The sequence below is a fragment of the Monodelphis domestica genome, chromosome 6, assembly GCF_027887165.1.
Source record: "Monodelphis domestica isolate mMonDom1 chromosome 6, mMonDom1.pri, whole genome shotgun sequence".
NCBI classification, from domain to species: Eukaryota; Metazoa; Chordata; class Mammalia; order Didelphimorphia; family Didelphidae; genus Monodelphis; species Monodelphis domestica.
This window is the reverse complement of record NC_077232.1, coordinates 236,041,991-236,114,079: the sequence shown is the minus strand read 5'-3', so window position 1 is coordinate 236,114,079 and position 72,089 is coordinate 236,041,991. Positions and strand designations below refer to the sequence as shown.

The following is a 72,089-nucleotide window of genomic DNA, read 5'->3' as shown; positions in this document are numbered from 1 at the left end:
TCCTGTTAGCATCCTGGTCAATAACTTCTGATTGAGCTCTGGCTTGCTAATGCCCTTTCTTCCTAAAATATCTCACCTAGAACTGAACACAATATTGATACATGGAATAGCCAGAGCAGACTACTATGTGACTGTCACCTCCTTTCTGAACATTGAGTTTCTATGAAGGCAAGGATATTCATGTTAACTTTATTGGCTTTCATATTGCATTGCCAATTTACCACCTAGGATAGTATAATCATACATAGTAATTAAAATGAAATGAGAGGTAGCATCTCTGTCAGTGGCAAGTAGAAAACATTGGAGGAGTCTGAATCTGGAAGCTATGAGCTTCATCTATGCTGCCCAGGAGACTTTAACAGTGACTGGTAGCCATAGAAAAGCAATAACTAAAAATTCCAAGGCAGTCAAAATAGACTCCATATTATAATTTCTCACAACTGATGGAAAGAAACCCACCAGTTTTCCAACAAAATACTGCTGAAGATAAGTTTTAAACATTAAAAACTGAGTATTAAGTATACTTTTCTAAGGGTTTCTTAGGAGAAAATCCACAAGACAGTAGCTTTATCTTTCTTCTTTCTTCCACATCATTTATTTTACTTAAAGAAATACACTGGACACTTATATCCTGTTGGTGGAGCTGTCAACTGATCTAGTCATTTTGGAGAGCAATTTATAATTTCAGGGAAAAGGAAAAAGAATCTATTTGTTACAAATTTTAGTGGTGGCAAAGAATTGGAAATTGAGGGGCTGGCCACCTATTAGGAAATAACTAAACAAAATATGGTATATGATTGTGATGGAATACTATTGTGCCATAAGAAATGATGAGTGGGCTAATTAAAAACAAAAACACAACTTTGAAAGAACTACACAGAATAATGAACAGTGAAATGAGCAGAACCAAGAGAACACCATATACAACTACTAAGACTTAATATAGGAAGAATAAATTGAGTGTTACCTGCAGAGAATGAACTGAAAAGCAAAAAGTTGAAAGACTTAATTTGTATGAACACATCTGTATCCCAGATGATATATTCTGCAATTCAGAGATGTGAAGAGGGGCCGAGAAACTTGGGCTTAAATTCTATTTATAAATAAATTTTAAAAAGGAATATCATTGATGATTACTTAAAACTTTTCTCTTTATTTTCAAACTTAAACTTAATATTTACTAGGATGATAGGCCCCAAGCTGGAAGGGATATCACCTGTCAAGTGATATAATTCTCTCCATTTATGGCTGTGGAAACTGAGGCTCAAGCAAGGTTAAATGATTCACCCATAGTTACAAACAATATCAAAAGCAGTACTATAAATCCAGGGGCTAACTTTCAAGGTCAATGCTTTCCCAAATAATCATGTCTGATTTCTGATGTCTTTTGGCTATTAAACTAAGAATTGATCCCCATACCAACTATAGTTCCAAAGAGAAAAAGTCCTATAGTCTTTAAAATTTTTCTGACCCTTTTTACAAGATGCACAGCTCTTTTCTCATTCTCATCCTGAAGCTGCAGAGATCAGATTGCTTTAAAATTTCTACTTGCTTGTGCCCCATAAAGAGACCCACAGGTGGGTTCCTTGGTTTGTTGCTATCCATCAAAGGGGAGTTGTGCTATCATCAGATGATTATTTTTTATTTCATTTACCACCCCCCAAATCCTTGATCTCTTTCCTCAAAATCAATTACTAAGCCACAGTGGTAATATTTCTTTTGCTAAATATCCATCAACTGAGTAGATGAAAATGTGCAGATGTGAGAACTAACAAGACAAGGCAATTGCCATTTTATTTATTTTCTGAAACTCCAAGATGATATTGAGATTCCAAAATTGCAAAATTGCTCACTGGGGGAGCAATACATTATTATAGGAATGGACTGTTAATTCAGCTGGCAGATTGAAAGAAGAGTCTAAAAGTTCTGGGGCAAATTTTCAAAAGGAGTATGTTTCTTCTAAATGTGAAATCTTCAGCAGAAGCGTCTTTGCTATTGGGGGATAAATAAGTCAGACCTGGCCATTGAATCATCCTCTAGCACCATGGTTGCTGAAACTGAAGAGTTTTCTATGCTATTCATTTGCTCTGACTTTGAAACAGAATTTTCCTCAAACGTAAATAACACTATCTCTTGTGCCATGATATCTTGTATGGGTGCCAGAGAGCCCTGAATTGAAGGATCTATGACTAAGGAAAGAGTGCATAGTGCAGGCTTGGTGATTGGAATTAGCTTTACAACACTTCACTCTGAAACTTCATTTTTTGTGAGCTGAAAAGCTATCAGCTTGGTCATGTTTCCCCTTGTATGTGAGGTGTCTAGATGTTGTATAGCACAAACACATGTGTATGTTAATAAAAAGTAGTCTCTTTTTGATCACCAAAGGGGCAGTCCAGGCTAGTGGATAGGGTATTGGACCTGGAGTCAGGAAGACCTGTATGCAAATTCCACCTCAGACATTAAGCTAGACAAGTCACTTAACACTGTTTGTCTCAGTTTCCTCATCTGTAAATTGTACTCCATATCCTCTAAAGCTGTTTGCTAATTGCTCTAAATCTATCCATCTCTCCTATGATCTTTCTTCTAAAGCTAGAATTTTCATACTTTGCCAGAATATCGAACCCACCTGTGAGTTTCAAGTAAATCATACAATCACAGATTTTGAATTGCTGTCTGATCCTAATCTATACTAAACAGAATGACCAGTATTATGTGTCCATTGTTTGTGTTTTGCTAGAAGAGCTGCAAAGGAAGAAGAACCCATAACACCTTTGTGGGATGATCTAATATTCTCTAGAAATATGTTGAATTGACTGAAACTAGACACAGCATGTGGAAAGAGTCAGCCTAAGGCAAATAAAAGTCCTGTACGTGTAAGACCCAAAGAGGCTTGTCTAGGAATTAAGACCAGTTTTCTGGCAGAATCACCACCTGTAACTAGCAATGCGTGCTTTGTAGATGTGGAATCTGGGGGTTGAGGGATAACTTCTCCTAGCTAAAAATGTATTTGATAAATGGCTGATCCTGTTTGCTACCATCATAACTGCCTGTTTTATTCCTCCCCCCACCCCTTACATGTCCAAGTACTGCTGCAGGAAACAAACTTTGCTTTTTCTTTCAATCTATCCACTCAGATTCTTTTTCACTAATATGGTTTCTGGCAATTTTTGTCCTGTTTCAATAACACAATCCTGATTGTTTCTCTGAGTTTCTTCTCTGGGTATGATTTTAACATGGTCCTGAAATGAAACTGTTCTTTCTGAGAGTTCACAAGCAAGAAGACATTCCCCTCAGGACTCAATCTTATTTTTCATATCAATTAAGAAATTTGACAGCACATTTAGCAACCTGTCCCAATTACTGTTACTAATACTTAGTGAGAACACCCTCCCTCACTAATCCTTTTAGAAATTCTTTCTTGGGGTTTTGTTCAATAGAAAAAAACAAGAAGTGTGTCAGTTTTTATTATGCTATACAATAAATATCATTCCCTGAGTGATTCCTGGAGACTCAGCAGCTTTTTGACATGCTCACCCAGCATGTACGAAAGAAATAATTGATACCACTTGGCAAGGGGAGGGTACAATGCAGAAAGCAAGTGTTACAGGTAATTTTGTTCAAAGGGAAGGAAAGGGAAGCCCAGTGCCATTTCTGCAGGGCATAGGGAAATGTGTTCATTACAAAAGAGTCCTAAGGGCATCAAATATCACTTCCTACAGGAAGTCTACCTCATTTATGTAGCTCAGGATTAGAATTCCCCACTGTAAATTGTTGGACTTTGTTGATATTGTTTACATCCTTTTATTTGACTTTTTAAAAACCTTTACCTTCTATCTTGGAATTGATAGGGTACATTGGTTCCAGGATGAAAGAGTTGGTAAGGGCTAAATATTGGGGGTTCAGTGACTTCCCCACAGTCATACAGTTTGCATAATATTATTATAGTACCTCATATTCCCTCTCTCTTTGGCATTCTTTCCTTTTTCCACTTTCCATATCTATCTTTATATCTCTAGTGATCTGTCTTTTTTTGCCTCTATAATAAGATGCCCTTTTCTGACACGTTTTCCCTTTCTCTATGACCTCAAACTATTCAGGAAAGTTTGTTTTCTAAATTTCACTTTCAAGAAAGAGGAAAAAATAACAACATTGTGTAATAGAGAGCTGGTCTGGGTGGTAGCAAGAGTTGGGTTCAAGTGCAGATTTGACAACTAAAGAATTGTAAGGTTCAGGGTAAATCTTTTAATCCCTTAACTACTCTCTCTAGACTACTCTCTACAACTATCTGCCTTAGGGTATAGGGAATTCCAACAGAAATTCCTTAGATCATTGAAATCATAAATGATAAGGGGGAATAGAAGAGAGATAGCCTGAAAAATGGGGATCATATAAACATAAAACATCATTAAAATACCTTCCTCATATTAGCTATTTACATACTCCATCTTAATCAAACTGTAATTATAAAATCAAGAGTGATTTATCATCATCATCATCCTCACCCCTACCACTCAGAACAGACAAAAAATATATAACGAGATGGTAGAATTCTATATTCTTTGAATAATTAGTGAGAGTACTTTTACTCTTGAGTTATAGTTCTATTCAATTGTGACTGCTTGTGTAACACAACATTATTGAGATTTAGCTAATTACTTAATCCTAATTTAATAAATTTTATTCAGTTCATGCCTAAATGCAGTATATGGATAACAAAGAATTTTGTGTATTCCCCTCTAGAACAATGAACAATGGCGCTAGAGTTGTCTTTTTCAAATAAATTTCTGATATTTGAAATAAAAATTTCAATGGTTGAGAAAGAAAAAAATAAGGAAATGTTCCTACATCTCCAAGATAAAGACCCTTCAAGGGCATGTCAGTGTTTTTCATTTACAGTGGACCATAGAAGAAGTACCTATATAAAAGGAGCATTTAAAGAAAACTTGTTTACAAGCAAAGGGGCAGGTAGTATTAATAAGCCTTAGGCTACTCAAGGAGAGCATCTCTCTCCTGAAACACTCAAGGTCAAGATGTAAGTGGGTGGAGACAAGAACAATGATGAAATCAGGGAACCTGGAAGTGAATCTAATCCACATGCAGGCTTTCAAATTGGAAATTTGTCATTTGCTACCCCACTAAAAATGGCATTTTATTTGCTCCAATTCTTGTTGAGTTTTTGTTAACCTCATTATATAGATGATCATTCGCTACAAACCTCTCTGTAGTGGTAGCCAAGAGGCAAGAACAGCTGTCTTTCCATCAAGAGACAGCAGTGCTTGGTGGAGAAGCTAGCAGGGGTGTGAAGTCTGAACTATGCAGCCTACCTTGCCCACACAGCAGCCTTTTTGCTGCAAGCCCAGGACTGGGGAGTAAATCACAATTATATAGTGCTTTAAAGTTCATAATCTTTTTATGATTCTCAATGCTCTACCAGCTAGCTGTGTGACCTTGGGCAAGTGATGCAAGTCCCTGAGGCAAGTCTCAGTGTCCTTCCTGCTACAATCCTTTGAGATTCCATTCCAAAAGGGCAGGATGAATGGAAGGGGTTCTCCACAGCTATTTTAGAGGAGGGAAAAAATCCAAGTTCACTGGAGAATTTGTATATTAAATAGACAAAGCACTTTTCAGACCCAGATGAACTAATTGACTTGCCAAGGTTGGGACTGAAACGCTTTCAGTCAATATAGATTTATTAAGCCTCTACTTGTTAGAGATACCAAGAAAATACCATTAGATATAGAAGATACCATTAGAGATACCAAGAAAAAAATAAAGTAAAAGACAGTTGCTACTTTCAGGTTGCTTACAGTCTAGTGGATCCAATTCTCCTAATTCTCAATCCAGTACTCTGTTAACTGTATAGAAGAGCAATTCCAAGTAAAATATATGTTACGTTTCTATGCAACACCCTCAGGAGCTGACATAATGGTTGGTTATTCCAAGTTGTGAACACAGAGATCAGAGAATCTTAATTTTTATTTTATTTTATTATTTTATTTTTATTTTTTTGTCACAAGCCTCTTTGGCAGAATGGTGAAGTTTATGGACACTTAGATACTCAGAATAAAAAAAATTGTTGCTTAGATTCAAGAAAATGCTGTCAGAAAGATTATAAAAAATGAAAAAATAATTTTTAAATTATTTTAAAATTAAAATTTAAAATTTAAAATTATAAAATATGTGAGAACAATTCTTGACTTCTATCTCTAAACCCATTGGTAGATCTGAGGTTAACTACTGCAGTAAAGATAACAAGCTGGCCACAAGAATTCAGAAGACCTGGGTTGTACATCAGCCTCTGATAAATGCTTTTTTTGTAAATGGGCAAAATAGTTGAATTCTCAGTGTCTCAGGCAACTCTTTAAATTTTAATTTATAAATTGCTGACAGGGTAACAATATGTATTATTAAGGAGAATCCTCTTCACTTGAAGTTCTCTCCTGGATTCCCTTTACCCATCTCTCAAAAAAAGAAAGTTTAGGAAATATGATGAATATTTACCAAAATTATTCTTTCCTTCATTGTAGTTTTACTATAAGTCACTCTAAAAATAACATTATCTAAAATCATCCCTATGAAAGCACCTAGAATTCCAGATTCATGTACTTTCTTTTTCACCTTGTGGTTTAAGTTTGAAGATTTCACAAATTTGAGTCTAACTTTCCAAAAAAGCCTATCTGGGCATATACACAGATAGAAAATTTAGTCTGCTGGGTCAGTAGTTGCCTTTGTCAGATAATTTACTAAGTGATCCTAAACCAATGCTTTAGTCCCTCTATCATCCCTGAGATTCCTCACTTGTAACATGAAGAGGAAAGAGGTTCTAAAACAGTAGTTATTTGGGAAACAATGAATAACTGGGATAGCTTAGGACTTTAAAAAAATAAAACCTTTTTACAAGTGCCCAAAATTCAGAACTAAAAAAAAGTACCAGAGAATAAACTGTGACAAACCTTTTTTTTTTTAATTCATTTTAGGAACTTCTACCCATCTGCTAAAATTTCCATGACATTCCTACTTGAATTACTCTATAGGGAAACGATTTTTAATTGTTTGAAATATCTTAATATATGATCAAATTAACTTTAAAAAAGTAAAGAATTGCTATTTTAAAATATTCATTCATCAAAGATACTTAAATTAAATTTGCATTAAAACCGAAAGAACAAGGGGACTAACAGAAATATCTCTTATCAGAAGGGCTATGCTGCAGAAGATACAAGTTTACTTTATTTAATAAAGTCATAGTATCATAGTAATTAGAAGTAGCCAGGATATCAGAGATTTATTCCACTTACCTTGTTATATATGTGACTGAACTCAGGTGCGGAAAAACAAATTTTGGTATAACTAGATTTTGACTTTGTCCATTCAGGCTCTGCTACTTAAAACTTGGGAAGGCAACTTATCTTTTCAGAGATTTCTAAGTCTTCAGGTATCAAATGAGGAAAATTAGAATCAATGACATGCTCATATTATGTTTCTGAATGAGACTAACATGTCTGTTTTCTGTGGGCATGGCTGATATATGTGATTTGCTTTACACATTACACAAGAATTTGGTTTAAAGTTGGGAGTGTATTAGCAAATATTTAACAATGGACTTTTTTTAATTTGAGATTTTATACTGCATTAACATTTTCTCTGTCTTTTAAAAAAATCTAAACAATTCAGAAATAATAAATCAGGTCCCAGTTCTTAATATTTTCAATTTTTGAGTTTAAAAATACATATTGAAAATCTAACAATGGACTTTTATGAGCTTTTGAGGTAAATTGAGCATACTTTTATCATCAATTTTTTAAATGTACCCTGTTCTACATCTGTACTGCCCATTATTACAATATGTAACTAGGGAAACAGTATGGTAGATGTCACAGTGGATATACTATAGACCCTGAGGAAATGAGGAGATTTGAGTTCAAATCTAGTCTTGGATACTAGTTGTGTGATCTTGAGCAAGTAACAATCTTTAAGGAAATATTCATTGACCTTATCTCTCTGACTTGTTATGAAGATCAAAGGAGATATTTGTAAAGTGGTATAAAAATTCTACTACTATTCTATTACTATTATTTTGGTAATTATTAAATATACTATAGAAGGGGTGAAAAGAGTACCAGAATGAAGACTCAGTTCCTTGAAATGACACTGACTATTGTATGCTATCTGTATGAACATTAGGACTTTACCCAAGTTTCTCTTATGTAAAATAAAGTGGTTGGAAGAGATATTCTCTGAGGTTCTTTCCTTTCTAAGCCAAAGATACTATTATGTTATAAAATGAGCAATCATTATTTGATACAAACAAATGTGTGGTACCTTGTAGATATTTAATTATGCTTATGGTATATGCTGATTTCTATGTTTGTATAAATATTTACTATTTATTCTAGAGTACATTATATTATTTGCAGACAAAATTTTCCTTATTGGAGGCAAAGAACCCCTGGGTAATTCCCTGATTTCTGTTGAGTAAATATTTAACAAGACTTTGGTGGAAGAGTTAATATCATTGGAGAGAATCCTAGGCTGTACTTGCTAGAAAGTTATGTTAAGTATCGGGGATATAAAGAAAGAGGGAAGGGGAAAGCATGGTCCCCAATGAATTCACATTCTTTTGGAAGAGATAATAAGCAAATAATTATGCAATACTATACATACAATGGAAATGTTAATTAATCTCTAAAGCCTGATACAAAGCAATTTTAAAAGACCAATTGGCTCTACTGAAGTATATGAACTTTAATTTATATGGGTAATAGAGAGAGGGAATGAGAGGAGGGAGAGAAAGAAAGAGACAAACAGACAGACAGAGAGACAGTGAGAAGTTAACTTATTAACTGTTTACTAAATTCTAGGCACCATGATAAGAATGAAGGATAAAAATACAAACAAGGAACAACATATACTCTGTTTTGAGGACCATATTCTAATGGAGAAAGATAGTACAGTGAGGGGTTCTGGAAAGGAAGGAGGTAATATGGCTTACATAAGTAGGTCACATCATGATGAGGAACAAAAGGTCAAAAACAAGAGACCAAAGAGACCAGGGTTCCACATGAGAGGATATGGGGATACTAGAAAATATAGTTCATAGTAAGGATTTACCTGAGAAGTAGAAATTATCCAGCTCTCAAGGATGAACACTGTCTTAGGACCTAGTTTTTATATTGCTTTTCTGTTTTGTCAGGTTGTTAATCCTCACCCTGGTTCTTGTTTCCCCACCTTACCTTACCTTCATTAGTAGTTCTTTTCCTGCAATATTGAAGGAGATATAACATGTACTCTATCCAAGCCCTAACTTAGCTTGGGAGAATATCAGTGATATGTGATAATGTTACAGGAATTCCTTGGCTCTGATAGCTTTTATTCATTTGTATGATAATGGTTTAGTTCTATCATAAATCTGGGAAGGAAGTGATGTAAAATGGCATAATAGTAGTTGATGAGGTGAAATACTTGGTAATAGAAACATGGGAGTTCATATGCCATTTCTGCTGTATGAGTTTGGGCAAAATATCCAGCCTCTACCTTCTAGGTTCCTCACCTATAAAACAGAGATAAGAATAGCTTACTTCTCAATGTTTTTATGAGAACCAAAAGAGTTACACAAATACCTTTGTAAAATATAAAATAACATATAAATGGTGATGATGATGATGAAAGTGACTTGGCATTATTGAAAGAAAGAATTAGAGAAAACATGAATATTTAACTTAATAATCTTAGTGGATTGCCTAGAGGGCAGCTGAGTTACCCTTCATTGGAAGTCTTGAAGCAGAAGTCGATAGACCATCTGTCAGGTGTGCTATGTTAGAGTAGAAATTCCTTTTGGATGTGGATTATTGAGGTAGGTCTCTTCCCACTATCAAATTCTGCAATTTTCAGGCTTTGTATAAATCTATTCAATTACTCCCTAGTTCAATGTATTAGTAAAAATAATTGGTTTTATTGTGGTATTTATTTAATTTCTTGTGACATCTCACACACTGGTTTTGTTCACCCCATTACAGATATTAAGATGACAAATCAATCCTTATTTCTGAACAATGTCTATGTTACCCATTTAAATGATAAGAAACACTTTATTAAGTTATGAGTTGCATGCTGGGAGGTAAAATGAGGGAGCAAAGGGCGCACCTTTACTGAACACACCACAAATATAAAAAAGAAACTAAATCACCTTAAAAGAAATTAAATCAATAAGAACATGCTTTACTTGGACAAGAATAGAGAAAGGCAAAAGGAACATAGCATTTTGGGGAACAAGTAGAATAAAGCCCAGCTCCACATATTGCAACTTGGTCAGAGTAAATGAAATGATAGATTGGAAAGAGTCCAGCCTGAATCATTCAGCATGGGTAAAAAAAGTAGAGTGGACGAGAGACCAAGTCTTTTCCATATGGACTCAGGCAGTGAAGCTATATAGTGAAGGACTGGCTCAGTCTAAGTGAATTAAAAAGAATAGCAAAGCAGCAGAGTGGGGACCAGCATAGTCCATGAGACAACAGGGGGACTTTCAACTCATGCAGCAGAATCTAGAAGGACAAAACATCAGCAGATCATCAGGGCAACCCCTTTGACAAACACCTTATTGGAAACACAGGAGGCTGGGCTGAATTCAAGTACCAGAAGAGAGCACTTGAAACAGAATTCCCTCTCTCTGTGGAGGAATAAAGAACCACAAATGATAGATAGAGCAACAGAAAACAAACAAACAAATTAATTAATTAAAAAGAAGAGGAAAATGAGCATAAGGCAAAAAAAGAAAAGAAAAGAAAAGAAAACTTGACCTTAGGAAGTTACTTTAGTAACAAAGAAGATCAAAATACAAACTCAGAAGAGGACAATGATGTCAAAAAATTCTCAAAGAAAAGTGTGAAAGAATGTTGGGCTCCAAAAAAGCAACAGAAGAGCTTGAAAAAAAAATTAAAGAAAAACAGCTAAAAAAATCACCAAATAAATCAACTCCCTAAGAACTAAAATAGGCTAAAAGAAAATGGAGGTACAAAAACAAACTGAAGAAAACAACTGTTTAAAGAATAAGACTGGCTAAATGGAAAAGGAATCACAAAAAAATCTAAAAATTAGAAATGGGCAAATAGAAACTAATGAATCCAAAAGACATTAGGAAAAAGCAAGGAAAAAAATCTTAAGAATGAAAAATAGAAAAAAAAATCTGAAATACATGACTGGGAAAAAATACCTGACCTAGAAAACAAATCCAGAAGAGATAATAGAAGAATTACTGGAATACTCCAGAGTCAAGATGTTTTGAAAAATATCTTACAGGGCTGGAGTCAAGATGGCAGAATAGAGAAGAGAAACTCAGGTTTAACCTGAGATATTCCTTCAACCAATATTAAAATAACACCAGAAAATGAATACAGGAGTGAAAGAACCAACAAGGAGACAAAGAAACATCTTTCAAGAAAAGAAAGAATTAAAAGGAAGGCAGAGAACATTTGTAACACTGGGATGAGAGAAGAGCACAGTCAGCAGTTCATAGCAAGAAGTGAAGAATAATCCAAGAGCAAGTCACACCTTCCCACCCACATCTGCTGTTACAGGTTCTGAACCTAAGCTCAAGCCAACATTCAGATCCTGAGAACCTATCTGGGTAAATAAAGGTTCAAACCAATGCATACCCCCTTGAAGTTTCAAATCTGTGGAAAAGTCCAGAATCCCAGCCCAGGGCAGTCTGGCAGTCTGTGCTGAAGTGGACTGATCTGTGTGGGCCTAGAGGAAAGTCAGGAATCCCAGTATGGGTCTGTGGTTAGGACATAGAACCTAGTTTCAGGTAGTTGATTGACCCAAGAGAAGGGTGCAGATCTTTTTGCCAAAAGTTCATGGCAAAGCTCAAGGAAAACTATGTGCCTGATTGAATCAAGTACACAGTGAGACAAAAAACTTGTGCCTAAGCCTGGGGCTAGAATTTGAGCAGCTCCTGAGCTGATTAAGTTCAGAGTGAGATCAAAAGTTTATGCTCAAGCCTGAGGCAATTCTTTAAGCTATCAGCATCTCAAGAATTAATTGAATTAGCTGTAGGTCTGAGGTCCAGAGCTCCCAGCCCTCAGGCCATCATACCATCTCCAAAGAACTATAACTGCTAGAAATTCAGAAATAAGCTAAAGGTAGCATTGAGGAAGGACTGGAGTTTAAGGGTGTAACATAACCTCCCCCAAAACATAGCCTATCAATAAAAAGATAGGAAGAAAGAGCAAACAAAGAAAAGCACCTAAAGGAAGAATTTTTTATGGAGACAAATAGCAAGGTACAGACACAGAAGGGGACAGTAAGAGCAAAGTTAAAACATGCAAAGTCCAAAAGATAAATATGGAATGGACAGAGATTCTGGAAGAGCTCAAAAAAGACTTCAAAAACCAATTAAGAAAGCCAGAGGAAAAGTGCAGAAGAGAAATGGAAGAAATGAAAAAGGTGATCCAAAAGATGATGGAGGAAAACCAGGCCTTAAAAATTAGAATTGAGCTGCTAGAAACAAATGATATCATGATAAATCAAGAAATAATAAAACAAAATAAAAAGAATGAAAAAACAAACAAAAAAACCATGAAGTTGCTTATAGAGAAAACAACTGACCTGGAAAATTGATCCAGTGGAGACAATTTAAGAATTATTGGACTATCTAAAAGCCATGATAAAGAAAAGTCCTTGGATGCCATATTATAAGAAATTATCAAAGAAAATCTCCCAGAAATCCTCAAACAAGAAAATAAATTGAAATTAAAAAAATTCAGAGATCAGTTCCAGACAGAAATCCTCAAACAACCACTTTGAGGAATGTAATAGCTAAATTCAAGAGCCACCAAGCCAAGGAGAAAATCCATTAAGCAGCCAGAAAGAAACCATTCAAATACTAGGGAGCTACAATCAGAATCATATGAGACCTAGTAGCTTCTATATTAAAAGACCAGAAGGTATGGAATATGATATTCAAAAAGGCAAAAGAGTTGGGTTTAAAACCCAGAGATACCTATCTAGCAAAACTGAGTATTTTCTTTTAGGGGAAAAATACACATTCTATAAGATAGAAATTTCCAAGCTTTCCTGAGGAATAAGCTAGACCTGAACAAAAAGTTTGAACTCCAAACATGAGATCCAAAAAAAGTAAATAAGAAAGAGAAAATTTAAGGAACTCATTAAGGTCAAATTGTATGTAATGTTCCATAGAAAGATCTGTAAATCTCGAAAATTATTCTTAGAAGTAGAGCAGATAGAAAGAATATTCTTAGAAAGACAATGGGGTAGTAAGCTGATTATAATGCTATGATGAGTATGATGTATAATGATATTATATATGCAAATGAACTGATATGAAATATGTACCATGTGACATGTATGCATATGATATGATGTGTAAAAAAATCAATGGGTTAAAAAAAGGTTTTCAATGAGATCAAAGGTAAGGAAGACATAGCATAGAGAAAATTATAAAACATAAAGAGGCATGAAAAACCATTATGGAGAGGGAAAAGGGGTGGTGATGAGCAATGCTTAAACTTTTTTTTCATCATAACTAGCTCAGAGAGAGAAAAACAAATATACTCTTTGTGGTACGGAATATATATCCTATACTACAGAGAAGTAGAAAGGGAATAAGACAAATTAAGGGGGAAGTAATTGGAGGGAAGGGGAAGTAGGAGAATGATACAGAGAAAGAACTAAGGGAGTAGAGATCCAGAAGAAAAACATTTGATTTTTCACTTGTTTATATGGGTATTCGATATGGGGTTTCTGTTTTTAAGATTATAATAAAAATAAATAATATGACAATAGTTATTGAGTGATAATAGATGTATCACCCAGTTAAATTGCTTCTCATTTCTGGGAGGGGGGAGGGAAAAGGGAAAGGAAAAGAACATTAATCATGTAACTATGGAAAAATACTTAAATAATTTTTTAAAAAGAGCCTGGACAACATATTATAAGAAATTATTATGTAAAACTGCCCTTACATCCTTTAACAAGTAGGAATATTAGAAATTGAAAGAATGTGCTGATTATCACCTGAAAGAGATCTAAAAATAAAAACCTCAGGATTACTATAGCCAAACATTAGAACTCCAAGGCAAAGTGAAAAGTATTATAAGAAGCCAGGACTTACAACTGCAACCAAGAATGACATAACCAGAAAATAATATACACTTTCTTGACCAAAGGAATAGAACTGAAAAAAAATCTAATGAGCAAGTATAAAATTATAACAGTATTATAGGAGTACAGGGGCACAGGAGAGGCACAAAACGACATAGTGAAACTGAAGTGTTTAATCAAGTTGAATTGAGTACATTTGTTACACAATATTATCTATGATACTTGAGATACCTAAGGTACTTAAAGTACTCAATATTTCTAAAGTACTAAAAATACTTAAGATTTTTATCACTCCTAGGATAATGAAAAAGTGTATACATAGAAAGAAGAAAGGGTACAGTAAGCTGAATAGGATGGGCTAGTATACACAAATAAAGGGAAAGGAAAGTGTGAATCTTAAAACTGCTCAGACTCTACTTCAGAAGATTTGATTAAGCTATTCCCCATTTTTAACAATGGAGGTACTTGGCCAGAAATGTATTGAGAACTTTTAAAATTACTCCACCCTACTCAGACAGTGCCTTAGGGGAAGATAAAGTTGCAAACTCCTGATTGAAAAATGAAAAGTCCCTAACTCATACTTATAGTAAAGCTAGAACCTTAATATAGGTCTATTTTTAGATCTAATACAAAAAAAGTGCTAAATATCTATAAAGGTTAAATTAATCACTAAAAGGTCAAGCAACTTACAAAAGGTAAGCTTAACAAAAGAGGTGTGAAGTACTCAAAGGCTTTAATTTAACCAGAGAAGGTGAGAACAAAAGAAGATGAGAACTAAGAATGGGCAGTCCTAGGAAGAAGAAACTTCTACTGTGATTAGTAGATGTGAAAATTTAGAGGAGGTGACATATGAGAAAATTTCTTTAAAAGGAAGGGACTTATTGAGTTGAAGTGTAGTGTTTTGGATTGGAAGTTAGTTGGAGTTGGATTTCGGAGGTTTGAAACTTGCTTGAAGACGATCTTGTGGTGAGTGATAAAGACTGACTCCCTGTCCCTTAGGCTCAGGCCTAAGCTATATGGCCTAGGCCCTTTATACTATTTTCTCTCTCTCTCTCTCTCTCTCTCTCTCTCTCTCTCTCTCTCTCTCTCTCTCTCTCTCTCTCTCTCTCTCTCTCTCTCTCTCCTTCCCTTAATTCCTTCATTTGTATTCATTAAAATCTCCATAAAACCCAGCTGACTTGGGTATTTTCATATTTGGGAATTTTCCCATGGCGACTACTTAATTTTAGATTTTAAATCAAGACACTAAAAATTATCTTTACAGTTTGGCCCGAAACCTTTACAGTTTTGGCAATTCACAGTCTTGGCAAACCACATTTTCATGGTTACAAAAGAGGAACACATGTAGAGAACAGAATAGGAGAGATAGGAAGGGACAATCTATCTCTACTGATGAGGTACATAAAATTCAATAAAGGACAAGAGAAAATTGGGGGTGGAGTGATGTGCAGGCAATACTTGAGCTTAATTCTCACTGTAATTATCTTAAAGTAGGAATAGCACCCATACTCAGTCAACTAGACCTATCTTACTTTATAGGGAAGTAGGAGGGAAGGGAAAATAAGATGGAGTTGGTGAACAAAAAGGAGGGTTTAATAGAGGATTGTTGGTCAAAAGCAAAACATCTGTTATCAAGGAAAGGATTAAAGGAGAGAGAGAATGGTAAACAGGATGAAAAAATATAGAAGGAAAAAATCAGTAAGCATTACTGTGAATGTGAATGGTATGAACTCACCCTTAAAACTGACAAGGATAGCAGAATAAATTTAAAATCAGAATCCTGCAATATTCTGTCTACAAGAAGCATATTTAAAGCAGGGAGAAACACAGAATAAAAGGAAAGGGCTAGAGCAGAATCTATGAGGTCTCAGATAAAGTAAAAAAAAAATAAGCAAGGATTATAACTATTATTTCAGAAAAAGAAAAAGGAAAACTTGATCTAATCAAAAGATATAAGGCAAGCCAGAAAAGTCACCATAAAAATGAAATAGTATTAATGTTAAACATATATGTACCAAATGGCATAGCAATCTAATCAAATTCCTAAAGAAGTTACAAAAGACATAGGAGGAAATTAGATAGTAAAACTTTATTAGTTAGACACTTCAAATTTTCCCTCTCACAAGTAGATACAACCAAAAATAATTGCTTAAAAATTAAGGAGGTAAATAGAATTTTAGAAAAATGTTTGATATGATAGACTTGTGAAGAAAACTGAATGGGAAAAAAAGGAATATACATTTTTCTCAACAGTTCATGGGACTTTCACATAAAGTGACTAAACAAATCTCCAACAAAACTTGTTTTTTTTTTTTCGTTTTTTTTTTTCAGTTTTATTCCCAAAGGAAGGGAGGAAGGAAAGGAGGGAAGAAGGAAGGGAAGGTTTGATGATCCTTATTATATGCCAGGCATTATGTTTATTTCTGGTGATACATTAGAAAAATATATTATTCCATGATTCCAAGAAGCTTATATTTTAAGAAGTGGAAAAAGTAAATAAAAACAAGTAGTAGTCAGGAAGAATTATTTTGGCATGGAAAAGTCCAGTTCATATGAAAATACTGATTTGATTACATACTCAGTGTCAGGAAGAATGCTAAAAATTGATGCCTGAGTTGGAATATGGAAGGTGGTTAAAGCTTAAAGATTAATTGGGTAATGTAGGTCTTAATTTTATTTTCTCTAAAATGGGAAAAATGTTGATACTTAATTCCCTAGGTAATTGTGAAAATAAAGTGAGAGATATGTGAAGTGCTTTGCAGACCTTCAAGTATTATAGAGATACTATCATTTTTGTGATGTGCAGTACAGAAATATTGTAAATACCAGAGCTAGAGATCTACTAGTGAATTAAGTTCCCCAGAAAAGGTCTTAGGTCTAGAGAATACATACAATATTCAACTTATAAAATATATAATGTATATAGTCACATGTTTTATTTCATTATTTATGAAAATAGTTATGTGATTATCAGTAAGATTAAAGTTTACAATGAAAAAATATTAGGTAGGAAATTAATTTAAATGAAATAACTTTTAAGTTGTCTTTCTCTACTCCCTGCCCAGGGACATAAGAAATGAAATAGATCCAGAAATGACTTTAATTTCATAGTGACATTTTGACCAAAGAAGATGTAGAATAGATATAGAATTAGAGAATAAGAAGAGACCATAGCAGCCATGTATTCCAACCCACATCCCAAAGGAATCTCTACTATAAAGTACAAATGATAAATTGTCTTTCTCACTCCGACCTCTCGAAGATGCCCATCCTACTATAATTAATAAGTCAATTGCTACTTATGCCTCTAATTGTTTTATCCTAAACTCAAGTCTAAATTTTTGTTATTTCAAAAAATAAAAACTCACTTCCACCACCACATAATAATAATAGTAGTAATAGTAATACAATTATATTCACAATGTAGCAATATACATAATGTCTATATAAACTTTAGCTGTTATTATTATTTTTAATTTTGGAACAAGTCCAAGTAGAATCATATAGTGGCAGGAGTCAGCCTTGAAATCATGATGAACTTAGTTCAGGTCCCACCTCTCATTGACATTCTCAATTCACTAGGTAATTCTCTAAGGATATAAATTTCAGAGAGGGTACCTGCCTTGGCAGAGATCATTTTTTCACCTGGGAGTTCTCTAAGCTCATGAAAACACAGGTCCTATTCTTACCTATCATTTGCATTGGAGGTAGACTTTTTTTTAAATTTTTTTTTGCATAGTGCATTGCAAAGGGAAAAAAAAAATGAATGTTATCTTTACAGCGTTCCTGGTAATACAGTGATTCCAATGTTGTAAGAAAGCCTGGTTGTATCTTACAGCATATAAAGTAAGGCATCAGTTTTGTTCCAGCTAACTAAATATGAATTAAATTGGTTAGGAAATGCCTGGTATAATCCAAGAAAGGCTACTTTATTGTTTCTAATGAGAAGGTGCCAGAAAGATTCCTACAAATTGTTGGCTATAAGATGAGTTGTCAAATGCCACATGGACAGTCACATTAAAAGGAATTTCTTGGGGCAAGTTATTATTTTGGCTTTGCTTGTCTCCAACAGTCCAGCTATTGCTTAGGAAACAGGGATAACTGTCTTGATTGTTGAATCACTAGTTTTCATAATAAGTATCTGGGGGTCTCCAGAGATCATTTGCTAACATGGACAAGACAGTGGGAGGACCTCACCTTGCAGGAGATTTTAAAAAATAGCTCATAATAACAGTCATTAAAACTTTTGTGCCAAATAAGTGCTATTTAAAGAAAAGAAAACAGGAGCTTCCAAAATAGAATGCCAAAAATGTGAAAGTAAAGTGAGAACACATGGTATAAAAGCTAGCGTGACTCCAAGAAAAGGAGGAATATTATTTTCTTCCAAGGAACATTATATGTCATAGAATGCCCCCCAAATCTTAGTGTAGTTTTAAGCATTAAATTTTAAATTGTACTAAGACTTTGGGGACATCCTGTATAATAATTTCCATTTTATGGGAATCCTGTGTCAAGAATATGGAATGGGATTCTGGATGACCTTTTTTTAAGAAGACTGTTTTTGGTGGGATTCAGAAGTATAATTTCAATTTTTCTCTCTCTCTTTCCAGGAAACAAAAATCCATTTTGACCAATGCTCATGATAGGATGAATCATATGGCCAGCACTAGACTAGGGCTTGGAGATATAAAGGCAAAAGTGAACTAGCTCTGGCTCTCCAAAAATTTACCTTCTATCAAGAAGATAAGCACATATACAAAGCTGCTAGTTTTCCTTCCTACTCCAAAGGGAACCAAAATGACAATACCTTTGATGTCTTGTCTTGAGCATAATTTGAATTTAAATTGAGGCAGAGTTACACAAAGTCATCATTGTCATGCTCTCTTTCAGAGTCATCAAAGTCCATTGGCATGACCAAAGTCCTGAAAACTGGCAATGGCTATGCTGCCACATCTAACCAAGCTCAAGGCTCTCCACAGCATCCACTTCCACTGCCTTCATGGCCCTTGGAACAAATTGTTCTCATCTATCCCTTCCACCAGGGGAAGTCTTCAAGTGCCTGGGATAGATACTCCCCTGGATGCAGTGAATGACCTTGCCTTCTGCCACCACAAGAAAAAAAAATCACCTTGGCAGCTGGGTAGAAGGCAGGATTGTGGGAAGAGAATGAAGACTGGTAGACTAACTGGAAGACTATGGCTTCTCCCCATACCTAGAAAACTCCACTCTGTCATCATTTTCTTAGCTTCCCTTCATTGGTTTACCACTGGGGAATTCTCAGAACTTTCAAACCTGTATTTTCATCTGAGAAGGACTCTACTCACTAACCTGTTGTCTCAGAACCTAAACTGAGGATGTCTCTCAACTGAGAGGTCTCTCTGTGTTGTCTCTCAAAGAATACGTAGTGGGGTGGTAAAAAGCTACCAAGCAGTAGGCAGAAGAGTGGCTTTTCAATTGGGACTTTTCTCTCTAGTATACTCTGCCTTTCTGAAAGTAATATCTCATTCTTGTTCTTTATTGTTATAAGCTAATTCATAATTTATGAATTAGCCAAGTTATGTTACTACAAATGGCCATTGAAATGACAGGCAGAGGGCATGATTACTAAAATTTGTATTTGGATGGATATTAGTCATATAATCAATCAGCTTCACTTATTTAGTGCCCTGACAGTAGGCCTCTGTGGAAGAGGCTCCTAAAACTCTTTCAGGTACAAATTGAGATTCTGAATCTGAAAACAATCATTTATGACTAGCCTGCAAAACAAGAGATATTTAACTCCCCCAGAGCTTATGTCTTTCTTTTCTTTTCTTTTGATTTTTTTGAGGGGGCTTATTTTTATTTTTGGTCCAGATCTGTTATACCATTGGTATTGGGAACTCACTGATGGGTTAGAAAAGGTTTTATTGTTAAAGAGTTGTCTCAGGTACTGAAAAGTTAATATGGCTCATAGTCATTGAAGTAATATGTGATGACTTGAACCCATGTGTACCTGACTACAAAGACAACCGTCTTTACTCTATCATGTCATTAAAATTAAAACTATATGATAATGTCAAAGGTAAGGCAAAGGGTATTCTAATCTAAAGCATTTATTCACAAAAAAGGGAAATTTCACATTGAATATGTATTTGTGAACCCATATACACACAAAGAGATATACAAACATGAGTTTGATAGTTTATACAATCTGATTATATGTTATAGGTGGGCTATAGACACATATGTCTGTATTGTCTCAGTTTCATTAACTCTGAAATGGAGAGAAGGAAGAGAGAGAGAGAGAGAGAGAGAGAGAGAGAGAGAGAGAGAAGGAGAGAGAGACAGAGAAAGGAGAGAGGAGCAGAGAGAGGGGAAAGAGAGAGGGAGGGGGGCACAGGAAATAAGGGAATAGGCAACTGACCTGGAGAGTCAGTAGTATGTGAGTTCCAATCTGACTTCAGTTACTTATTAATTGTATGATTCTGGGCAAATTATTTAATCCAGTTTGCTTCAGTTTCCTCATCTGTCAAATAAGCTGTAGAAGGAAATGGCAAACCACTCCAGGATCTTTGCTGAGAAAATCCACAAATATTACTGAAATGACTGGATACATACATACATATACACATATATAAATGAATGTGTCCATACATATATGTATATACATACATATACATGTTCATTTATATATATTCATTATATGTATTTATGAATAGATGTATAACATCTCAGATTCCTCAACTCTAAGGTGGGGAAACAACAGCACCCACTTCCCATGGTGGTTATGAGAATGAAACGAGATATGAAATTCATAAATAGATGCACTTGCATGCATAAATAAATAAATACCCAAACACATTTTCCCTTGCTGTACCCATAGTCCATGTACAAAGTTACCTGGATAATGTAGATGACTACAAAAAAAGATTTTGAAACACCTGGAGATTAAAGATGTAACTTGGAATTGTATGAATTCCTGTGGGACTCAATCATCATGCATCTATGTATGACTTTCTGCTAATTTTGGAAATAAAAGATTGGCTCCCTTGCCATTTGTATGCATTTATAGTGCATGGAAAAAAAAACTATTCAAATATAGTCTATGCTTCTTAAGTGAAAGAAATAGCCTTGGCACTCCTAATTTAGACTTTTGTTTAGAATATTCTAAATAAAAAATAAAAGCAAAGATTCTTTTCTATCTTTAAACCTTGGCTTGTTAGAAACAAAAATCATCAGAGCAGAAAGTAGGAAATGCTAAGTGGGAGAGTATTTAAAGACAATTAGCAGTTTTGTTTTTTCTTTGCCAAAATTGTTCCAAGAGCTTCAAAGTCTCCCTTTTCCTTCTCAAATATTTTGCAGAATTTAGCTGCAAACACACCAGACGCCGTAGGCATGATTTGTTGGCAAACACACAGATGACACATGGCGATGATTACTAGATAGAAAGGGCTGCTCCTGGGACAGCAGTGCAGGCAGGTGGGTTAGCCCTAAAGATAGCAAGTAAAGACATGACACCTGGTTCATTCAGCTCCATCAAGGGCTCCTAGCCAGGTATGGGCCAGCCAAGGAGCACAGATAAAGAGGGGAAAGCAGACAAATGCTTCTACATTTGCCTAAGTATTGTTATGGTGTGTTCCACATGGGTGGAAAGAGTTCTCATCAAATGAAAAATAATAATCATCTAATCCTTCGGGGGTCAAAAATCCCTGTTCTTCCAAAGCAAATTGTGACTTGTTAATGTGAATCAATTGGGGCACCCTTTGCAAGTGGCAAATTATTTTTACTTCCTTTGGTGTTCATTACAATAACATTAATCAGTATAAATTCCTTTAGCCTGACATTATTTCCTATCCTTTGATCTAACAAACCTCAAATAATGTTTTTGAAAAAGTGAGGTTTCTTTTCTAGGTTTTCTTTCCTTTTAAAAAGGATTTACTATCATTTCTAGAAATAAAGAGATTGGACAAAGATATCTATACTGAACTTGGGTGCCAATTCCATCTGAACATCATTAAGACACAGATGGAATCACACCATTCTACTCAGTTCCAAGTTTTTCTAACTAAGGATTGACTGTATTTTATGTGAAAAAAATTGGTATGATATTTTCAATAGTACCTGATAATTTTTAATAGTGTCATTAGTGAAAGTATAATTGGAAGACCTTTGGACTTGTAACCAAAGAACATGGGTTTGAGTTCCAATTATGGAAAGAGTACTTACTCTGTATTCAGAAGACTTGGGGTTAAATGTTTTCTCTAATACACTATCTTCATGACCTTGGACAAGTCACTTAACAATCCTTAGATTATGTTTTTTCAACTGTAAAATAAAGAGGTTAGACTAGATGGCCAATAAATTTCTTTCCAGTCCTAAATCTATGATCCTGTGATCAACACTTTATGTCTCAACCTCAACTCTGTCATTCATATCAAATTCAATTAAACTAAAACTTACTGTTGAGGAAACTTGCTCTTCCAATGTATTATTCCTTAATTTACAGTCTTAAATAGTTCTCTGAGATATTGAGAAGTTAATTGACTTACCCAGCTTCTCGAGACTAATACATAACAGAAACAGAGCCTAGAATATCCTGACTTTGAGAAGGACTACTTATGAAGAAAGTCAGTGCAAGCAAACTCCAATAGAAAGCAATCCATTGATTTAGGAAACCAAAAATTAACTTTATCCATCTAGCTTTGCATTCTAATTTATTTTGTTTAATATTTTCCAAATTACATTTTAATTTATTTTTAACCATACCACAATGTAGTTTTCCTGGATGGAATTTGACATCTGTGCAAAGTCATCACACCTTTCCTATCCAATGGGAATGCAAAGACAAAAAAGAAGCAAGTAGTCACTGTTCTTCAAAAGTTTATACTCTACATGGAAACATTTAAGTCCCATTTACAGCTCTAAACCAATGATTCTTCAATAAATAATTTATATAGGTTGAGTAGGGGGAAAGTGGTAGAATTTTTATCATTATATTCCATATGATATCACTTTTTTGAATATTTTATTTTATTTTTACCTCTTTATAAAACAATTTAATAAAAATTTTATGACATTTTGTAATCTGTTTTCTTTCTTTACCTCTCATCCTCCCCCTTCCCCAAGATGGCAGGCAATATGAGATAGATTGTACATGTTTTATCATACAATATATATTTCACATTCATAATGTTGTGAAAGAAGACACATATCACTTAAAGTGTACAAAACTTCACAGAGACTTAAAGTAAAAAGGCAACTTTCATTTTTTAAAGAATAATGACAATTGGCATTTAGATAGTCATTCTTAGTGTCTGCCAAGTCCTTTATATATTCAATCTCTTTGATATGCAATATAACCTTTTGAGGTAGATTCTATACTTATATCTCCATCTCCATTTTAAAAATGAAAATAAGACTCATGAAAACTAAGTAAGTAATAAGTCTATGAGGGTGGGTGAATTATTAAGAGCCTAATTTTGGATTTGAACCCAGAGATTCTTGTTTCTAAGCCCAGCACCCTAATCAATCAGCCAAGGGGCCTCTCTGAATGAAGGGAAAAGGATGAGCTCACTCTATCCACAAGACTGATTTCAAATCAGGATAAAATGTAAAGTAATGTTTAGGAATTTTTGTCTTTTTAAGCAAAATGGTAAAGGTTAAGTCATATATAGGATAAATGAAACTTCACATTTTAGGAAGAACATACCACAATAGTATCTTCTTCTAAGAGAGTCATTTCTATCTATTCTTTAATATATATTAAATATATATATATATATATGTATATCATATGTGTATATTTGTGTGTATGTATATAAACACACAGTTAATTGCTTGTTGTCTCTCCTAGAAAAGAGTGAGTTCTTTGAAGGCAGACATCATGATTTTCCCTTTCTTTGTATCTTCATCATTTGATTGATTATTCATGAAAAGTCCTTACATTTTGAGGCTCTTCTTTTAATTGAATAAAATATATTTATTGTCTACTACAAGTCCAAGCAGTAAATTTCCTGTAATATGAACTTTAAAAACTACTCATATTTTAGTAAATCACTAGATATGTTTGGTGACTTTGTTTATCTAAGTAAGCATGTTTTTTTTATTTGAAATATAAGTGAAAATATACTCTAGCAATATTAAGAAAATAAATCCATTAGATCTTAACACTTTGTGTCATAAAATCAAAATATTTGGAAAGGAAAATATAAATAAGAATGAAATATATATGGCTGGGAGGGAATATTCTGTTTATTCATGACAGTCACTTCCCTGGTGGAAAATTTGCTTCCAACTGCAGACATATTAAAGCTAAATGGGTAACTTAGGATTCCCAATGAAATACAGAAAATGTATTTTTTAAATGCTGTAATTTAATTACTATGCATATTGCCAATCCCATAGAAGGGATTTAATAGCTGAGGACCAAAGTAGAGTATTACAATGCCTTCCAAATTAAACATTTTATTTCTTTAGCAAAGTGCATTCTAAGTTTGTAAATAAAATCGACTTGGCATAATTTGCTTGCATATGCTATAGTGTTTCACCAAGCTTTTATTTACCAGTAACTTTTCCTTCTTTACATTTTTATAAATGTCAGTGTCTTTGTCCTAGACTGAAAGAGACAAGTTGTTTCGCCAGCCTTTTTATTTATTTACTTTGGGGGGTGAGGGGAAGCTGCTTCCAAGTTTAAAAGGGACCATTTGACATAAATAGAAAACTTTTGTTTCGCTTCTTCAACTTTAGAAGTGGTTTTTGAAAAAATCTAGTCCAGTCTCTGCCCCACTACTAGACTTACCCTTTATTTCCAACATACATCTATACTTCCATTCCTTAAGCAATTTCTTCCTGTGCTTCTTATCAAATACCCATTCCATTTTTTGGACAACTTCTCTTCTGCAGATAAAACAAGGCCATTTTTTTCCTATTAGTTCTTTGGTGACCTACTTCTCAGACTGTCACTATCCTTTTCATTTTCCTTTTAATGCAGGTCCCCAGCTTGTTAAAGTCCTACTTAAAATATGGCAACTAGAAAGGACTCAGCATAGTCTAACCAGGATGGAGTACAGTGAGATCCTCTCCTAAATGCCTTTTTTTCTGGATGGTACATGTATATTTCAATGCGTATTTCTTAAAGCAATTGCAGATTACATTAGGTTAAGGGGCTGGAGAAAGGAAAAACTCTATTTAATATTTGTTATCTCATTTAAGTATGTTAAATATTTCCCATTTACATTTATATTTTAATTTTATCTTTTAATTTCATTCAGCCCACTTGGGACCACAGACTGTAGTTGACACCTTTGTTCCAGGCAACATTCTAAGAAAGTTTTATCTACATCATACAGAGAGTTTTCTAGCCCAGAAATTCCCTTATCGATGGAATCACAGTTAAAAACCTTATTCATATTTCAGTCAATTGAGTCATTAGCCAACTGTCAAATATAATTCCAAAGTGAAAAAATAATTAATTTCTTTACTGTAGCTGATATCAAAATTTTAAAGTATTCTTTTCTACATTTCTATAAATTTAGTATATTTAATAATTAAAATAGGAGAGTTTAAGATTAACATGAGTTCCTCTATATTTCAAGATGCATTATTAAACTTCACTATTTGACCAAACAAAATATTCACTAAAAATTACATTAAAATAATTTTCCAATATGTAAAATTCATGTCTATTTTCTGCTGAAAGATGGAGCAGAAAAGATTGTTCTATCTCTATGATATAAATTGCTTATATGAAACTTGCAATTTTGCTAAAAAATAATTCTTACTTTATAGTTGGCAGAACCTTTTCCTACCCTTTCAAATCAACATTCATTGTACATTTTGTATTTTTTATCCATCAAGTTTATGAACCCATGTCAATTTACTTATTCATGCATTAAAATGATTGAATGACATTTTACTCAACTACACAACACCACATTGTTAGATAAATCATCTACAACAAAAACAAATAAAGCCTGGATTGATAAAGTCTACAGTTAAAGTGTTTAAAATTCTAATTCTAACATTCCTTATTCTTTCCATTTAAAAGTACATTGACCTTTGTAAATACCAACCAAATGCTGTGTACATAAGGCCAAGTCTATGGAAATAATGCAGAATGGCAGAGTGGAAAATATATTAAGAATCCTGGATTAAAAACATCTTTATATGCTTCCTAAACTGGGGAGCTGATTGATCCATTTTAACTTACAAAAGCTTGGCTTATTCATAGATATATTTTTTTAAAAATAAGAAAATAATAAGAGATAATAGGAATGGCAGACACCAACTCATTCAGTATGCATTTGAGAAAAGTGAGGCATGGAGAACTTGTGAATTGCCCAGAGTCACAGGAATGCTCAACATCAGTGGTGGGATTTGAAGCCTGGTCTTTGCACTATCAAATCCAAGGAATATGCTGGGGGAAAAGTATTTTGAAAACCCTCTTGAGATTTAGGAGTTCCTTTCAAGTTAAGCAGGTTATATCACATGAGAGGTGTTCAGAGAAGGGAGAAAGAAAAAGAGACAGACAGTCAGGGACAGAGAGAGACAAACATACAGAGCCAGAGAGATGGGGTAGGTATGGGGGGAGAGGGAGAGAGAGTCAGAGAGAGAACAATAGAGACAGAGACAGAGACAGAGAGATTACATAGTTTTATTCCAATAAAATTGTAAGGAAATTTATATAAATATATAATGATCCAATTTTACTATTACAAACAGTAAAACCACATATTTTGGATTCTATCATCATAGTTTCCATCCAGTTCTGGAGAAACTAGAAATTATAATGGGTGAAAGGAGGAAAGGAAGAGATGACTAGATCAAATTTGCACAGATGAAGCCTGTGCTCAATATAGCCCAATTTGTATGGAATTAAAGATTTCTTTCTCAAGATATATAGAAAAAAAATATTAACAACAATAAAGATTTAGGTCTTGTATTTCTAAATGTTTTTTTTCATCTAAAATAAGAGAATTTGATTAATTGCCATCTAAACCACTGGTGTCAAACTCAAATATAAACAAACCTCTGCAGTCTTAGAAAACCACAATGTCAAATTATCTATATAACATTGCATTTTGCATTTATTGTCTTAAACATGTACCAATTCCTCTTTAATGCATTTCCAGATATTCTCATACAAGTTATCAGTTTGACAACTAATAACTTGTTCAGTTCTAGATCTATGATCCTAATTTTCAAGTTTTCTAGGAATGTCAGGATCTAATAATTTATTTCATTGCTGACAGAGGTCAAAAGATTCATCTATTCAAAATAGTTATTCAACAAACTGTCAAAACATAATATTTACTGTATATAATGGTGAAATATAAAAGACCAAAAGGCCATAATTCAATCAGAAGCATAGAGTAGTTCCATTCTTTTCAGAACATGTAAAATTATTTCAAATTCTACTATTTAAATTGAACATAATATATTTCTTTCTGATTTAATGCAAACTACCACATACTATAATGGATTCCATTTCCTTATCTGGTTTTATTTTTCTAAGTCAAAAATACAATCAATCCTTCTTTGAAGTGATTTTTTTTTTCCAGCGAGGAATAAAATGTTTTGAAGTATTCTCAATTTGGGGATGGGTCAAGATGGCAAAGTCGAGGAAGCAGTCAGATTAGTTCTCCCAACCTTTTCCTTCCAACAACTTCAAAATAATTTCTCAATTTATATTCTGGAATGGCACAGTCAAAAAAAAAGACCTGGATAAAATATTCTTCTATCCAAAGATAACTTAAGTCAGAAGGAGAAATTTGTGACATGAGACTGGAAGTTCACTAAGAGCTCACATGTGTAAAGATTAAATTTAACTCTCCCCTGATTGTGAAAATGGAATTAATTAAATTTCCCCTGATTGTAAAAATGAAATTAACTCCCCTGCCCATTTTTTGATTTAATCACCAAGAGTATAAACATGCTACTTACAGTTAAGTGTCAAGATATGATCATTTTTAGATCTAATCACCAAAAGTGTAAACAGCCCACTTAATCATTTAGAAGGAAGGTCTGTGATCCACATGTGCAATAGTGGGTGACAAATAAGAATCAAACTGACTGCTCCATGGGTCATCCTAAGCAAAGCTTCAACTGTGATTGGTAGACATAAGATTAGGGGAAGACACAGGAAGTGACTCAAAAGAAAGTGTCTTTAAAAGGCAGTTACAACTTCCTAAGTGAAGTTCACCTTGGACTTCGACTTCTTCTGGAGCTCTGAGTTTGAGCTGGAGGCTGGTAAAGAATCTGCTGACTGGACCTAAGACCCTGTTCCTGGTGAGACTATCCTTGAATCATTCCCTTTGGACTGACATGTGGTGAGTGAAAAAGCTGACTCCTCTCTTAGATTTTCTGAAGAGATAAGCCTCAGGAGAGACCTACCTCTTGAGAGAGACTTGCCCTGGTCGTTGGCTTTGCTGAGGCCTCTCCAGCTAAGGACTAACTCTCCCTGCCCAGGTTGAGCCAGAGGCCAGGAGTAAATTACTTAATGCTTAGTTTAGATATCTTACCCTATCCATTCTCTGATTTTCTATATTAATTTTTCTATATCTTGTAAATAAATTGTAAATAAATCTCTTGGAATAAAATAAATTCCTGGTGACTCTATTCTTAAATAATCCAGTCTCACCTTTTTAATAAAAAATAACCCTGTTTCTCCCCCTTACACGTGAATGTAACAGTTTTGCATGGACTTGGTGGTAGAAATATAAGCAGTAATATTTTTATAGCTCTCATACCAGAAATGATAAGAGAACTTGAAAATTGATCAGAAGGATATTATAGGGATCTCCTGTGCTAGCACTGGATTCAGGACCAGACCTTTTTTGACATTTCCACTGTAGTCCCAAGGGAACAAGGCCTCTTACTACCTAGATCACAACCTAGAAACTCAGAAACTTTCAAACTTTTAGAACTTGCCCTAAAAATAGTAGTGAAATAAACCTGAAACTAGAGGCACTATTCTTCCCCTATAATTATCAAGATATCCTGGATCAATGGAATAAATTCAGTACTAAGTAGAAAATCACAATAGTTATCCAGTGTTTGGAAACTCCAAAAACTTCATGGGGCAAGAACTCAACAACTGAGAAAAATTGCTTGGAAAATCAGAAATCAGTTTGGAAAAAAAGACTATACAAAGACCTGTATTACACTATAACACATGATTAATTCAAAATGGATAAATGTTTTAGACATGAAAGGTGAAATTCTAAGTAAATGCAGGAAATATGAAAACATGTACCTGCCAGATTTATACAAAAGGGAAGAGTGTATGACCAAATGAAACAGAGAGGATCACAAGAAATGAAATAGATAATTTTCATTACATGATTTAAAAACAAAAAAGCTTTATCACAAATAAAACTAATATAGTAAAAATTAGAATGAAAACAAGAACTTGAGGGAAAATAGTATACCAAGTATGTATGATTCATCTCTTAAACATATAGTGTATATATAGTATATATATGGCATATATATACTTAGTATGTTTAGCATATAAATAAAAAATTTTTAATCTCCCCCAATAAAATAAATAAATAAAAAATACAAATTGTCCATCTAGAAACTAGTTTCTTTATGAGAAATCTAGAAACAATAAAGCAGAATGAAAGGAAGGGGAAAAAAAGAGGAAAACATGAAATATCTTATTGAAAAAACAAAAACAACTGACCTAGAAAATAGATCTAATATTGTCAATTTGAGAATTATTGGATTACCTGAAAGCTACAATCAAGAAAAAACCTTGGACATCATCTTACAAGAACTTATCATAGATAACTGCCCAGAGATCCTCAAACAAGAAAATAAAATTGAAATTGAAAGAATTCACAGATCACTTCCAGAAATAAATCCTCAAATGACAATTTCTAATAACATGATAGCAAAGTTCAAGAGCCACCAAGCTAAGGAGAAAATTATTCAAGCAGCCATAAAGAAACCATTCATATACAAATGGAACTACATCAGGATCACCCAAGACCTAGGGGATTCTACATTTTAACTGAAATTCTGTAATTAATTAATTAATTTAGAGTAATTTTCCATTGTTACATGATCCATGTTCTTTCTCTGCCCTTCCCCAAACCCCTCTTGTAGCTGGTGTGCAATTCCACTGGGTTTTACACATATCATTGATCAAGATCTATTTCCATATTATAGATAATTGCACTAGAGTATTGTTTAGAGTCTACATCCCCAATTTTATATTCCCATCAAACCATGTGATCAAGCAGTTATTTTTCTTCTATGTTTCTACTCCCACAGTTCTTCCTCTGAATGTGGATAGTGTTTTTTTTTTTCTCAAAAGTCCCTCAGAATTTTTCTGGATCATGGCATTGCTGCTAGAAGAGAAGCCCATTATATTCTATTGTACCACAGTGTATCTGTCTGTTTGCATAATGTTCTCCTGGTTCTGTTCCTTTCACTCTGCATCAATTCCTGGACATCATTCCAGTTCAAATGGAATTCCTCTAGTTCGTTATTTCTTTGAGCACAGTAGTATTTCATCTCCAACAGATACCACAATTTGTTCAGCCATTCTAGGGGATTCTACATTAAAGGATTCAGAGGTGTGGACTATGATATTCAGGAAGGCAAAAGATTTGGGTTTCTAACCCAAAGTTACCTTTCTAGCAAAATTGAGTATATTCTTTCCTGGGGGGGGAAATGGGCATTCAGTAAGATAGAAGATTATCAAGCATTCCTGAGGAATAAGCCAGTTCTAACAAAAAAAAATCCAAAGTTCAAAAATGAGACATAAGAGAAGCCCCAAAAGGCAAATACAAAAGAGAAAATTTAAGGGACTCCTTAATGTCAAATTTATGTAATGCTACATGGAAAGAGGATTTCTGTAATTCTCAAAAATTACTCTGAATAGTGGAGAAGATAGAAGGAATTTACTCAGAAAGAGGGCAGAGAAGTAAGCTGATTATGATGGTATGATATATGATGACATAATGTGTATTTAAATGTGATGATATGGAACAATATGTATATATGAATAATATTCAAAAAATCAATCAAGGGATGAAAGAAAAGGTTTCACTGAGAGAAAAGGGAAGGGACAGATAAAGTGGGGTAAATTATATAACACAAAGAGGCATGAAAAATCATTACTGAGTGGGGAGGATAAGGGTGGTGAATGGCAAGGCTTAAACTTTTTTCTCAATGTAACTGGCTAAGAGAGGAAAAAACAAGTAAATCCAGTGGGTTAAAAATTCTATCTAACCCTACAGTGAATGATAATAAGAGAAGGGGAATAAGACAAAGGAAGCAGGAGTAATTGAAGGGAAGGAAAACTGGGGAGGGGTGACAAAAAGTAATACACTGTTGAGGAGGAACAGAGTGAAAGGGAATAGAGCAGGATCTAAATGGGATAATACTATGGAGGACAGTATAGAATTAGTAATCATAACACTGAATGTAATGGGATTAACTCACCCATTAAATGGAAGCAGATAGAGTAGATTAAAAAAACGAATTCTACTATATGTTGTTTACAGGAAACACATATGAGGCAGGGTGACACACACAGATTCAAAGTAAAAGGTTGGACCAGAATTTATTATGTAGCATCTAAAGTAAAAAAAAAATAGCAGGAGCATCATTCATGATACCAGACAAAGCCAAAGTAGAAATTGATCTGATTAAAAGAGATAAGGAAGGAAATTACATTTTGTTAAAAGTTACTATAAATAATGAAGTAATATCATTACTAAACATTTATGCGCCAAATGATATAGCATCTAGATCTCTAAATGAGAAATTAAAGGAACTTAAGGAGGAAATAGATATGACTATAATAGTGGGGGATCTCAGCTTTCTCCTTTCAGAACTAGATAAGGTGAACAAAAAATAAAAAAAGAAAGAAGTAAGGGAAGTGAATAAAATGCTAGAAAACTTAGAGTTAATAGATATCTGGAGAAAACTGAACAGGAATAAAAAAAAATCTTCTCAGCAGTACATGGTACATATACATAGATAAACCATTTACTGGGGCATAGAAATGTTGCAATCAAATTCAGAAAAGCCAAAATAATAAATGCCTCTGTTTCAGATCATATTGTGGTAAAAATTATAACTAACAAGGGTACATGGAAAGGCCAATTTAAAATTAATTGGAAAATAATCTAATTCTTCAAAACTGGTGGATCAAAACAGAAATCATAAAAACAATTATTGACTTTAAATGACAATGAGGAGGCAACATAACAAAATCTATGGGATACAGCCAATGCAGATCTAAGGAAAATGTATATCTCTGAGTGCCTATATCAGTATAGCTGTTGCAAATGGAAGAGAATCTCAATAGTTGGAGATGAGAAGGAACTATATTCTAGTTGTGGCAACATGGTCTACATGAATCTCAATAAGAAAACACACAGTTCAAAGTAAAGAAAACATTTAAAGTGAATATTTATCACTGTCTCAATGGGTTGTAATAATTTTCAAAATAAGAGCTAGTTAATAAAAATAATAACACTAAAAATAATTAACTATTTTAACTAATAATATTTCTTTGAACATTTTCTTATTTAATTTATATGTCCAACTTTATCATAATAAATAAACAATTGCTATATATCTCTTTATTAGTTGTAAAGAATATGGTATCAGCATGGGATATCTCTGCATTCCCATTGTACTTTCTGTATCTTTGGAATACTATGCTTCTGAAACCTTAGAGGGAGGAAAAAAGAGCTTTTGGATTTGTAACCTTAAAATTCAAGAAATCTCAAGACCACCCACATCCAGAAAGTTCAGTCATATGAAATATAATGTATTCATTTAGAGAAAATGTACATTGTTAATTTTTACCCTGAGAAATTCATTAAGCTATGGAACTCAAAGTGTTCTGCTTGTATAGATACCAAGGTCCTGGGGAATCCAATCTTCTAGGCCCTTTCCCAGGCATTTTTTTGAAGTGAATGAATTTAAATTATCAAAGTGATACCTTTAAGAATCTTGATAACATGATCCTTCTAATCTTTTCTTGAAGGATTTACCATGATCCAGCCTGTCATCAATATTTTTAAACAAGCATAAATTGAATATATGGTATAATTTTCCCTTTCTCCCCTCCCAATCTCTATTCTTCCTTATGTTTCTCCCTCCACTTTAATATATTCCTTTTTTGGAACAACAGCTCCTTAATGGATGAAATCACAGATTCATCTGTGTAGCTAAAGGTAAGAAAAATTGGTGACATTTTACATTTTGACTGGAAAAATTATAAGAGACAATTTTTAAAAATATAAAATAGTTTGTGTACTAGGTAAAAAGTAATGATATAATTAGAATAAATCAAACTCCTCTTATTTATTTCAAATTATAATTGCATGTTGCTTTATGTGCTATGTTATAGGTTTCTTTAAATGGGCTATGGAATTTGATTAAAGATCCAAGTTTATCATAATCAAAATCCTTGCTACTATTCATAGTTGCTACAAACTTGCACTATCAAAATATTTCTGAGTTTCTTTCCATGGTTCATCTATTTGTATGAATAAGTGACTTTTATGTGATTTCTATCTACCTTCTTCCTTTGCCCCAGCCAATAAAGCACAGAATTAGGAGTAGGAACTGATGGAATGTAATTATCATTAGGAACAAATTTCCTTTGGATTAAAATGGTGGAGAGGAATATATGGCCTGTATCAGCCTTAAAACTGTGAAGAGATCTTTTCAAAATTCATTGGCATCTGCAACACACTCACTGAGAAATAGGAATGTTTAAAGTTGCTAGGAAGTAAAGAGATCTTTAATTGCTGGTGTGTTCTTGAGAAATTCATAAGAAATTACCCAAGATGATGTCAAGTTATATCCTTTGTCCATAGTCAAATATCAGACCTTTGAGAGTGGCAACCAAAGAAAAATAAAGATGATAATCACTGAGGGAGAAATGGGAAAGGAAAGAAGGATGTTAAAATGTAAAATTGAGGGACACTTAAATGTGTAGGAAGCAGAAAACATACACAAAATGCCAAAAGGACCAAAATGCTTTAACTCAGTAAGACAAGAGAAATAGGAAAGAATTCATGGGAAGAATTTAAAAATCATGAAATAAGAAAGAGAGGATGATTAACAGAGAACAGAAAAAAAAAACAAAAAAATACAAAGAGCAGAATTTGAAAACTGGACAAAGAATAAATTTATTAAACTGACTTTTGTCTCTAAGAAATGAGTGTTTCCTATGAGTGATTTTAGACTACAAAAATGGTCCACTTTTGTTTGCAACTTCAAGAGGAATGCCTTTACCTTTAGGCAGATACATTTACATTCATTCCATGCATGTGGCCTACAAATACTTGCCATATCTTAAACTTTGTCATCACTTAGAAATTTACTTCTATGTTTCCAAATCCAGATGTCCCTTCTTCTATCATCAAATTTTTTTCTACTTCTCCCTCTTTAGTTTCATCTCTTTACAGTCTAAAGTGCTCCCACATCTTTCCAGTTCTATGTTTAATCTAGCCCAGAGCCTATGCTAACATTTCTCTATGCTGCCTTCTCCAATATCCTAAAATCCTCCATAATGTTTATCATGTCATCTCAACCCAACTTCCACTTTAAAATTTAAATGTGTATAATGATTAACTTGGGTTCATAGAGCTAGAACTAGAGATCTTAGAGACAACCTAATCTAATTCCTTTATTCTACTGAAGAGGATACTGAAGCAATAGCAGATTATGTGGCATAGTTGAGATCGCAGAAGCAATACTCATCAATAGTGGGATTTGAATTCATGTCATCTTCGAACTCAACAACAACTGGACTTTCATGCTTCCATGTACTAGTGAAAAAAGTGGATAATTGGTAGAACCAGTAGAAGAAAGGGTAAAATAGTGCTCTGGCCAGAACAACATGGAGAGATAGCAGGGAAGACTCATCTCACTGGAGTGAGTACTGAACAAGCCTCTGTGCAACTCAGACATTATACAGGACAAGCATCAGGGGAAAGAGAACAGCTGATTCAGTTCAGCCTCAGTGGAAATATAGCATATGTGGGCAGCAGGGGAAAGAACTAAGACCAGCAAGGCTGTCTCAGTGGGATTGAGAAGAACCCATCTGGAAGCAGCTGAACTGAATAGCTGCAAATCTCCTCATAGCAGGCCAACCAGGCCACCACTGCAGAGTGTTCAATCTGAGACTAAAAGAATTGGGCAAGTCCCAGGCATGGTACAAGTGCATGACACTACTCCCTCCAATCCAGGAATGGACCGAGCTTCATATATAGACAAAATCAAGGGGGACGGGGGAATATTCCAAAGTGAAAAAAAGAAAGAGAAAAAGCCCAATTCTAGAAAAATATTTCAGCATGAAAGATGACCAATACAGCCTCAGAGGAAGACAATAATACAAAAGTGAAAATGTATAAAGCCTCAAATAAAAATGTGAAAGGCTCTAAGGACCAAAATAAACTCTTAGAAGAGCTCTAAAAAAAGATAGAAAAACTAGTAAGAAACTTATAAAAAAACTAGGAAAGAAAGTGACAGATAAAGCTACAGCTCTCTACAAAAGAAGTCTCAAAGAAGAAAATGGCTCCCTAATAATTAGAAAAGATAAATAGAAGCTAATGACTTCATAAGACAGCAGGAAAAAATAAAACAAATGAAAAGGAAAAAACAATAGAAGAAAAATTGAAAGCTTGCACTAGAAAAAACTACTTTTTCACTAGAAAAAAATGTTCCAGTAGAAAGAATCTGAAAATAAGTAGATTGCCTGAAAGTTATTTAAAAAAAAAACCTGGACGCCATATTGAAAGAAATTATCAAGAAAAACTGCCGAAATATTCTTGAATAAGAATGGAAAATAGCAGTAGAGTCTACCAATCACCTCCTGAAAGAGATCCCAATATTTAAAATCCCACGACTATTATAGCCAAACTCCAGAACTCCTAAGTCAAAGAGAAATGACTATAAGCAACCAGAAAAAAAAAATCAAATATGGCATAACTATAGTCAGGATCACATAGGATCTAACATTTCTAAATTAAAAGATCAGAAGGCTTGGAATAATTCCACAAGGCAAATGATCTAGAATCCAACTAAAAACCATCTATACAATTAACATGAGCATAATAGGGATGGGGGTGGGAGGGTGGGGGGGATTGGACATTTAATGAAATAGAGGAATTCCAGGTATTCCTGATGAAACAGAGGTAGGAAGAAAATCTGATGATCAAATTTTACATTGAATAAAAGCATAAAAAGGTAAACAGAAAAAAAAAACTTGAGGGAATTGGTAGAGTTAAACTAATCACAACTGCATAGTTAAAGAGTAACTAGAATACTTATGATTTCTATAGAACAAGAGATATCTAAAGTACTTAATATACTTAAAGTAATCAAGGAAAAATAACAGTTAATAACATTATTAATACAAAAGGTAATAATTAAAATGTTTCTTCTTGTTACTTAAAATACTTAGGATAATTAAAGAATTAAAGATTTTCAAATCATACCTACTGGGTCTCCTTATATTCCATGTCTTATTATATTTACTAAGAAGATTGCATGAAGATTCTTTTGTCTCTTGGTTACTTCTAAATTTCCTCAGACTTTTCCATTCCCAAGTTTCTTCAACTCTCAACATTTTCTTCAACTCTCAAGGAATTGTCAAGCTTTAATGAAGATAGATGTCATCTGTTAAAAACTTTTTTTTCAATTCTCTATTCTCCACTTCAAACCTCTCTCTTCACCCAGTTATGTCTTTCCTGAAATAGTTTCCCTTTCTCCTTTTAACTTAGGATCTTGTGATCCTCCTCTCCGGTCTCTTTCAAATTTGTTCTATGGTTATTACCTCCTGATTTTTCCTTTAATTTCTTCCTCTTCACTTTCTCCTTCCCTTCTATAAGCCAGTTCCCTCTGATCCTAAGAGGGAAACAACATTCAGGCTAGTGTCTTGTCTCTTCACTTTCATCATTAAATTTCTCAAAATGGCAGTCTTAACTATCTCCCTACTTTCAATCACCATCCATTCATCAATCTTCATCCTGTTCATAAAGATTTTTTTTACTCAGGTATCTACTCTTACCACTCTATTGAAATGTCCATTTTCTTAGTCTCTATACTGTATCTTCTTCATAATATTTGTCAATATTCAGAACAATCACTGTGCAGTGGGATCCCCCCTCCCAAGCTTGCTCAGCTACAATTAATCATAGTGACTGAGTAGAAACTCAGAATGAACGTTCTACTACCCATGTAGACTTTGTGGTTCACGATATGATCTGATGAGAAATCAGCCTATTGAGTTATATGTTGGAACACAGTGAATACACAAGGAATGCCCACCTCCCAGCCCTTCTTATTGTCTTTTGGATTTGAAGTTTGGATACATCTTGAAGCTGTTCCTATTTTTCCCCGGGCTCTTTATGTGACTGTGAGCACATGCTCTATTTTTTATTCTTGTGTTTATTCTCTATTGATTTTAGGCAAATAAATGTTTTATTGAGATATTTCCAGAGATGAGAGAAAGCTCATAAGTTCTGAAACATCTGAAAATTCTGGGAATATGATGGTTCCAGTGTTTGGCTTAGATATCTACTATACAGGCAATAGGAGTCATATCTTCATTGGAAGGAATGGCACTGAAAAGGAATGAGACATTTACTCATTCTGCTAATTAGCCAAATACCATTAATTAAGTTTCTACTACTTGCAAAGCACTGAGCTTAGTATTGGGAATGCAAAGGAAGGAAGACTACTGAATCAGTATTCATATAATGTAAGAACACAATGTAAAATTGAGAAATTAGAAATTCTGTATTATATATCTTCATTTGCTCATGACTCCTGCAAAGAGGAGGAACCTGTCTAGGCAATATACTAGAGGCTTTCCTCTGATTCTCTTGACAATGTAAATGCCAATGAAACATATAATGTTCCTTCATTTCTTCCTCATTCTACCTACATAAATAAGCCTTTACATTTTCCAGTCATACATCTCTGATGATCTCTTTGATGATGAGACTTCTGTAATTATTCCTTGGAAATAGGATATAGACTATTCACACCTACTATGTGTTTCTCTTTTGTCCTTTGAGTTACCCCTGACTTCAATAATTTGGAGACTGTGGTATTCTAGGACTGATATCAACATACCATATTAATTTCCATGATGAGAGACTTCATATTGATATTTCAGGTAGGGAGGCAAATATTATATACAATATCTATAAAGACAAATTGACACATACAGGGAGACTTGTCTTTGAAGCCTTGGTTCTCATCACTTAATGACCTGAGCTTCATAAACGAGGGCAAATGATAATTTTTTTTCTGTTGTTTTTTAAGAAGAAGATTGTCAAAGTTCAGGGGTAGTAGGTAATTGTAGAAGTGTGGCACATAAAATACAATAAAATAAAAGGCCACATGGATGTTTTAAAAAATGAGAGGGACTTCTCTTCACCATGTCTCAAACTGAACTCATCTCCCTTAAAATCTTTTCTTCACAATCTGCCCATTTCTGATAGTAGTTCTATCACTGATCTAGTCAAACAGTCTAATTACCACAGAGTCATCTCTCACTCCTTCACCCATCACATCCAGGCCACTATCAAATTCTTCTCATTCACCCTCTAAAATATCTATATATCATTATGGCTCTCTTCGTTTTCTCTGTAATTTCTACATCATAATTCAGATTCTGATCTAGTCTCATTGTAATAAGCATTATTTTCTAAGAGTTCTTAACTGGTATACTTCAGTATAGTCTTTGGCTTTTTAATCTTTCTTTGATCCTACTGCCTAGCAATCTCATACATGAAGGGGTCTGAGCATGTTACTCTTTTGCTTATTTTCTTCCTCCGCTGGAGGATACTTAAGAGTCAGTGTGGCATAGTATTTTCCATGGGCTACCACTTGAAAGTTAGTACGACTCCTTGAAAATTATTGAAATAGTACATCATCAAGATTTAGGAGATAGTTGTACTTGAATTCAGATCTCACATTTACTTGTGATGTCAATATGTTTAAGTAATTTAGCTTTTTGCAACCTTATGAATAAAAATGGAAATATTTCATCATCTCTCAAAGCGTTATACTTATCAACAAATGTAATATAAATGTGTATGAGTGTATGTGTATGTATGTATGTGTAACACACTGTGGACCTTATGGTGTTAGTGATGTTAATGTCAATGATTATCATTGCTCACTGAGAAAATATCAACTCCTAATGGTGCTATTCAAGGCAATCCAAATATTGGTATCAGCCTATGTCCCTGAATTCATCTCATATCATTCTTTTTTTCTGTTCTCTGTTCTAACCAAACTCATTTTCCTCTTGACCCATCCCCAGTGGGTCAGCAAAAGAAATTAATGAGAATTTTTAAGACTTTTGCTTTTAAAGGTGCAGACAACTTGCAAAGGTCAACAAATAACACAGAAGAGTTTAAAAAACTCAGAAATACATAAAATATACATATGGTATTTTATAATTTCAATGTATTTCATCTTTTAATACCATAAATAGATGCATTTTTTTACTGGAAACATTCCATAAAATTCATACTTCACTGGTATGAAGAGAGGGCCAAAAATTAACAAGCCCCCAGTGATATAGAAGGGATACATGTAATTTTTTCTGCAATCATTTTAGAACATTGTGCACCTTTTGTTTGGTCTTTGAGGTATAGATAGAGAGGAAGTATCTGTAATAGCATTAATATAAGAAACTCCCCACCTGGAAACTTTCTCTACCCACAGGGAACTACAATTTTTCTGTAATTTATAGTCTTATTAGTCTTTTCACTGAAGCACTAAGAGATTATGTTACTTGCCCAGGGCAATTTAGTAAATATGTGTAAGAGACAGGTCTTATATTCATGTCTCCCTGATTCCAAAGCCAGTTCCCTTTCTAATGTGTTATGTTGCCACTTAGGGTATTTTTCCTTGTAAAATATCTGTAGATATTCAAATCATCTCTAATTTCCACTTTTACAACATTAGTTGTTAATTTAAATATGGATAAACCCCTGTGCCTAACGTGTGTGGGTAGAAGTGTGTAGTGATAATGAAAGTTTTTCCTTTTAATATCACAATGTTTCAATTAAAAGATCATTTAAATAACAACTTCTTTCTGTCTGTCCATTTTCTCCCCAATACACATATATGTATATGAATATATATATACATATATATATATGTTTATTATCCCAAGCATTTTCCCATTCAAATGTCCTCTACTTTCAAAGTAGATATATGAATAGAATGTTATCTCCATTATGATGACAGCTTTCTGGGTCTATATTTTCACTTCATGCTATTTGTAAAACTTTGGGATCATATGATAATCATTCATGGTTTGCACTTTTAAAACTCTAGTCAAATCAGGATAATTTGGTTTGAATCAATTGGAAGGTTTCTGTTAAGGCACTGGAGAAATGAGATTGGACCAAAAACACAGAAAAAAATATTACAAAGAACCTGAATGGTACTATTAACTTAGAAATATTAACTTGCATCCAGGTCCACATTTAGAAATCATGTAACTTACAGCTGCATTTCTAGGTGGTTCTTCAGGCTGCTGACTGCCCCCACTTTCCCTTGGGACAACAGACAAGCTGTTACCCATGTCCAATAGCGCCCAGGTGCCTATGGACGATGAGGCTTTGTGTACCCACAGACGCCCAACCAACAATCCCTTAATTAAAGAGCGAGTCACTCCCAAACACGAGATGAGAGTCCTACCTCCAAGAGCCACTTCCCCTGGCCCTTGCTAACTGGACTCCTGACCCAATCTCAAACGGATTGTGTGAGGTACCTCAAGTCTCGGGGTCCTGGTTAGCAGGAGGGCTCAGGCAGCCGGGACTTCAGATCTCAGTGGAACCTCCATTATGTCAACTAGAAAAAACATAGAAGTATTAAATAGTCAAAATCACTCTTTAATCAGGGGCTAAAGGGGTTAGAGCTACTAGGTTACGACAACAGAGCTGCTCCACGAGACTGAACAGAGAGTCTGGATGTCATGGTCATTGATCCCTGGGAGTGCCACCCACTCAGGATGGACTCCAAGGAACAAAAGAATTTGGGGATCCTATATACCATTTGGGGAATCCAGGGGCAGGGAAAGATGATTGACATCACTATAGCTACAAAGAAAATGGGAGTGTTCAAACTACCCTGACAGGATACAATCAAACTTGGAAAAGGACTCCTAGCTAGAGGCTAGGGTGTAAGAGAAGAGGCTGCTTACAATGGATACTAAAGGATGGTTCCTGCTCAGGTGTGGATCTTCTTGGGAAAGGTCCTAATACAATAGGGGAGATTACCTAAAACACAGAGGGTCCTTAGCATATGTTTATCTCACCCAAATAGGATTGTCATTCCCCTGAGGGTCTCCCACTCAGTCTGAAACTGCTAACTTGTGATTCTCTTCAGGGTATATCCCCATGGGAAAAGGGAACAAGTATAAGCTTTGGGGTCTCCAATCTACAAGATAGTCCTGAAACTCGGGGTTCATCAAATCTCACCAGGTAACAAGTTTGGGATTCCTAAATTCCATGTTGACACTACAATGAGGTGATTGAACTTATTACAGTGAACAGCAGAAAGTCATAATAGGTTTAGATATGGCTACCAAGCTATTTCAAGCATCTGTGGTTTCTTCTAGGCAAACACTCCTCTGTTTCATTGGAAGGAAGGAGGGAAGGAAGGAAGGAAGGAAGGAAGGAAGGAAGGAAGGAAGGAAGGAAGGAAAGAAGGAAGTAAAGAAGGAAGGAAGGAGGGAGAGAGGGAAGGAATGAGGGAGGGAGGGATGGAGAACAGAAGGGGAAAACTAAATAAGAATAATAAAAGAATTTTATTTAGAAAGAGTTGAAAATCTGAATCCACAACAATGTATGAGATAGTAGACCCATTAATATTTAGAAGTAGAGAAAACATGGCTGCAATCTAGATGCAACTCACTTCCCCTCCCCGGCACCGGACGAAATAGACTACCTCAAAAGAGCATAAAAATCACCTTTGGAAGAATGGAGGGACTCTCCAGTACCCCACAGAAACGAAGGTATGTGGGGTTTGAACATTTCCATACCATAAGGAGGAGGAAAAGCTCGCACAAAAACGGGAACTGAGCCACCCCTCCCCCCCCAAAAAAACCAGAGTAAGCTATCAGAGCGCTCACTGGGACAGCAAGTGAGTGAGGAGCGTCTCTGTCTGGGGGGGGGGGTACACACCAGGGTCCTTGGGATCTAAAGACTCCAAGGAAACAACCTCTCAGGGCGGCTTCATGGGAGAATCCTGCATTGATCACAGGGGGCTGTGGAACTGAACTCCGGAGTGGTTGTGCTGAGCACCTGGGAGGAGCTGAGCACCTGGGTGGGCTGGGCTAATTGCCTGGGCCATTGGGCTGAGCACAGGGGCCCACACACTAAGAAACCTTGGAGGCTGGGAAGAACTAGTCTGAGGCAACCTAAATTCACAGAAAACCCACATATATCACCCAGACCCCAGACCAGAAAAAGAAAGTGGAATAAAAACACCAAAGGGATGGCTCACATGTCCCAAAATCAATCCTCCAAGAAGAAAGTGGGGGAAAAGTGACTATTGAAAACTTTTATGGAGGGAATACCCAAGGAAAAGAAGAGAATGAGGATGAAATCCAAACAAAATCAGAACATGCCTCCCCAAATGGAAACTATCCACAAGCTATGGAAGATCTCAAACTGGAGCTTACCCAAAAGCTTACCTTTTGGGAAAAAAAAATGGGAGAAAGAGATCAGCAGTCTGATAGAGAAGACTTCACAATTGGAGAAGGAGCTAGAAGCATCTAATAGAAGGGCAGACAAAGCTGAAAAGCAAAAACAGTCCCGAATGACCAGAATTAAGAAACTGGAAGATAGCAAGCATGCCCCAAATATGGAAACCTTTTGGAAAGAAAAATGGGAGAAAGAGATCAGCAGTCTGATAGACAAGACTTCACAATTGGAGAAAGAGCAGGAAACATCTAATAGAAGGGCAGACACAGCTGAAAATCAAAACCAGGTCCCTAATGACCAGAATTAAGCAAATGGAAAATAGTGAGATTACAAAACAGCAAGAATCAATAAAGCAAAGCCATGAAAATAATGAATTAGAAGAAAACATGAAATATCTCACTGAAAAGGTTGTAACCTTTTGTAAGACTTGGAAAACAGAGGAAGAAGAGACAACCTCAGAATTATTGGTCTCCCCGAAAAACCAGAGATAAACAAAAACCTCAATACTATTCTACAGGAGATTATAGAAGAAAATTGCCCGCCCACATGTTCTGGAGCAAGGGGGCAAAATAGAAATAGAAAGAGTTCATAGTACACCCTCTCTACTAAATACCCAAAAGACAACCCCCAGGAATGTAATCGCCAAATTCAAGACCTTCCAAGAAAAGGAAAAATTCCTACAAGAAGCCAAGAAGAGGAGCTTCAGATATAGGGGGGATCCCATAAGGATAACACAGGACTTAGCGGCTAACACACTAAGAGACTGCAAAGCATTGAACACAATATTTAGAAAGGCAAGAGAGCTGGGTCTCCAACCAAGAATCAACTACCCAGCAAAACTGACTATATACTTGCAGGGGAAAGTATGGGCATTCAACAAAATAGATTTCCAAGCATTTGCTAAGAAAAGACCAGAACTTAATGGAAAATTTGACATCCAATCACAGAAAGCAAGAGAAACATGAAAAGGTAAATATGAAAGAAAGGGAAAAGGAGATAAATCTTATCTTTTTCTTTAGTCAACCTCTCTTCTAAAAGGACTACATTTATATCAAATTATATATATTAATATGTGGGAAAAATGTATTGTGTAACTCTCAAAAATTGTATGCATCATTAGAGTAGTTAGAAGAGTCATGCATAGGGAAATATTGGAACATCAAGAAGAATTGGTGAAAGGGGGAGCAAAGAAAGAAAAAGGGAGGGGTGGAATCGTCCATAATGCTAACATTTATTTCAAGAAATAGGAGGGGGGACTAAATAGAATAATCTTTCCCATACAAAGATACACATGGGAAGGGGAGGGGAAGAATTCTCATATGAGAAGGAGAGGAAGAAAGCGTGAAGTAGAATTACTTAAACCTTACTCTCAGAGAAATCAAATCTGAGAAGGAAGAACATCTAGATCCATTGGGATCCTGAATTCTATCTTATCCAACAGGGTAAGAAAGAAAGGAAAATCAAGGAGGGGGAGGGACGAGGGAGTATAAAAAGAGAAGGAAGGAGAGGGGGGAGGGGAAGGGAGCATAAAAAGGGAGGGGCTAGAAAGGGAAGCATATCAAAGGAGGGGACTAGGGGGACAGACCTAAAGTAAATCACTGTTTCAAAAGGATATAGCTAAAGAAGAAAGGTCAGAACTAGGGGAAGATATCAAAATGCCAGAGAATTCACAAGTGACAATCATAACTTTGAATGTGAATGGGTTGAACTCACCCATAAAACATAGACAAATAGAAGATTGCATTAGAACCCAAAACCGTACCATTTGTTGTCTTCAAGAAACACATATGAGGCGGGTTGATACTCACAAAGTTATAATTAAAGGATGGAGTAACACATTTTGGGCCTCAACTGATAGAAAGAAGGCAGGAGTTGCAAACATGATATCTGACAAAGCCAAAGCAAAAATAGACCTGATCAAAAGGGATAGGGAAGGTAAATATATTCTGTTAAAAGGGAATATAGACAATGAGGAAATATCACTAATCAACATGCATGCACCAAATGGTATAGCATCCAAATTCTTAATGGAGAAACTAGGAGAATTGAAGGAGGAAATAGACAGTAAAACTATATTAGTTGGAGACTTGAACCAACCATTATCAAATTTAGATAAATCAAACCAAAAAATAAATAAGAAAGAGGTAAAAGAGGTGAATGAAACCTTAAAAAAATTAGAGTTAATAGATATATGGAGAAAAATAAATAGGGACAAAAAGGAATACACCTTCTTTTCAGCACCACATAGCACATTCACAAAAATAGATCATATACTAGATGGCACTCAAATGCAGAAAAGCAGAAATAATAAATGCAACCTTTTCAGATCATAAAGCAATAAAAATATTGATCAGTACAGGTACATGGAGAGCCAAATAAAAAATTAATTGGAAATTAAATAATATGATACTCCAAAATTGGTTAGAGAAGAAATCATAGAAACAATTAATAATTTCATTGAGAAAAATGACAATGGTGAGACATCCTTTCAAACCTTATGGGTTGCAGCCAAGGCAGTACTTAGAGGAAAATTCATATCCCTGAGTGCATATATTAACAAATTAGGGAGGGCAGAGATCAATGAATTGGAAATGCAAATCAAAAAACTTGAAAGTGAACGAATTAAAAATCCCCAGATGAAAACCAAACAAGAGATTCTAAAAATTAAGGGAGAAATTAATAAAATCCAAAGTGATAGAACTATTGAGCTAATAAACAAGACTAGAAGCTGGTACTTTGAAAAAACAGACAGAATAGACAAAGTACTGGTCAATCTAATTTAAAAAAGGAAAGAAGAAAGGCAAATTAACAGCACCAAGGATGAAAAGGGGGACATCACCTCCAACGAAGAGGAAATTAAGGCAATCATTAAAAACTACTTTGCCCAACTATATGGCAATAAATATACCAACCTAGGTGATATGGATGAATATCTACAAAAATATAAATTGCCTAGACTAACAGAAGAAGAAATAGATTTCTTAAATAATCCCATATCAGAAAATGAAATCCAACAGGCCATCAAAGAACTCCCTAAGAAAAAATCCCCAGGGCCTGATGGATTCACCAGTGAATTCTATCAAACATTCAAAGAACAGCTGTTCCCAATACTATAAAAACTATTTTACATAATAAGCAAAAAGGGAGTTCTACCAAATTCCTTTTATGACACAAACATGGTACTAATTCCAAAGCCACGCAGGTCAGAAACAGAGAAAGAAAATTATAGACCAATCTCCCTAATGAATATAGATGCAAAAATCTTAAATAGGATACTAGCAAAAAGACTCCAGCAAGTGATCAGAAGAGTAATTCACCATGATCAAGTAGGATTTATACCAGGGATGCAGGGCTGGTTCAATATTAGGAAAACCATCCACATAATTAACCACATCAACAAGCAAACCAACAAAAATCAGATGATTATTTCAATAGACACAGAAAAAGCCTTTGATAAAATACAACACCCATTCCTATTAAAAACACTAGAAAGCATAGGAATAGAAGGGTCGTTCCTAAAAATAACAAACAGTATATATCTAAATGCATCAACTAATATCTGCAATGGGGATAAATTAGATGCATTCCCATTAAGATCACAAGTGAAACAAGGATGTCCATTATCACCTCTATTATTTCTAATTGTACTAGAAACAGTAGCAGTAGCAATTAGAGAAGAAAAAGAAATTGAAGGCATTAAAATTGGTAATGAGTAGACCAAGTTATCACTCTTTGTGGATGTCATGATGGTCTACTTAAAGAATCCTAGAGATTCAACCAAAAAGCTAATCAAAATAATCAACAACTTTAGCAAAGTTGCAGAATACAAAATAAACCCACATAAGTCATCAGCATTTCTATAGATTTCCAACACAGCTCAGCAGCAAGAACTAGAAAGAGAAATCCCATTCAAATTTATCTTAGACAAAATAAAATACTTAGGAATCTATCTCCCAAGAAAAAAACACAGGAACTTTATGAACACAACTTCACAACAATCTCCACACAACTAAAACTAGACTGGAACAATTGGAAAAACATTAACTGCTCATGGGTAGGACGAGACAATATAATAAAAATGACCATCCTACCCAAACTCATCTATCTATTTAGTGCCATACCCCTGGAACTTCCAAAATTTTTGTTTACTGATCTAGAAAAAACCATAACAAAGTTCATTTGGAAGAACAAAGGATCAAGGATATCCAGGGAAATAATGAAAAAATACAAAGGAAGTGGGCCTTGCAGTCCCAGATCACAGACTATATTATAAAGCAGTGGTCATCAAAACAATTTGGTACTGGCTAAGAGACAGAAAGGAGGATCAGTGGAATAGACTTGGAGTAAGTGACCTGAGCAAGACAGTATATGACAAACCCAAAGATCTCTGCTTTTGGGACAAAAATCCATTATTTCATAAAAACTGCTGGGAAAATTGTAGGACAGTGTGGGAAAGATTAGGTTTAGATCAAAACCTCATACCCTACACCAAGATAAATGCAAAATGGGTGAATGACTTGAACATAAAGAAGGAAACTATAAGAAAATTAGGCGAACACAGAATAGCATACATGTCAGATCTTTGGGAAGGGAGAGGCTTTAAAACCAAGCAAGATTTAGAAAGAGTTACAAAATACAAAATAAATAATCTGGAATACATCAAATTAAAAAGTTTTTGTACAAACAAAACCAATGTAGCCAAAATCAGAAGGGTAGCAACACATTGGGAAACAATCTTCATAAAAACCTCTGACAAAGGTTTAATTACTCAAATTTATAAAGAACTAAATCAATTGTACAAAAAATCAAGCCATTCTCCAATTGACAAATGGGCAAGGGACATGAACAGGCATTTCACAGCCAACGAAATCAAAACTATTAATAAGCACATGAAAAAGTGCTCTACATCTCTTATAATCAGAGAGATGCAAATCAAAACAACTCTGAGGTATCACCTCACACCTAGCAGATTGGCTAACATGACAGCTATGGTAAGTAATGAATGCTGGAGGGGATGTGGCAAAGCGGGGACACTAATTCTTTGCTGGTGGAGTTGTGAATTGATCCAACCATTCTGGAGGGCAATTTGGAACTATGCCCAAAGGGTGATAAAAGACTGTCTGTCCTTTGATCCAGCTATAGCACTGCTGGGTTTGTACCCCAAAGAGACAATAAGTAAAAAGACTTGTACAAAAATATTCATAGCTGCACTCTTTGTGGTGACCAAAAATTGGGAAATGAGGGGATGCCCTTCAATTGGGGAATGGCTGAACAAATTGTGGTATCTGTTGTTGATGGAATACTATTGTGCTAAAAGGAATAATAAAGTAGAGGAATTCCATGGAGACTGGAATGACCTCCAGGAAGTGATGCAGAGTGAAAGGAGCAGAACCAGGAAAACACTGTACCCAGAGACTGATACATTGTGGTACAATCGAAGGTAATGGACTTCTCCATTAGTGTCAATGCAATGTCCCTGTATAATCTGCAGGGATCTAAAAAACATTATCCACAGAGGATAAACTGTGAGAGTAAAAACATTGAGGAAAAGCAACTGCTTGACTACAGGGGTGGAGGGGATATGACTGAGAAGAGACTCTAAATGAACACTCTAATGCAAATACCAACAACATGGAAATGGGTTCGAACAAAAAACACATGTGATACTCAGTAGAATCATGCGTCAGCTATGGGAGAGGTTGTGGGAAGGGGTGGGGGAGGAAAAAAATGATCTTTGTTTCCAATGAATAATGTTTGGAAATGACCAAATAAAATAATGTTTAAAGTGAAAAAAAATATTTAGAAGTAGAATGTATTAGTGAGATAAGAAGGTAATACTTAATAAAATTATGTTTATTAAAAAAGCTTCAAAGATATTTTAAAAATTTTAGACCATGTTACATGAAAACTGTTTGAAGAACATGGTGAATTTTAGCATGGAGAAGAAAAGGTTTAGGGGAGACCATGATGCCTTTCTTCAAATGTTTGAAGGAGTACCATATAGAACAAGTATAAAATAAACATATTCTACTTGGCCACAAGGGCAAAATGAAAAGCAAGAAGCAACAGCTTGTTCATCATCCATTCAGTCATTTTCAGTTGTTTTTATCTCTTTGTGACTCTATTTGAGGTTTCTTTTATAAAAATGCTGGTCAACTTCCTACTCCAGTTTATTTTACAGATGATGAACTAGGGCAAAGAAGGTTAAGAGACTTGCACAAGGTCCTGCAACTGGTAAGTATCTGAAGCCAGATTAAAATTCTGACACATGAGTCTCCCTGACTCTAGGCTTCAAACAACTCTATTCACTAAATCCCCTTGCTGCCCCTATTGATGTTCATAAACTAATACATTTATACCTGGAAGGTGGAAAAGGTAATTTAGTACAAGTCTCTAATTATACAGATGAAGAAACTGAGAGATATGAGAGAAATAACTGATTTTCTCAAGATGTTCCAGTAGTGATGACAGGTTTAGAACCCAAGTTTTTGGACTCCAAATCCGGTGATCTTCTTGACATGGGCACTGTATCTCCAGAAACTCAGAAACTATTATCAGCAAAACTCCCTTGCCTTTTCATCCTCCTGACTCTGAACTTAGAAACACCCAATGACCCTCCTAGGGTCCTGAGATGTTTATCCACTTTGATAGTTCTCTAGATTTAAGGTGACCAAAGAGATGAATCTTCACGCCAGTCAGATGACCACCTCACCCCTCCAAATGCCTGAGGGACTAGCACTCTTCAAGTCACATCCACACCAGGACATAGCATATAAAACTCCAGAACTGATGTCATCTGGGAGACAGCCTTTCCATTCATGCTGTCCTCCCAAGGAACTGCTCTCCATCTTGCTGTCCCACCTTGCTATACTCCTGGCCATTCTCAACATTACTTTCTAAATTAATAAATTTCTCTTTTTGTTTTTAAGCTAAATTTTGGAGTCTTGCATTCTTGCAAAAGGTATCCTTCCTGAACCCCAGGGTTACACATCCAAACCCCATAACATTCTCATTGTCTCACAGTTTCTTAAGGAGTCAGAAGAGGATTTGGCCCAAGAGGGGAATTGGCTATCTTGGGCAGCAATAACTTGCACCTCACTAGAGGTCTTTAAGAAAAGGTTGGATTACTTCTCAGGGATAATATATAGTGAGTATTTGGGTTCAAGTATAGATCTGCCTAAACTACTTCTAAAGTCATTCCAGAGTAAAGATTCTGAGGTCTGTTGTCCTATAAAGAGCCAGTGGGAATAGAGGATTAGAAATGTTCAAGAGAGGCTACATATGTGAAAGTGAATATGAGCAATGATCCTCAAGTGAGAGAATTAGCCTTGGAAAGAGGAAAAAGCATCACAGAATTACAGACTTTGACTGGAATGGGGAACAAGTGTAAAGATACAAAGAACAGGATTAAGTGCTCATTGAGAATTTGAGAGGATAAAGAAAAGCTGATGCCATGTGGTTTCTAAATTTCCAGGCAAATAAAATGTGATGACACCACAATTGAATAGAGCGGAAATGACCAGGAGGCTTAAAGAAAGAAAGAAAAACAGGTATTTATTGTTACAATGCCCACTAAAAATGTAAAGTGCTCCTGAACACATAATTGCAAATAATATAATTTCCAGAGGGCATGAATTGTATTACTATGGAAACTGAAGATGCCATTTCCCCTAATAGATCCTTATTTACTATTTCAATTTATGCCATTTTCTGTTTGCACAAAGTTTCTATGATGCTCATTATTATCATTTTAAAAAGCAATGAAATAATTTCCAAGTCCATAATTAGTAAACCAAATTTCCCACAAATAAATAGCAATCTACAACTTTCCCAGTACACAGATGAAATTACCATAGACACAGCAATAAACTGGGACCTCTTTTCTGAGAGCTTCTTCCCTTTCCTTAGGCTGAAGATTGTACAATTCAGCTTATAAAACCCATATCTTGAGTAAACTTTAAAGTATTTACTGCTTTTGGTTTCTTCCTCATTTTTCAATGTATAAGATACTACAATGGAGGGAACCAGATTTAAACAGTTGTCATTCCACTGGAACCTTGTCCATTTGGGGAGTTCACGGCATCCAATGAATATGGACCCTAGACAAGCACGTTTGAAATCTTGGGTGGTAAACATAATGACCACACAGATCTTTGCTTCCAAAGAGATGAGGATATTATTGAGGTCAGGGGGCATTTCCAGTCACAATGCATGTCACTTATACAGCAATTGTGCCTTAAAAAAGGAAGATAAAAGGGCGCTTAAGAAAGGAAACAAAACTTTCATTTTCCTGTTGGAAAGGAATTCTCATTTGCTCACACTGGGGTTATTCATTATAGTATAAACAGTGGGCCATCGATATGTGCAGTCCTGGAACTAACATTCTGTCAGCACTGGTATTAAATATCCATTCCTCAAAGACTTGAAATGTGCATGTAAACATATGTTCATGGCCAAAATTGGGTGTAAAAATTCTCAGGGAGAAGGTTTATGACTTGTTATGGTGAGCAGCCATAGAGAGGGAGAGAACATGTTTTTGCTTGTGGATTATACAGTCTTACATCTTTAAAAAATACCAAAAAAATCAGAGAAAATATCCCCTCAACCAGGAATGACACATCATTTCACAACCAGTGTTTAGCAGTTCTTAGGTACAGATAGTAAAGGATAGTGAGTATTTTCTGATTGGTCTGATTGGTTAAATATATATCTCATGCTTTAACAGAGATATCTGAATTAAAATTCTATATAAGACACCATGTGGCTATAGGAACTCATAGACTCATGGGATTATAGTGACTTTTCAAGGTCCTAAAGGTAGTATGATTAAAGGTTATTTTGAATCCATTTTCTGACTCTAAAGATGCTCTTCTTTCAACTGAACTAGGCTTAATCTTTCCCCTGCCTCTTTCTTCATCTGAAAAATGGAAATAATAATAGCAAATATCTAATAGGTGAAAACAAAGTGAAATGATTAATATAAAGCATTTTGCACACCTTAAATCCATGTATCAGCTTTAGCTATAATTTAAATTTTTAACTGGTATCTTCATCCAATCTTTGGCTTAAACCCCCAAATCCCATCAATTATTTTGACTTGAAGTACATTGAGAGACTAAAATACCTAAATATTTCATATCAAAGTAGCTAGCTAGGTCTCTACTATTTTAGAAGACCTGATACCACCTTAATTTCTCTATTTTCTTTCACACTGTAATCCATCATATGACACACTGTGGAAAACCAATCTTGACATTCCCTGAACATTTCCTATATTCTTGCCCTTGATCACACCGATTCCTAGATGTAAAAAGTTCTTTCATTCATCTCTGGTTGTGAACAATTCTACTAATCTTTCAAGAACCAGTTGAGACTCTCCCACCTACATTTATGTTGCCAAAAGTAAAAAATGATGACCATCTTTTGCCAAATTATTCTATTTGTTTTTCTGGTTCATTTTCCCCCTCTTCTTTCAGATAAAAAGAGGGAAGAAAAGAAGGGAAGAAAAAATCTAGAAGTGAATTAAAAGAAAGGAGAAGTACAGTTTGGAGGGGAGGAGAGTGAAGGAATAGATAGTAGAGTTGAGACTCAGGATAAAGAAGGAAAGAGAGGAAAAAACAGACATAATTTCAAATAATTTTAAGCTTCTTCATTGTAGGAACCATATTTTACTTATCCCATTTCTGGATTTGTTATGCCTAGCAAAAAGACACTAAACTAGTAGCACCTTTTCCAACAATTTCAACAATTACTAAGCATTTAATATTCAGAGAATCATTGTACTAGCCATTGGGGGGGGGGGAAACCATGAAGTTTAAGGAACAATCTAGTAAGGGGATAAGGTAGATGCATCATTCAATCCATCAAATTTTCATTAAGCATTTACTATGTCCATGCCTTAGTGATTAAACAAAAAAAAATACTAATTATCTTCATGGTTATCTTCTCATCTTCTGTTGGTGTTTCTAGTATGGATTGGAGCCAATATTCTGATTGAAAATGTACTTTAATTATAATGCAAAGTAAAACATTAAGTAAATCAGAGAGTTCAAGTGAAACTTGACTATATGTTTTTCTAGTCTGGAGTTCAAATGCTAATAAGAAAAATGCTTCAACATCTATAATTTTGTATTAGGAAAATACCAAAAATAGGAAATTCATAATAATGATTTATTTTTCCTGTGATATTTCTCTTAAGTTAAAATCATTAGATTAGGTAAAGTAGGAAGAACATAATTGAAATGGAAAAAAGACAAATCGTGCGAATGTAGTACTCTTGCTTTTCTATTGGAAATACTTAATCACATCTTTATCTGGTAGGTTTACATGTTATTAATGCTACTATTATAATTATTCCTGCCACCTCTGTCCTTAAGGTCCTATAATAGTTCTTACCAATCCCTTATTGCTTATCCTTCCTTACATGTGGGTTACTGTCTATAACTGGTCTCCAGGTTATAAAACAAACAAATGAATAATGACAAAACAAGTATATACATAGTAATTTTGAAAAATCAATGATGTATAAAGGTCAAAACAAAACATAATTCATATGATAAATGAAAAAAGCTCTTTTATTTTAAAAGATCGCATGTGAATTTGTTTAAAGAGAAGAAAACATATACAATAAGGAGTTGGTTGAATAAATGTCTAATCACCCCAACCCAGATGAAATAATTAATATGATGGCCTTTGAGTATAAAAAAATAAAAAGAATCAACCTCAGTTATCACTTTTAGTCTTGCCTAATCATGGTTTAGCCCAAGTATAAATAGTTCTTAGATCAGGATTAACATTAAGAGAAGTACCATTTCAAGATACTGAAGAAAATCATTCATACCATCAGCATCATCTATAAAATACCATCCTTTTGAAAAAATATACCAGAGATTAGAGAGATCATGGCATTCCAAAACAATAATAATAATAATAAATAACTGGCATTTGGTTTAGGTCTCATTTTACTACTTTACCTTTGGTCAAAGGAGGACCTAATACAATATGAATTAATTTTAATTGGATTTGGGACTTTCCATTTTCCTATCAATGTCCTAACAGTTTTGTGGAATAACTGATAGTCGTCTCTTCATGAAGATATATAGGCAGACTGGATGAAGAAAAACAACTCTGTTAAAAGAAATATAATGCCTCCAGTTAATTTTAGTACCCCACAGAGGAGTAGAAAGTCTTCTCAATAACTAGCAACAATGGAGTTACCCTTTTGTCACTTGAACCCCACTAAATTTAAACCCAAATTCCCCTGAACTCTGAACATATTGATAGAGAAGTGGGTCACAGATTTTGAGTGGATGTTTTATAAAAACTCTTTTTTACTATAGGGATATAGTTAATAATCATTTCCAAAAGACATTTAAGGCTAGCTGACTCAATTAATTTTCTACAGATAGTAATACATTTTTAAAAAAATGCTATTCATGAGCTATAGTCCTAAAAAAGCAACTCCTCAGTCCTTCAGAGATATAGCTCAAAGGCCCTGTCAACATGGAAACCTAGAGATCCCCTGTTTATTTAGTTGGGAGGTAGAAACCCCCAGTTTTGACCTTGTCACAGGAGAGTTTCCCTCTGAGGGAAGGTCCCACTTCACCCAACAATAGACATCCACTTCAGGTGGGAAGGTAAACCCCATGCGAAGTTAAGTAACTCTTTTGTCTCCAGAAGCCTTTCCCAGTATATGACACCCTCCTTCTGAGTATTGAACTCAGGACCTCCAGCTTGTGAGACTGATGTGCTACCTACTGTGCCAAAAGGTCACTTGACTTTGGATTGGGTCTATCTCCCACCTGAAGTGGATGTCTATTGTCGGGTGAAGAGAGTCCTTCCCTCAGAGGGAAACTCTCCTGTGACAAGGTCAAAACTGGGGGTTTCTACCTCCCAACTAAATAAAGTGGGGACTTCTAGATTTCCATGTTGACAGCCCTAAGGGACATAGTCATCTGTCCATAGGGAATATAGCTTCCTAAGGGGACCTGGCTTTTCAGGATGAGTGAGAATTGAGATAAATACCTCAGAGAATGTGTTGTGGAAAGGAAAAGCAAATTAAGAAAATAATAAAATAATGAGATGTGGAACTCAAGAAGAGTGGAAAGGAAATGAAGGAAATTGCTAGAATTTGCTATGTACACGCATATACCAACAAAAGTGAAAAATGATATTAAATTAATATATTTGCAAAAATAGAAAATACCAATATTAACAACAAAGGAAATAGGAAATTCAAAAATAACAGTCCCACAAAATTAAATCAAGTAATCCATAAGTGAATTTGCAAAAGGAATAACATGGTTCAATATAATTTATAAATGAATTCTAAAAAGCTAGCCAAAGGAACTCTTGTCAAATTCCATTTATAAGAAAAATATGGTTCTGATCCATAAACCATGAAGAGATAAAAATATAGATAAAATAAATTTTAAATAAAATATTAAAGCATAAATTATATATGCATAGGTACCTACATATATATATATATATATATATATATATATATATGCCTTAACAAAATGCAGGAATAACAACTAATAACTTGAGTTATCTGCAGTGAACAATGGAACAACTAAGTTTGGAATAAATAAAGAATGCCCACTAGTTCTATTATACTTTCCTATAATTTAGAGACAAAAAATTTAGGCAACCAAAAGAAATTGAGAGAATAGGAAAAATAAGAGAGAAATTTATTGAAGTGTATAGACAACATGATATTTTGCTTAGAAAGTCTTACAAAATCAAGAAAAACTTTTCCTAACAGTTAAAATAATGTTGTAGAATGTTAAATATCATTGAAATCACCTTTCAATTATATTATTGCCAAAGCATGGTAGGAGTAGATAAGTGGAAGAAATGCATTAAAATCTGTAGTTAACCTATACATATGCTTTCAATTTTTATACACATAGTTCTAAAAACAATTGTTACAGAAATAAGATAATATGAACTGACAGTCAACATAACTGGTTAGGTGATATCAATGCAGAAAACAATCATTATTAAATTGTTTTAGTCATGTCTGACTCTTTGTGACGTCATTTGGTATTTTGTTGGCCAAGTTGGAATGCTTTCCTGTTTCCTTCTCTAGATCATTTTACAGATGAGACTACTGAGACAAACAGGATTAAGTGAATTGTCCAGGTTCATACAGGTAGTGTCAAAGACTGAATTTTAACTTAGATCTTCCTGACTCGAGATCCATTGTTCTATGCACTGCACTACCTAACTGCCCTAAGAAAACTGATGATACTGCCACAAAGTTAAAAAAAAAAATGAGACTTTGCTAATAAAGTTACTGAAAGAATACTCCAAAGACCTAGATAAATTATTTTTACAATTCTTTGGATGACTAAAAGATAAAAAAAAAAATGTCTACCAATATAACAAAATTAAAAAAAAACTAATGGGAAAAATACATAGTTGGCATTATTTGTTCTCAAATAGTACAAAGACGTAATTATTAATATAATTTGATCCTGGGCAAAAAAATAAAAAAGTAGATAGTGAAATAACTTATATAAATCACATCTAAACAAGGTATCCTTAGTAGTCTAGTGTTTGATTGACCATCAAAATCTGGAAAGAAAAAAAAAAGAAACCTTCCTTTTTAAAAGAGATGATAATCATTTTGGTCATAATTCCTTCTTTTGAAAAAAAAAAAGAGATTCAGCACAAAATTGTATCAAGAAGAACTCCTCCTACATACATGAAATGTATTTCAGGGGAAAAAAGAAATGATGAGATATAATGGAAAAAATAATCTATATTTTTGTTGAGGAGACCTGAATTCGTCGTGTGTCTGGCTTTAGTTAACTGTGTGAATTTCAAAGGATCACAGCCTAGCTGCAAAAGAATTCTTTTTATTTATTTGCAACAGAATTTAGTCAAGATCATACATTTATTTTTTTCTCTCCTTCATTGCTCCTCATTTCTTACTTAAACACTTCATTAATATGGACACATTCTCTAACAAATCAGATTTCAATGTATCCAACCTCTCTCTGTGCAACTCTTATCCGTATCCTGTCAGAAACCTTCCTGGGGCATTTGCCTATCCTTCTGGGATAGGCAGTTCTTCTAGATCAATGATATCAAAATCAAATGGAGATAGATCCTTGAAAATCTTACACTGACTTAGGAAAATCCCAAATTAACATGATGTAAGTTATACTGTACTTTAATTTATTTTGTTAAAAAATCCACAATTAAATTGCAATCTTGTTTCAGCTTCATTGAGTAGTTCTGTGAGCTACTTGAGGGCTGTTTGAAACTTCTTTTCTAGATCACTCAACATTGTGTGAGTAGCTGTGGAATAAGGGGATCTGCCCACCAGGTATCCATCTTTCTCACCAAATGACCAGCTATATTACTTTTTAGTTTTGTGCTTTTCTGGTGACAAAGTTGACATTCTGCTTTTCATCTTCATGAAACTCTTAAAGGTAAAGTTCTGAAGATTCTTCACGCCCATATTATGGTCTTCTCCATTGTCCTTGAGGTGAACCACATTTTATACTTTAATTAGAGCAAAAATGAATAGTATGACTACTATTACTTTCTACTGCTGCTGCTGATCATACTGCTACTACCACCATCACCATCACTACAGTCACCACTATCTTGTATTTTCATAGTGCTTTAAAGTTTATAAAACATTTTATATGTGTTATCTCATGTGGATCTCATAACAACCCTTTGAGTCAGGTGCTATTACTATCTTCATTTGTTAGGAAATTGAGGATAAGAGAATGTTAAGTGATTTGCCCAGAGTCATAAGTAGTAAGTATTTGAGGAAAAATTTGAATTTAGTTCTTCCTGGCTCCAAGCCAAGTGCTCAATCCACTTGACCTAAGAACTATCTTTGATTCTCTTAACATCATTTATTTCACTGTCTAATAATTTTTGAAAGAAAGAATATATATGGTATACTATGAAGTGTTCCTTTGTAGGACTTTGGATAAATGGAACTTGAACCTGGATCTTTTTTAAGGTTCAAATTTGAAATTTGATAGAATAAATGTGTATCTATAATTCATTAAGGTAAGACATTACTGTGCTAAGTACATCATGAAAGATGGGAATACACTGAAAATATTTCAGGTAATTTGGTCCATACCTTTTTCATTAATCTTGGGCCCTGAACCATTTGACCCCACCTCATATATTCCTTCAATTTGCATCGAAGTCTTGGGATTGCTGCAGCTCTTATGTCATGCCATGCTGTCAACACTAGATATACTCCCTTTTGGAAAGCTTTTGAAGTTTCCTCAACTCATAGGTAGAGTATGTAGGTATCTTATGCATGATCAAGTTTCATCTTATTCAAGTTTTGGCATTATTAATTTCAACTTTCCTTGTTCATTGTACTATTGTACTCTTTGACTTCTTTTTGGCAAGATTCTTACAGGTTACTGACTTTTTACATTTTTAAAAAGGGATTTGACCACAAAAGGCAAAGTGGATAATTTTGAAAAAAATAAAAAGAGGAAGTGAATAGAAGAAGCTAAATTCAAACTTGTTTAACTAAATAGATAGAAAGTGGAAATATGGAATATTCACTCTGAAAGAACATTTCATTTTTTTCTTGTATGATTTATTTTTGTTGTCAAGATAGAGAATTTCAGAGCCATATAATGAAGTTAATTAAATCCAGCCCATAGTAATATTAACAATTCGAATGTATATAGCACTATTTGCTTACAAAGAGCTTTCTAGATAAAAATCTACTTGAAGCAGAAGGGTGCAGATGAATAAGCATTGGTTCTAAAATTTGAGGTCTAGGTTCAAATTCCACATCTGGTAAATACAATCTGACTGACCTGTGCAAATCTCTTAAATTTCCTGGGATTCAGTTTCATTTGTAACATGAGTGAAGTGGATTAAATTGTATTTGAGTTGCTTTATACCTTTTTGATCCAGAGCTTCATGTAATTCTGTTTTTTCCCCAAAAGACGAAACTGATGTTTAAGAAAATTAAGTGACTTACTCAGGGTCACGTAGGATGTACTAAAAGTGCTTTTTTCAACCTGACTTTACTAATTCCAAAACCAGTCCTCCATTCACTACTTTAAACTGCCATCAGTGGGTGTCATAGTTGTCTCTTAATCTATTTTATCCTGAAATTTAAATGTGTATATATATATATATATATATGTACATATATATATATTTTTTAAGACTTTTTTGTATAAAGCCTATATGTATAAAAGATATGGTAGGATGAACCTTAAAAAAGTACTTAATGCTTCCTTTAATTTTCTTCACCCAAAAAGGGAATATTAAAAACATTTTCTACAGTATTATAATGAATTTTGCTATGAATTCTAGAGTTTTCATAACAAAAATGTTATGGTAACTGAAACTTAAACAAATGGAATTATATCAAGTATAAGAAATTAACACATTTATTTATATCTCTCGTTCCTTTCTGGGTGATGTTTTTACTCTAGAATGGATGTCTGGAGGATCGAGAATTAACCATCTGTATCTACTATCCTCATTTTGCGTTGAAAGACCATTAGGCAAAGAATTACAGTAGGGATTATGCTGCACCAATGTCAGTATATGAATCTTAAATGCCTTTGTGGATAGTTTGTCAAAGAAGGAAGAAGGTAAATATGCAAAGCAATTTGCAAAGTGTATGGAATGAAATTGTTCATTATCCTTCAGCATACATTGATTAGTATTAGTAATCATAGACTAGCAACTTCCTATAGAAAATGAGTGAAAGTTGGGTGCCCTTCACTGGGGAGAAACTGATCTCTCCTTATGAAGAGTCAAGAAATCCTCCTCCCCAAGCAGCTTTATGAACATTATTATACAAATATACATCTTTACTATACTCTTTTCTAATGTGACTTTCTTTTTCTTCCCCTGGGAAGGATCTTGAGTGACCCACTTCTCATGAGATATATCTTGAAACTTACAAGTTATAATCTTGATTCCGTTTCCTAAATGTTTCAGCCTGAAAGACCTTGTAAATGTCTAAATTTTGACTCAACTTAGAAATTGAAAACTTAAGGAATGCTCCCATAGGCTTAGAAGGGTTGGGGAAACTTAAGGAGGCTAGAAGAAGATAAAGAAATATAACTTACAAAAGCATTGTCACACTGGGAAGGTGGGAAAGAGGAGTCAGTATTGTATTAGATTTCTAAAACTTCTGAGTTCATGTGAATACCTTCAGACTGCTTCTGAGAGATCTCTTCAGACAGCTCCCTGCTTCTCTCTCTCTTTCCCCTCTTCACCCCTCTTCCTAAATAAAGCCACATGACCTCTGACAGCATCTTATCAAACCTCCCATCTGCTTATTAGAGCAATTTCTGGGGGTATGAGCCCTCCCAAAAAATTCTACACCTCACATAAAGTAAATAACGTATAGGAGTTTTTTTCAAATCCTTTTTTGAAGGTTAAGCAATTTTGGTCCAGGGTTAAAATAAAAAAAGATAAAGCAGCTGACAACAGCCTCAGCCCAAGCTCATAAGGACTCTTGTCTAAGACCATAAATTCATTATTATCTCAAACCAATAAGCTAAGCCTGCTAGGGAAGTCAAAGAGAAACAGAATGATAACTAGAAAAAGGTAGAAGATTGAAAGATGACTTCTTCTCTTTCTTCTCTGCCACTCAAGGAAATAGCAGGAGAATTTATTTCAGATGTTTACTACTGAAAGGACCTGGTGATATTTTACATGCCTGATAATTCTCTGGTAGCAAATATGATTGCACTTCACACTGACAGTAGGAGGAGGATTTTGGGGGAGTTCTGTTTGTTTGTTTGTTTTTGTTGTATGGTGTGGTGAGAAGTGAGGTGAGGGTTGAGTTAATGAGTAAGAAACAAAGAAGGAGACAGAGAGAAAAGTGGATCTAGTTTTCCCTCTGTATTGTGATATGGAAATCACTTTAAAAGGCTGATATATGTTAATTTAAGGTCAGCAAGGAATTCAGCTATGTAATTCCTAAATAAAAACTCAAGTCAGCTGTCAACCTTTTTATGGTGTTTTAATTACAAACAGGAGGAAGAAAAGTATTAGAGGGAGAGAGAAAGAGAGGGAAAGGGGAGAGAAGGAAATAGGGCTTAAACACCCACTCTGCTTAGGCTGAGCCAAAGGCCCAAGGCCCTGGATAGCCAAGGCAAAGAAAAGAGATCAGTCCCTATCACTTACGTGACCAAGATGGAGAAACAGTCTGTGGGCTCCTCCACCTCAAGCACCAGGCTCCAACAACCTTTTTCCTTCCACACAGGAAGTCCCCAGAACTCCTGAGCTGACCTCTACCTCACTTCCTGGGTCTGACATGTGCCAATGGTGGCTCTAGCTTCACCCAGGACTGCCCAGAGGTCTGTCCTTTTTGCACATGTCTGTTGAAGGCCATATTCTCAAATAATTAAATCTTGAGTTTTGCTGTAGCCCTTGCTGATCTTGTTACATTGAGTAGGGTGGAGATTGTAGTTTCCAAGACCTGATTCTGTTATTACAAGTATCTCAATTGTTATTGATCAGGAAATAGCTAAATCCCATCTTCTAAAGAATGGTCTGAATAGGGTGGAGTAGTTTTGAAATTCACAGTATGGGTATTGGGGGACCCTTAGATTTCATCATAGCACCACTATGAGATTTTGAAGGTCAATTTAGCCCAGAGACAGTTGCACAATGATAATGCAAGATGAACTGATATTATGAGGAATAGGCTTTTTTGGTTTCTATGATTAAGTCCTACTTTTCAGGGATTGCACTGGGTACATCACCATTCTATGAAGAATTTAGGCATTTCAATTAATCAGTATCAATTGGACTATATAGAAAGTATTTAAATGTATTTAACAGTCAAATACAAGTGACATGATATAAAAATTATCACTCTACCACAAAATGAAAACATACAAACACAGACACAGACTTCATCATATTTTTTTTTCTTTTCATGTAACCTGTGATATTGCTAGCATAGATAATTCCGTGTAAGGAAATGTTCTCTACTAATGTAGATTGGCACAGCCACTGCCATTTATAATTCCAAAGGCTTATGCATCAATATTTCCTAGACTGTTAGTAACAAAAACAAAACCCAATAGCACCAGGATGGATCTTGAAGGGATGGAGGGTAGATTCATGAATATGCATTCATGAAGCAAAGAAAAGAGGGAGATATGTAGAAAGGTAAGATGAAAACAAAGTATGTTGTCACTTTTGTTGTTTTCCCACAAATTTGATTTCCATTCTAATAGTTAGCATGAGGTAACTACTGGAAGCTATTTGGATGCTCTTGTTTTCCATTTTCTAGTTTAATGCTTCAGTTTCTTATTTTGCATAATCTCAGTGTAATTAGTAGCTATTAAAAGAACACAGAAAACAAACCTCTCTTCATAGAAGTCAAAAATGCATCAGTTATCTGTTACTCATAAACCTTGGGCTCCCACCCTGCCAATTAAACTTCCTGCTGCACATCATCTTGTGAAATATGTTCCTCTTTTATTTTCCATGTGTTTATCAGCAAATGAAAACTGAAATTATGTATGTTACATTAAATAGAACACATACTTCGGTGCTAATTTGATGACAGCTTTCCAGAATTTTAAATTAAAAATTCCCGGCTGCAATTATTTTCAACAGATTATTACATTAACTTTTATGGCAGTTAAACATTTAAATTTAATTAGTTTCCAAGCAGCCACAATGGCCAATGGAAGGAGGAAATAATATAGTAATGTGATCCACTTAGTGGCTTCCCAGTTAGCTATTTAAAATACACTTCTCCAGATTATCAGGTAATGCACAATTACAAAAGATGAGCATGCAACAGTTTCAATTAAATGGTGAGGGGAATGTTAACATCAAAAGGTATAGTTATACATATAATAATTTAGAATGTAGCTGTCCAGCTCTCAACTCCAAGAAATTTCATTGGGCTAATTAGCTCCACAGGAATCTCTTTATACCTATATCTTCTGACCCAATAACTATTAGGAGGGAATTTGGAGTTATATTAATTTGTTATTAATCATATGTTTAAGAAGCAGAACTCTATACTGAATACAGTGATGCACCTGGAGTCAAGTGGTTCAAAATTTAAGCCCCATTCCCTATATTTAACTAATTGAGTGACATTGTTCATATTATTGATTTAAACCTCTCTGAGGTAAGCTAGTCCAAAAGATTCATTTAAGTTGTAAATAGTTGAAAAAAATCAGAAATCAGGAAATCATTGTACCTATATGCTTTCCTATCAGTTTGACAAACAATATATTTATCAACCATTGGATTAGTTTGCATTATTATTGTTTAATTCATGGGAAACAGAAATTGTCCTTTGTTACCTTCGCAGTTTCTCCTGACTTTTCCAGTTACCTTCTAATACCCATAATCCCATTTTGTACAGAGTAGTTATTACAAATTGTTCAGACCATTAGTTATTTGCATCATTTACATCATTTTATACTATGGCATTATTTAAGATTTACTTTTTTTAAAATTTGAATTAACAATATGGTTGTATGTTAGTATGTTTAGGGATTCTATAGTAGTTACAGGCATTGCATATCTGGTAATATGTAAGTTTATCTTGTTCTAATTGCATTTGCCAAGTTTTTTTTTAACCCTAGACAATTTTGTCTGAGATTTAGATTAATTCTCTCACTTCCTTTTCAGGGAGGTTCCTAAATCTCTTTCTAAAAAATGAATTTCTATTTCTTTGCTCAGAATATTGAAATCCTTCCAAAAGGTCCTTAAAACAAGCTATTTCATCTCATGGAGTTTCAATGAATCATTTTCCCCCCTTCGTAGCTCAGTGAAACTGAAGAATAATTACTTTTTCAGTTAAATGTTAAACTGATGGCATTTTTAAACAAAAAATACTGGCAGTACATCCGATGTCAGGCTCCAGTAAATTGAAGAGTGGTTTGGCTACTTTGCAACTCACCTCCACAGCATCAGACTTCCTTTGCTGTGCCAAGTATCACATTAAGAAATAACACAATGGAGCAGAGTGGGATGCTGGGATTGTGAGCTCCAGGCATGGAATACCAGATTTCTGCAAACTTCCAAGACATTTTATAAATAGGCAGACACACTGCAAGGACTAAGTATTTGAATGCCCCTCAACAATCCACATCATAACTAGGTTAAGTATGACTAATTTTATGAAATAGAAGCACAAATAATACCATAGAAATATATTAATTCTTTTTAATTATATTTTATGAACAATAATTATTCACCATGTTTGGTACTATGCTGGAAAGTCAGAGATAAAAATGTTTTTTTGCCCTGGAGTGCTTTGCATTCTAATATATCTGAAAAGGGGTTGGTCTGGTCTTCAGGAAAATAAAGATTAATATAAGAACAAACCCCTCATAAAATTGTTCTGAATCTAACAGTAAGCTGGGGACAAGTCCTCAGAACATGTGGACCTCATTTTGTAGAATTGTGGGAAGGCATAGAAAAAGGTACTCAGAATGAAGAATGACTTGTGATCATGAAGGACTAGCATAAATACGATCATAAATGCACTTAAATATTAAAATAAAAAGTATTTAATAGTCTAAATATAATCTAGAAATTTTGAACCAGGATGTGAAGAACAGAATTTGTTTTGTACTTTTGATAATTACTAGCTATGTTATTATTCCAATCCTACATAACATCCCTGAGCCTCAAATGCCTCATCTTTAAAATGGGAAGAATAATACTTGCAATACCTCCTTTATCGGATTATTACAAGGAAAGTATTTTTGGAAACTTTAAAACAAGATAGGAAGAATGAAAAAGTATGGAATAAGGTGAAGATATTATGCTCTTCTAACAATCAATGCATCTATGTTCTCATTAATTGAATATTCCCTGCTATAACATAGATTCCAACCCATCCTTTATTTCCTGTCAAAGTTAACATTTGTCCATCCCTTGCTTCACATTAAATATAAGGGAGATGGTCAATGGACTGAAAGGGTGTAGCTTCCCTAGCATATTCTTGCTATTCTTGGATTACCATGGGATCCCAGGGGTAGTCCATACCTTCTCTTTCATTCTTAGTAATTCATCTTTTCTTTTTCCTTGGTTATATATTTCTCTATAAATAATTTTTACACTGCTTCTTCTGCATCATTCTTCATTTGTAGTGTTACAACTGCCTCGTACCCATCTCACATATCTCCTTTGGATATTCTCAACAGTAGTTCAATTCTGCTGTATCTTATGAAATCAGTGAGTGGAAACTATAGAAAGATATTTTGTTAGTAAGGAGCTAGACATTTATATACTCTAAAGCTGTGGCTATGTATATATGTGACATAAAAGATTCACATTAAAGCCAAACCATTTTGTAAATTCCCAGCTAAGGTTGCATTGTTTGGCATCTATTTTGAAGACAGAATAGAACAGTTGTACTACAGTCAGACCACCATGTTTATATATTGGCTAAAGGTATGTCTACATAGCACTAAGTCATGTACATAGCAAAATTCTAGCTAGTTTGACCATTCTTCTTATAATATCCTTTTTCATATGCCTTATCCTGGCCTGGAGGAGACCATTGGTTCTAGGAGAGCATGACAATGTAGGGTACATCCTGGCAGGGTTCACTGTATTAAAAAGGTTTGGAGTAAAGTTTTTGGTAAAGGAATAGATTCCAGTCTTATGAGGACCGGGCAAACTGTATTTGAGGAAAGGTTTTGCTACCAAACGATGATTATTATTGTTGACACAGTCAAACCCTTGAAGATCTTTGACTAAGACATGGAGGTAATGATGAGATCTGCATTGAAGGGAAGAGTCTGGGTTTCCATGATTGAAGTCAATGAAATGACAAAGTATATGGCCATCAGAAATGCCCCAAACTCAAGCAGAACAGGTACATTGGGGCTTCAAATATGCAGATGACAACATTTGGTTAAAAAAAATAATATAGGCAGCTAGGTTTCTCAGTGGTTAGAGAACCAGGCCTAGAAATTAGAAGTTCTAGGTTCAAGTCTAGCCTCTGATACTTTCTAATTATGTGGGCCTAGGCAAATCTCTTAACCCTGGTTGCTTCTCCCTTACCACCACACTTCTACCTTAGAACCAATACCTAATATCAATCCCATAATAGAAGGAATTTGTTTGAGAAGAAAATCACCAATATTCTTTATTGGGGGGGGGGTTTAGAGATACAGTTTTAATTCTATATCTTTTGGGCAAGAAATGATAACTTTCTTTTCGTGAACTGAAAAGTTAACCATTTGTGCAATGAAAATAAAGTCTGAATATTTTGCTCCAACCCTTCTTACTTAACTTCATCCAAGAAAGAGACAACATTAAAGTCAGCAAAAATGTGTATCTCTCTGTGTATATGTATGTATATACACATGCACACATACAGACATAATATATAGAGGGGGGGAGAGGGAGAGAGAGAAACAAAGGAGAGAGAGAGATAGAGGGAGAGAGAAAAGAGAGGGGGACAGAGAAGAAAGGGTGTGAGAGAATAGAGGGAGAAAGAGAGGAGGACAGACAAAGAGAGAAAGAAAAAGAGAGAGAGAGAGAGAGAGAGAGAGAGAGAATGAGAGAGAGAGAGAGAGAGAGAGAGAGAGAGAGAGAGAGAGAGAGAGAGAGAGAGAAGGGGGACAAAGGGAAAGAGAGGGGATTTGACTTGCATAGCTAAACTATAGACAGCCTCACTGAGATCCATTCTTTTCTATATCAAACTCATTTATCTTGCAGGCTGAACATCCCAGGGAGATACTGTGTAAGAGCAGTTCATAGAAACTGGGTACTCTCTTACAAACTTCTCCACAGCCAAATTGTTTTTAGTCCTCAAAGAACCTTCTAGAAGGCTGGGCTAATTTGGGGCTTTTCCAAGATCAAAGGGTTTTGTGGTGCAACGCAAGGAGGGGAAATATCAGTAGACTGTATTTTTGCTGGACTGATACAATATAGATGTAGCTAGATTTCACTCCCATACTCTTGCAATACCAAGGGTAGCTGGGAAAAGTGATCAAAACTCATGTGAGAATGATATTCTTTCTGGAGCATCAGGGATTAAGTAACTAGAGATAGCTTTAATACGATCAGACAAGCCAGATTGTTGCATCTTATGGGAACAGGGAAAAAGCACTTGTTATGGAAAGTGTGCCATAGATGCATCTTGTAGAGTAATAGCAGAAAGAAGACATTTTGGGAACAGGAAGCAAGGAGAGTGTGGAATCTGAGGTGCTGTAAATTGTGAGTGAAATGACTGACTTTCTGTTTGGATTTGGATTTCCAGCACTTAGAACAGAATGTTGCACACAGTAAGCACTTAATAGGAGTTTCCTGTCTGGTTAGTTGTCTGAATGTTAAGTCTGAAGAAGGCTTTTTGGAAGAAGCCTGCCATTAATGAGAAAGAGGGGGTAAGGAAGAGGAAGGCAAGTGTGGAAGCTTCCACCACCAAGGGAATTGCTATAGTCCTCTTTCTATTACATTAGGCTGCAGGTCTGTCCACGATGGTTAGGCATGTAGCCTAGTTACTTGTTTTGCCACTCCACACCGTGTATAACTTCTGAATGTGAGAATTGTTGCATCAAAGGCAATTTAGCGTTCTTAAGGTATACTATGGTCTACACATACTACACATAGCTAATTTTGCCAGTGGATATTTACCTCTGAAGGAGATTTTCTAAGGACAGGGAAAGAGGAGAAACAGGTAATCTAGTGAGAGGCACATCTGCATTTCAGATAACCATTTTTGCCAAAAGGACAATAACCTCTAAGAAAACAAACAAACAAACAAACAAACAAAAAACAAACAAACAAACAAACAAACAAACAAAAAATAGAACACACACACAGTATCTTAGACACACTAAACTTGTAGCTAATATAAATTTGTTAGAGGTCAATCCCGTGGATAAAGACTTCAAAGACATTCTTAATGAATCCCACAATCACAGAGCACAGAGTACATGTCAAGTTGCAGTCTCTAACTCCACAAACTAATACTCTTAAGATTTACCTGAGAAACACATTAGCCAACTCTGACGTTTCAATGGGGTTCAATCTTAAATCATTTACATTAAAAGGACTGTAAAAATGATGGAGATGTTCATTTTGGCTTCTAGCAATGGCTGACTTCCTTTTGTTTTGGACAACAAACACTTGTGGAGCACCATAATTACATAAAACTGCCCATTCTTTGCACAAGGTGTTTATCTAGAGAAAGGCCTCCTATGCTCATCCATGTAGAGATAGAAGCAAACTTAGAAGGCATCAAGTCCTATCCTACCACTTTAGAAGTGAGGAAACCCAAACCCCACTGTGTGTGCCTTGGCCAATGTCACTTAGGCAATAAGTTGCACAGTTAAAATGTGAATTCAGACCATCTGATTTCAAAACCTATTCCCTACCAGTATACCAATCTGCCTCCTTTTCCACCTTCCTCTCCTTGGTAAAATAAGACTTGGTTTTAATCGTTTACATAATCTCAAAGCTTCCTATTATTTTACAATGCTCACTCAAGTTTATTTCAGTTTCATGAACTTTGAAATAAAGCAAGGAAAATAGCAAGAAAAAAGAGAAAGAAATAGCAAGGCAAAGAATTGAGGACAATATCACAAATGTTTACTTTAAAACAGCACTAAGATTTTTGAAACAGCTTGTATGACTAATTGTAATATACTCTCGTTTTTCAAACACTAAATCTCTAACTATGTTTGTTTTGTAACAAGTCCCAATAAATTATAGGATATGAAGGGAAATTTCAGTCAAACATATGAATATTTAGCAGGAGTAGACAAAATATCCAAATATCTGAAAAGATATTGTTCACCAGAATGTACAACACTTTGAAGACAGACAGGCAGATTCAGAAGTGGGTATATATATATATATATATATATATATATATATATATATATATATATATGTGTGTGTGTGTGTGTATACTTATTATACTTATTTACATACATTATATATTTATAAATATTATTAATGATATTGTCTAATATCATTAATAATAATTAGAATATGAATATATCAATAATAATTACCCTCAGATCCCTATTCTGCCTTAGGGATAAGTGGGTCAATATAATTAGGCAAAAACAAAAACACCACATTACGTATCTTTGAGCTTTTAACCATCTTCTATGCAGGAGATTGAAGGTAATGTTCATAGTCTGAACATGAAGAAACAACAATAATCCCCCAAACCACTTCCCCTCAGGGAATATAAAGACAAAGCCTCCTAAAGCATCAATGCTGATCCAAGTTCACTTCCAGATCAGACAATAAGCAGGTCCTATGAGGTTCAAAAAGTAAAACTTTCCAGGAGTGGGTGGGTGGGTATTTCCTTTCTCTTTCTAGCTGGATAGTTTGACTCACCCTGTCTGGTCAGGGAGCCTAAAAACAACTCTGAATGAGAATTACAGATACATCCTTTGTCAGAGACAGACAGACAGACAGGCAGGCAGGCATACAGACAGGAAGAGAAACAGAGAAACAGAGAGGGAGAGAGACAGACAGAGAAAGAAAGAGAGACAGACACAGAAAGAGAGAGAAAGAGACTCTGAGACAGAGACAAAGAGAGAGAGACAGAGGGAGAGAGACAGGGAGAGAGACAGAGAGAGAGACAGAGAGATTGGTAGACATGGACAGAGGAGAGAGAGAGAGAGAGAAAGATATTGAGAGACAGACAGAGAAAAGGAGAGAAACAGAGAGACAAAGAGGGAGAGAGACAGAGGGAGAGACTCAGAGTCAGAGACAGAGTTACATAGAGGGAGAGAGAGACAGAGACAGAGAGACAGGCAGACAGAGAGAGAGGGAGAGTGACAGAGAGAGATTGATAGAGAGAGAGACAGAGAGAGACAGAGAAAGAGAGAGACAGAGAGAGAGATTGATAGAGAGGAAGAAAGTGAGAGACAGAGAGGGAGAGACAGAAAGAGATAGAGACAGAGACACAGAGAGGGAGAGAGATTGATAGAGAGAGGGAGAGAGACAGACAGAGAGAAAGAGAGAAAGGCAACTGTTTGGAAAGAGTTAGAATACAAAAATAAATAAATGAAACCTGAAACTATTGACTTTACTTCTATTGTTCTAACTCATTATTTGTTTTGGTCTTGCTTTTTAGGAAGTAAAATATAGAGTAGATGGATATGCATGGTGACTACTTAGGAGTATTTGTGACCCCATTTGGCATTTAGTTGGCAAAGCTTCTGGAGTAGCTTGGCATTTCTTCTCTTGATCATTTTATAGATGAAAAACTGAGTCCAACAAAGATGAATGACTTGCCCAGGGTCAACCAACCATTATGAGTCTGAAGCTAGATTTGAATTCACAAAAATGATCTAGACTAGTCCCTTATCCCTGTGACACTTAGCTATCCCACTTATGAGTCATGCCTATCATAGTGAGTAGAATAAGGACTGAATACAAATGAAGTTATATTTTTTCTTCTTCCCTCTCCACCCTTATACTCTCCTTATTCAATGATCTTTTGTAATTATATAGAGTGCCACTTAAGTCATATACTCACATTCAGAAAAAAGTTGAGATTTTAATTTGGGTGTTTAAAAAATCAAGCTAACCTAATTTCCTACCTAATTTTATTGTTTAATAGGAGTTTTGATTCCTTTCTTTGTAAGAAAGAGCCAAATTACTTTAGTCCTAAATTTTACAAGTCAAGTCCTAAGGTAGATCTGTTGAATGAGCAATGAATACAGGCTCTTTGAAGCTTTTTACTAGTCAGCCCAAAGGGACTATGATTGTGTACAGATCAATCAAGTTCAGAAAAATACAGAATAGAGGGAATGTGGGTGGAAAAACTTCTGGGATTGATATCATGGGGCCACAGAGTAGACATTGTATGGAAAATAAGTTTAGTTTCCATATACTTCTACCACCTCTAGGCCTCTCCTTTAACTGCCAAGATTTCACCTAGTAAAGAAGGATCTCTCAAGAGATATATAGCAGAACATTCTTATTAGGCCTGGCTAGAAGAATGCCAATTCTTCATTCATAAGTCATTCAACAATACTTAAAAGGTCCAATTGTGATGCAAGCAATGGCCTCCAATAAGTGTGGTAAACATAATGATTCTGCTGTTGTTGGTTGTTGTTGTTTTTTTTTAACTAGTTACCATAAATGTTTAGGTAAATGCTGGAGCAGCTCACACTACGTAACATGATGGCAGACTTGAAAGGAATCCAAGAAGCAACAGTTGTCTCTCTGACCTTCTGGGTTCTCAACTGTCCTTTGTTTTGTAAAGGGCTCTATATGAACATTAAACATTCCACAATCTTGCTTTCTGGGTTGATATAATTTATTTCTTGTTAGAACCATTAGGAGGGTTAATTAAGATGAATTGTTTCTAATTAACAGAAACCTGGCATTCATAGATTGGCTTGAAGACTGAATTCTAAATGTCTGCAAAGAATCCAAGCCTCAGAATCAGGGAAGTATTATTAATTCCGTAACTTGTTAGCCACAGGAAGTGCATGCTCATTACTCAGCTCTCTCAGAGTACATTTCAATCTTGTTCTTATTCCCGAGGTAAGATTAGTATTTAAATGAGATCTCCCTGGAGGATTAGCATTAAGAAAAGGTTCAAGGGCTGATTTTAGATAAACCTGGAAAATGTAGGTTGCTTCTCTGAAATGAATCTCTTTATTACTCTTCTCACAGATACATTTTCTACCTCACATTTTTTCTTTTCCAAGACTTCTCCTCTTCACTAACCCACTCATATAGGTTTGTTTCTCTTCATATTAAATTAGGTCCAGAATCTGCTTTATAGAACCAAGAAGCTTAGAGATACGCATGCCCTGAAGTGCTGTCTATGAAGGTTTTGTGGATGGTTCTAAACCAACATTATTCGTCGATACATTTTTGAAATTCTCAACATAAAGACAGCATTGGATGCTCTTTGATTTCTTTTGGGAAGAATGGTTCATTGCTGCTACTGCTAGTGCTACTGCTGCTGCTACTACTACTCCCACATGAAATTCATTTAATACCCAGAAAGCAACAGAATTACTTAATTTATTTTAAAGATATTATGGAAACAGGTCTTGATCAGTGACACATGTAAAACCCAGTGGAACTACTCGTTGGCTACGGGAGGGGGATGGGAAGAGGGGAGGGAAAAAAGTATCCATGGAAAAATATTCTAAACCAATTAAATAAAAATTTTCAGATGCAAAAAGAACTGCTATAAAATTATTTAAATAATTTACTAACCATATACTATAGCTAGATAGATACATATATAATGTGTGTACAGGTATACTTATACTGTGTGCACACACACATAATTTAACTGGTCTGATATTC

At 34.8% G+C, this 72,089-nt stretch overlaps 1 long non-coding RNA gene across 1 annotated transcript; it reads right to left on the bottom strand.

Moving 5' to 3' along the window:
* Nucleotides 1–36,363: 36,363 nt before the first annotated feature.
* Nucleotides 36,364–63,973, bottom strand: LOC103092978 (uncharacterized). The gene is made up of 4 exons (XR_008912975.1): nucleotides 60,978–63,973; nucleotides 40,807–40,959; nucleotides 36,914–36,984; nucleotides 36,364–36,734 (listed from the first exon to the last, which is right to left on the bottom strand). It is a non-coding gene; the product is annotated as an uncharacterized LOC103092978 (long non-coding RNA).
* Between the last annotated feature and the right edge of the window lie 8,116 nt (nucleotides 63,974–72,089).